This window comes from Neurospora tetraspora (assembly GCF_033439725.1).
Source record: "Neurospora tetraspora strain CBS 560.94 chromosome Unknown B0H65scaffold_4, whole genome shotgun sequence".
In the NCBI taxonomy this organism is placed as follows: domain Eukaryota; kingdom Fungi; phylum Ascomycota; class Sordariomycetes; order Sordariales; family Sordariaceae; genus Neurospora; species Neurospora tetraspora.
The window spans coordinates 2,647,062-2,714,874 of record NW_026944386.1 but is presented as its reverse complement, the minus strand read 5'-3'; the positions used below and the strand labels follow the sequence as shown (position 1 = coordinate 2,714,874).

General features: G+C 46.2%; 14 protein-coding genes and 1 pseudogene across 15 annotated transcripts; 8 read left to right on the top strand and 7 right to left on the bottom strand.

Annotated features, from left to right (window-relative positions):
• Positions 1-4,414: 4,414 nt before the first annotated feature.
• On the bottom strand, positions 4,415-5,465 carry B0H65DRAFT_508943 (scaffold protein Nfu/NifU N terminal-domain-containing protein; the record flags this gene model as incomplete). The annotated part of the gene is made up of 2 exons (XM_062828272.1): positions 4,415-4,570; positions 4,659-5,465. 2 exons carry the CDS (start codon positions 5,463-5,465, stop codon positions 4,415-4,417), a joined length of 963 nt encoding a protein of 320 aa, XP_062681803.1.
• Positions 5,466-10,135: 4,670 nt separating this feature from the next.
• On the top strand, positions 10,136-11,853 carry B0H65DRAFT_465826 (uncharacterized protein). The gene is made up of 2 exons (XM_062826826.1): positions 10,136-11,070; positions 11,134-11,853. Exons 1-2 carry the CDS (start codon positions 10,604-10,606, stop codon positions 11,819-11,821), a joined length of 1,155 nt encoding a protein of 384 aa, XP_062681802.1. The 5' UTR covers positions 10,136-10,603; the 3' UTR covers positions 11,822-11,853.
• An 870-nt stretch (positions 11,854-12,723) lies between these two features.
• On the bottom strand, positions 12,724-14,937 carry B0H65DRAFT_198653 (uncharacterized protein). The gene has a single exon (XM_062821749.1). It carries the CDS (start codon positions 14,699-14,701, stop codon positions 13,121-13,123), a length of 1,581 nt encoding a protein of 526 aa, XP_062681801.1. The 5' UTR covers positions 14,702-14,937; the 3' UTR covers positions 12,724-13,120.
• A 9,347-nt stretch (positions 14,938-24,284) lies between these two features.
• Positions 24,285-24,371, bottom strand: B0H65DRAFT_t242 (annotated as a pseudogene). Its single transcript has one exon. The product of its transcript is annotated as a tRNA-OTHER (tRNA).
• A 3,076-nt stretch (positions 24,372-27,447) lies between these two features.
• B0H65DRAFT_465805 (putative RasGEF group protein) lies at positions 27,448-32,050 on the top strand. Its single transcript, XM_062826825.1, has 5 exons — positions 27,448-28,616; positions 28,703-29,042; positions 29,111-29,314; positions 29,481-31,267; positions 31,495-32,050. Exons 1-5 carry the CDS (start codon positions 27,807-27,809, stop codon positions 31,585-31,587), a joined length of 3,234 nt encoding a protein of 1,077 aa, XP_062681800.1. The 5' UTR covers positions 27,448-27,806; the 3' UTR covers positions 31,588-32,050.
• A 428-nt stretch (positions 32,051-32,478) lies between these two features.
• Positions 32,479-33,484, top strand: B0H65DRAFT_198509 (uncharacterized protein). The gene has a single exon (XM_062821746.1). It carries the CDS (start codon positions 32,656-32,658, stop codon positions 33,271-33,273), a length of 618 nt encoding a protein of 205 aa, XP_062681799.1. The 5' UTR covers positions 32,479-32,655; the 3' UTR covers positions 33,274-33,484.
• B0H65DRAFT_573960 (GPI-GlcNAc transferase complex, PIG-H component-domain-containing protein) lies at positions 33,484-34,696 on the top strand. Its single transcript, XM_062830563.1, has one exon. It carries the CDS (start codon positions 33,695-33,697, stop codon positions 34,508-34,510), a length of 816 nt encoding a protein of 271 aa, XP_062681798.1. The 5' UTR covers positions 33,484-33,694; the 3' UTR covers positions 34,511-34,696.
• Positions 34,697-35,213: 517 nt separating this feature from the next.
• On the bottom strand, positions 35,214-37,350 carry B0H65DRAFT_465798 (pseudouridine synthase). Its single transcript, XM_062826824.1, has one exon. The coding sequence runs from the start codon at positions 37,289-37,291 to the stop codon at positions 35,285-35,287; it is 2,007 nt and encodes a 668-aa protein (XP_062681797.1). The 5' UTR covers positions 37,292-37,350; the 3' UTR covers positions 35,214-35,284.
• Positions 37,351-39,788: 2,438 nt separating this feature from the next.
• Positions 39,789-42,041, top strand: B0H65DRAFT_548916 (P-loop containing nucleoside triphosphate hydrolase protein; the record flags this gene model as incomplete). Its single annotated transcript, XM_062829616.1, has 3 exons — positions 39,789-39,793; positions 41,474-41,699; positions 41,760-42,041. The coding sequence occupies 3 exons, from the start codon at positions 39,789-39,791 to the stop codon at positions 42,039-42,041; spliced, it is 513 nt and encodes a 170-aa protein (XP_062681796.1).
• A 15-nt stretch (positions 42,042-42,056) lies between these two features.
• Positions 42,057-42,700, bottom strand: B0H65DRAFT_198478 (RNA polymerase Rpb4-domain-containing protein). Its single transcript, XM_062821745.1, has 2 exons — positions 42,471-42,700; positions 42,057-42,414 (listed from the first exon to the last, which is right to left on the bottom strand). Exons 1-2 carry the CDS (start codon positions 42,600-42,602, stop codon positions 42,073-42,075), a joined length of 474 nt encoding a protein of 157 aa, XP_062681795.1. The 5' UTR covers positions 42,603-42,700; the 3' UTR covers positions 42,057-42,072.
• A 1,199-nt stretch (positions 42,701-43,899) lies between these two features.
• On the top strand, positions 43,900-45,832 carry B0H65DRAFT_198405 (phosphoribosyltransferase-like protein). The gene is made up of 4 exons (XM_062821744.1): positions 43,900-44,782; positions 44,909-44,938; positions 45,060-45,241; positions 45,297-45,832. Exons 1-4 carry the CDS (start codon positions 44,140-44,142, stop codon positions 45,678-45,680), a joined length of 1,239 nt encoding a protein of 412 aa, XP_062681794.1. The 5' UTR covers positions 43,900-44,139; the 3' UTR covers positions 45,681-45,832.
• A 2,412-nt stretch (positions 45,833-48,244) lies between these two features.
• B0H65DRAFT_508936 (voltage-dependent anion channel-domain-containing protein) lies at positions 48,245-50,138 on the top strand (the record flags this gene model as incomplete). Its single annotated transcript, XM_062828271.1, has 4 exons — positions 48,245-48,393; positions 48,456-48,873; positions 49,188-49,222; positions 49,301-50,138. 4 exons carry the CDS (start codon positions 48,245-48,247, stop codon positions 50,136-50,138), a joined length of 1,440 nt encoding a protein of 479 aa, XP_062681793.1.
• A 1,266-nt stretch (positions 50,139-51,404) lies between these two features.
• B0H65DRAFT_198266 (uncharacterized protein) lies at positions 51,405-57,229 on the bottom strand. The gene is made up of 4 exons (XM_062821743.1): positions 56,404-57,229; positions 56,221-56,347; positions 55,848-56,159; positions 51,405-55,782 (listed from the first exon to the last, which is right to left on the bottom strand). Exons 1-4 carry the CDS (start codon positions 56,822-56,824, stop codon positions 51,579-51,581), a joined length of 5,064 nt encoding a protein of 1,687 aa, XP_062681792.1. The 5' UTR covers positions 56,825-57,229; the 3' UTR covers positions 51,405-51,578.
• Positions 57,230-62,213: 4,984 nt separating this feature from the next.
• B0H65DRAFT_442594 (uncharacterized protein) lies at positions 62,214-62,893 on the top strand (the record flags this gene model as incomplete). The annotated part of the gene is made up of 3 exons (XM_062825584.1): positions 62,214-62,382; positions 62,612-62,683; positions 62,712-62,893. 3 exons carry the CDS (start codon positions 62,214-62,216, stop codon positions 62,891-62,893), a joined length of 423 nt encoding a protein of 140 aa, XP_062681791.1.
• Positions 62,894-66,638: 3,745 nt separating this feature from the next.
• Positions 66,639-67,502, bottom strand: B0H65DRAFT_198130 (uncharacterized protein). Its single transcript, XM_062821742.1, has 2 exons — positions 66,857-67,502; positions 66,639-66,789 (listed from the first exon to the last, which is right to left on the bottom strand). Exon 1 carries the CDS (start codon positions 67,420-67,422, stop codon positions 66,913-66,915), a length of 510 nt encoding a protein of 169 aa, XP_062681790.1. The 5' UTR covers positions 67,423-67,502; the 3' UTR covers positions 66,639-66,789; positions 66,857-66,912.
• Between the last annotated feature and the right edge of the window lie 311 nt (positions 67,503-67,813).

Sequence of the window (67,813 nt, the reverse complement as noted above, 5' to 3'; positions counted from 1 at the left end):
AACTGGGGTTCACGAACATCCCATTCTGGAGGGCTTTTGGAAGTGGACGGTCGCAACCCCGCGAGCCTGGCCACACACTCCAAGACTTGAACCCGACGGCAACGCCCGTGAGCTTTGCGCAAAGTGGCCGATTTGGAGTCTGAACATCTAGGTCCTTGTCATGCCCTCCGTTCTGTTTGACAGGTATCGTCTCGCGACAAAGACAATAACGTGGAAAGGGGTTTAACTTTCACTTGCTGCGAGATCGAGTTTATCGAGTACCATGGTCTGTCAGTTTTCCATTCTCACAACTAGTCCGGGGCATCTTCATACTTGTAGATGCTGGATTGGGGAATCGTCGATCACCATCATGGTCATGTAGTCACTTCCGTCACGCTGAGACCTGGGCCTAGAAGGTAGTTGTATGGTCATTGTCTCCCGGCCCCATGTTCCTCAATTCGTTTTGCGGGCCCGAACCTGAGGACCAGCCCTGTGGGTTGTGGAGATACATGTCAACAGTCCAGGAAAGTCCCGGCCGGGCACCGTTGGTGAAAACAGCGCGTCTGGGGTCGATCTTCTTTCCATGACCCACCATCACCGATACATATCACAATTGCGGAGGCTAGAGGTTCTCTAAAGCATTAACAGTCTTCAGATAACAGCACCTCTTGGTAAATGTATCCAAAGGATTCTTCCGAACTGCACCAAGCTCAAAAGGGGAAATTAGCATCAAGCAGTCAAATCGATCATCATCACGGGGCCCACCACGCAGCGTAAACTCCTTCCCCGGATCCTGCACCGATAAAACAGGAGACAGAAGGCGCACCCAGCTACTTCGACTTCTCTTTCTATCCCGCCTCCGCAAATCACCCAACAACCGAGTCAATGCAGAATCCAGTAACGGGAAAGAGATGGAACTGAAGTCTTCTGCGCAATGCGATGTAACCTCATGGCGCTGCATCTGCATCTTCATCAAGCAGTGCTCTCCATGGCGCATACAGCCCTCTGAATGGCCGACCAGGCGATGGGCTTTTGCTCCCTTGACATTCCCTCTTGTCTCCCAGCACGATTCACCGACGACTTTCACGTTCCTAGTACCAAGTCTTTGTCGCTTTACTGCATACACGAACCCAAAATTCTTTGGATTCTCCGGCCAGTCATCTCATTAACAAAGCAAAGCTCCTCCGAGACGAACAGCTATTGCTAGATATGCTTTTCCCTAGCCCAGGGGATTGTTCCCAGACCAAGGACCGCTTCCTTGGATGTCGACCTTCCATCCTCCAGCTCCCCAATGTTGGATGAGACACACAGTACCCTGTCTTTGATATTGCTCGTGCGCCTTGCGGGGCAGACACAGGAGCTATGGCCAGCGGGCAACTTTTATTACCAGGTGTCTTGTATCTTGAAGTACCGTAGCTTCTTCCCCTCAACCTGCGCTTTTCGTCACTAACGGGTCATTTCTCGAATCGACATCGGGGCAAGGAATGGCTTCTAGACATTGAGTAACGAGGCGACCTGTCAATCCCGCCCAGTCAGCCACCTCATGTGCAAGGGGAGAATTGGAACGATCAACAACCAGAGGTACCCAGAAGCCACAGAAACCGAGCTATCTTTGATCATCGCTTTTCAGGCTAAAGGTTGATATATAAGCAACAAGACTCAACACATTTGAAACTGTCCCCAGGAAATACTCCACGTTCCAAGGCAATATTTCCGATTTGTTGCGTATTTCATCGAACAGGTACTCAAACATCCTTCTCAAGCCCGAGACTATCATCGAGCAACAAAGAGCAAACCAAACCCACCCAAAGATATATCACACACGACCGACGACGCAACTGCGAAGCTAAAGCCCAACCCTCAATTAAAGCTATGGGAGGTTGACAGAGGTACCTATAGCGTACATCTTCCACTTCATATAGACATCTCAGGTCGATACATACGTGTGGCAACCGGGGCCCATGCAGCACCGGCCCCGCCCCGTCGACGTGATGGGCATCTCAAGCATCATGTCCCGCTGAGCCCGTCTCCCCGTCTGTTGAATGTTACCCCGCGGCCTAGCCCCGCAAAAAGAACGGACAGATGAGCATATCGTGTCCCTGAAGGTTGGGGAAGAGGTCATAGCGCAGCATCCAAACGGGTACGACAAGGGTCGGTCCGGCATCCCCAACCCCGGATTGTCAGGGGAGTTGGAGTTGGAGAGTGAGGAGGCGCTCTCCAAGACCCCTCTGTCTTCATCACCCAGGGCAGTCACCCTATCACCCTTATCACCATTCTCACATCTGCCTCCAAACTGTCACTTCATGTGTCTGAGCCAGTCTGCTAGACCTCCATCACCCGCAGTCTTTACACTCATTGACATCCAGGGCAAGTTGTACGGATATTCTGACAAGCCTTGGGTAGTCTGAACTGTCCCATATGCGAGCCAACCTCCGGCACTATGCAGTAATGCGTCCTGGGTCAGTAACAAGGCAACTATGAAAGGCAAAGAGAGGTCATTCGCATTTCCGATTACCACCCTAAAAACCTTGGCAACTTCATAGCGGAGGCAGGGTGGCAAAGCTTGTTGAACAACTGCTTCGATATTATCTGAGTGTCTCTTTGCGTACTCCGTCACGCCACAAAGTTCGAACATATTCTGGCCACTTACGCACCAGAGTCCTTGATTGCTGAAAATGGAGGTGGCAGACCGGTATGCCTCCTCCCTTTTGCAGATCGACGATCTCCTACCCGCCACGAACGGACACTGCCAGATACCTCTACACAACTCAACACAACACAATCATACGACTATCATTTCATGAGAACGTCATGGACCTCAATCCCCTCCTGGGTAAAGTTTCGTCACAAACGGTAGTACGAGTTACTATGTAATACTTTATCGGAAAGTTTCCTTCAGAAACAGCGGGAAGAAGAGACCGACGCTCTTCCTGGAATCCTGGTGTAAAGAATTCAAGACGAAAGTACACAAGACGTAGGCATGTGCACCAGTATGGACACCAACCAGCCTCTACTATCTAACCAACAAGGCAACAAGCCGTCTGCAGCAGCCCGTTGTGCAGGACACCAAGACAGAACTCGTTGCAGACCGAGAGGCGTTCTGGCGTCTATGGTAGACATGGGAGACTTACACACAAAGTGAGCCAGTCTCGCCAGGGTAAGGAGACTCCATCAGTAAGAGGTACAGTATGTACCCCGTATTACGGATAAGTGAGTGACTGGAACATGCCATGGAGAGACCATCAGCAAAGCCGACTGGCTACCTACGAGCAACTTTGCATACAAGGGGAGTAGACGGATAATCCATGGCTCATGCTACCTTCCCCAGACTTTACAACCGTCGTGCCGTCCGAGGTGGGAATGAACCATGGAAATACAAGAGTCGATACAACGAAAGACTTCTTAAGAACCGAGCCTTTGCAACTCGTCAAGCAACCCTTCCAAGTCTAGGAGCATCTGCTTCTGCCCTTATACAATACTTGCGAGGCTCTAAAGTCACCTCAGGTCACGAGAGGCGAGTAACCGGGTTTCACGATATCTTGCGCCGCTTTATGCATTTTCTCTTTTGCTCAAATTTCGAGCTGTATATGATTGTTGTTTGTGACAGTGACCAGTGGCCACACATATATACATCACTACATGACTACATCCATCCCACCCAGCAGCCACCACCACCACCACCACCACCATCACCCATGGCATGTAATCCACACCTCTTTTTTGGTTTAAACATGGCATGAGTCCAACTCTCAGACACAAAATGACACAAAGTGGTGGTGACATTCCGGAACCTAGTGTCGGCAATCATCGGCACCTGACCACCCCTTCTTGCGCCATCCTTGATATGACATGACACCCTGCATTCAGCGAGATACCCTCCAGAACCCTGACCGGTCAACAACCTGGAACTCATCGAATCATCGATCCCACCTTTGCGCCTAGACCCAGAGAGGTGAGGTTGAGGGTTGAGGTGGGGAAGCTTCCAACCCTGGGCTAGGTCCCGCCATGCTCATGCTCTATCTAGTACTGCGTACTGTAAATACCCCGAACTTGGAGTGCTTTTGTACGACCTTGCGGGCGAGGCGGGTTCCCTACCCGCATGGTGCTCTTATCGCAGTGCATTTTTACGGAAGGGGAAGTGTAATCGGAAGCCAAGGGAACAAACAAGGACACCAAATTCAATCCTCTCAAGTTGACATGACAAGGGTATTATGGTATACTCCTCCTTCCAGGTTGAATCAAGTATGGTTTATATCCAACGGCGATAGGAACTATAGTAGAGGATACGGTACGGTACGGTAGGTACGGCAGGTACGGTACGACAGGGTACGGGACGGGTATGGTATGGTATATAGGAATGCTTGTCTTGTGGTGGATTTTTAGGACGACGATTCATCGATCTGTGGGTGAGACCGACCCCCCAGAGAAAAACGGATTAGCCAGGGACGGAATCCAAAGAGTCCTTCCCTACGGTGGTAGGGGGGACTTCGCCCTTTTGCTTCCTCAACTTCTCCTCGAATTTCTGAAACTCCTGCAACGCGATGTCTTCTTCGGGGTCAAGTACCTGTTCGACACCTTGGACTTCTTCGATCTGTTGGGTGTTGCTCAACATGTCAGCGAAATATTTGAAGCCGAAACCAGGCCGGAAAGGGACAAAACCGGCCAGGGGAAAATCTTACGTAGTGCATCAACATGCCCTCAATCCCGTTCTTCAGCGTCACCGTGCTGGAATCGCACGTCCGGCACGCTCCGCGCAGCTTGAGCTTGACAATGCCATCCTCAAACCCGCGGAACTCGATATCGCCACCGTCCTCCTGAATAGCCGGGCGGATCCTCGTCTCCAGCAGCTCCTTGATCATGCCTACCACCTCGCTATCGTTCTCGTCGTACGCCAAGCTGTCCTTCTCGTCCAACTCTTGAGTCGATTCCTCCCCTTCCTTGCGCTCCACCACATTGACAATCGTCTGACCGGAAGTGATGGTCTCGGTGATGAGTGCAAACACCTCCGGGCGGATGTGCGCCCAGTTGGCGTCGGCCGACTTGGTCACGGTGATGAAGTCGGTGCCGTAGAAGACCGAGGTGACGCCGTCGATGTTCATGAGCTGCGCGGCCAGCGGCGAAGGGTAGGGGGGTGCAATGGTGCTGCGCGCGTTCATGTACTCGATGAAGGGCGTCTTGATCGAGTCCGGGATGACCTTTTGGTTGGGCAGGAACTTGAGCGAGTCCGGGTTGGGCGTGTTCTCGGTCTGGATGAAGATGGTGCGGCGCTGCTGGGGCGCGAGGGTCGTGCTAGGGGTCCATGACTGTTGGTGAAGACGGGGACGAGCGGCCGAACGGGCGCCGGTATGCGCTTGTCTGCTGTTGCTACTGGCGGAAGCGGAAGCAACTTGGCGCAGACGCGGGATGGTTGTCGCGGCGGGTCGCACGGTCGACTTGGAGACGAGAGGCACTAGGCCTTGTCGTAATAATAGTCTATTCGATGGCATCGTGGGCGGTGGTGTTGGTGTTTGTCGGAATGCCGTCGAGGGGAAGAGACACGGCGACTCGACCGGGACGGGGAAAGAAAGATGGGAAAGAAAAGGAATGACGCCGACAGATTCCGAAATGTTTGCCGCCGGTCCGGGCATGGAATTGTCAGCGGCCGCTAACGCTAACGCGATTAGCGCCGATATGCGTCCACTGCCGTGCCAGTTCTAGCGCAAAGGCTAGCTGGCTAGACTCAAAATGCTCCCTGGCTAGACTAAGCCCACTTTTATCGCTGAGTAAGCCCAGCCGCCCAGCCCAGCCCGCGCCAGCATACTACGTACAACTAAGGCCATATAATCAATGTCCGCATATTGCTAGATTTACGTCGTTGGCATTATTTTTTTACGTAAAGTTATTTAGAGTTATCAATCCAATTAATTATCTACTACAGAGGATATTAATACTATAGTTACTAATAATACTATTATCCTCTATATTAGCTCTATTGTTATATATATTTACACTTACTACACTTATTACTTAGAGTATACGTATCTACCCTAATTTTGATACTCGCTGTATAAATATTACCTAAAATATTAGGGAGGTGGCTAAAAATTTACCCTCCTATTTAAATCTCCCAACATCTATCCTCCGCCCCGTATAAATACTAAAAGTAATACTATAACTATAGGGGTTTAATTATATTATATTGCTAGTACAACGTAGCTTTGTAAATTATACTATAGCTAATTAAAGGGAGGAGGAGCGAAGTCTAGGTCTTCAAGAGGTGCCTAAGTAATAATAAAATTAATTAGCCCAATACAATAATTTATAGTACGAATTATAAGAGCCTCCTTTACTTCTAACCGTATAGGTATATAACCCTCTAATTTAACTATATTTAATACCTAATCCTCATACTAATTTTAATAACCGCTTAAATTAAGGATAAGAAATTTTAACAGCCACCTAGTAAGTGCTAATGCTTTATAATTAAATTAATTAGAATTAGTAAGCTAAATTGGCGGTTATTATTAAATTTGGGAATAGGGAAATAAGGAAGGCGCTAGCCGTTAAAAGGGAATTAGAGGGTAAAAAAGCGAGGGCGAAGGAATTAAAATTATTTGCAGGGGTATTAAAAAAAGCACTAGCGTAAATCGAATTATAGCCTCTATAATAACATTATTTAAATCCTCCCGTATAATTTAATTTATTTAAATCCTTCCTCTTTTAGCGCAAAATTATCTTTAATAAGCTAGCGCCCTCCTTCTTCTCTAAGTATTTCGCTGTATTACCTAATAGGGAAGTTTATTGTAAGAAAGTACGCAGTGGTTATTATATTAGTCGCGGTTAATAAGCGCGGTTATAATAAGCATAGCAGTTCAAGGTTAAAGCTAAGTAGGTTAAGCGGATAATATTTAATTACTTTCGAATTCGCATAATTTATAAACCTCCGAGTTTATAAAATTTCACCTTAATACTCTACGTATATAATCTATAAAGTTTAGATTAGGGATAACTACTTTTCGTTAGCGGCTAAGTAAGGCAATAGGGTTTTAAATCGTATAAATATAATATTTAACCTCTATTATCGAACCGCCTAACTACTAATACGTATTAATATCTTTTATAATAAATATTAATAAGACATTTATTTATAATAGCCGTAATATAAAATACTTTTAAAGTAGCTTATACTACGTAATAAACTCCTTCTTACCATTAAAATTTAAATTGTAATATAGATTTTTAAATTAATCGTTATACGTATAGCGGTACTAGTACTATATAAATTTGAAGGTATATAATACTACTTATATAAAAAAAAAGGAAGTTAATTAATTAGACTTCTAGAAGGTTACATTTTTACGTACTTTCAATATTAGATTATGGAATATCCTTACCTTTTTATATTTATATAAAACTATCTATTTCGCTATAATATATTTAAATTTGAACTCCTATCTTTAAGAGTGGTAAGCAGATCGTATATATTTATATAATTAATTTAAAAAAGAGAGGCGGTTTTTAAGGAAGCGTTTAATAGCTTTATATATAAATTCAATTCGGCTAATTACCTTAATACTAAAACTTCTATACTTCGAAACGGCGTAATTACTAAATTCGTTAATCTATAGGAAGTAATACTTAAGAAGGTAAGCGAAGAGAATTATAATAAGACGAAAGAGGTTATTAGTTAATTTAGTAGTAAAAAAAAAAAAAGAGAGTAGGCGAAAAAAGTATATTATTTATTATAGAAAGGAAGGGGGGGGGGGGGGGGGTTCAATACGTACGAATTTATTATTTAAATTTATAGACTATTAAATATTTTACCCGCTTAAAGTAACCTTTATTATTAATATAAACTACCTACTTTTAAGCCTTTTAAAAGCCTTTATATAAATTTTAATAGAATTGACGAGAGGGGTTGAAAGTAGGCACTTTACGATTGCGTAGAATAATAACTTTAATTATTAGCTTTTTAATTATTTTACGAATGTTTTACCTATTATTAAGGTATTAAATAAAACGGTTAGTAGCAGCGGCATCGTTAACTTCTTCCGGGTTATCTTCCTTTAAATTATTATTAATATATTTGTTATCGCCAACTTCATTATTAATTTTACTATCAACAACCGCCGTAAAATTTCCATATAATAAGCAATCGGAACTATTATTATCCAAATCCCGGACCGTTAGTAGGAAATTTAAAAGGTTAATATCGGGGGCAGAATTATTACCGTTATTACCCCTATTACTAAAAGGTAATTAAACCTACTTCTTTTTAATATAATAATTCACATTCTTTATAACGTACTATATATAGAATTAATATAGCACTTCTAAGTAAGTAATAATAACGGCCTTTTTAAATCCTCTATCGAAGTCGCTAATGAACACCGCGGGGTTAGGAATTTTATAATCCTCTTAAAGCCTTTTTAAATAATTAAATCACTATTTAAAATCTTCTTATCTCTCCCCACTCAAAAAATTAAAACCGATATTAAAATTATAACCTAACGTATTAATACTAATAATATTAAAGAAAGAGAGGTTAAAACAATTAAGCTATAAGGAAAAAGAGGGTTAATTATTATTAATAAATAAAAGACTCCAAATATAAGCACTAAAAGCAAGTACTAAATATAAGTAGAAAATCCCAAATCCGAATATTTAGAATTAATAAATGTAATAATATAAAGGTTATGTTTACTTTATACGTATTATCAATTAATAAAATATAGGGATTTTTTTTTCTATATTTTAATATATTAATCGAAAATTTAGAATATTCGTATTACGCGTTCTCCGTTATACTCAATAAAATATTCGATACCGTAAAGGTTCTTATATTATTCCAATAAATCGATAAGTATTTTAATCGAAGAATAAGGACTATACTTTATACAACGGATACACTATTAAATATTTAATACTTCCTTTACCGTAATAGGGATTCCAAGACTATATAATTCTAATATTAAATTATTATAATTAACACATTAAATAGTAACCGAATCTTCGTCTTTAGAATCTAAAATACCACTTAAATAGTAAGCAATTTAACGGACAATTATTTTAATAATACTAAATAATCTTTCGATAATAATATTAATAACTTCTTTATAATTATAATAAACCTATTATTAATAAGTGGCGTTACTAACGAAATTAGTAATATCGAAGTCGTAATTATAATTATTTTTAATTTCTTTAGCAAATTACTATTTACCCTACCTTACCCATAATACTACTTTTATACAATATAAGTAGTTAAGGCGCCTCGATATAATATTTCGAATACTTTGCCCAGTACTAACTTTATAAGCGCGGCCGTATATATAATAATAATCGATACGAACAATGATAGTCTCCTCTCCCTTCTTCCTACTCTTTATATTACTTTGCAATATAATTATAAAACTTTATTATACAACGTATTCTTATAACGCATTGAACGCAACGACTTTATTATCATAACCCGAGGAAGTAAATAGAAACCTCTATTTAATAATAGCGCGGCGCTCGCTAACGGATAGTAACTACAATAGCGAACACAATTTCGAAGGCTTATAGTAGCGGGGACGGCGTATTAATAACGATTGGAGTTTGACGAAGGAAATTGTACTCTATTTAAAAGTAATTACTCGAAACGGATTTAAAAGCATTTTAGTTAGCGATTTTATTTAAACCCCATTAGCATTAATTATTTTAGTTAGCTAGGCTAGTAACTTACCTAGGCGGACGGGCGGGCGGGCGAAGAGGTATAATAATACTACGAATTCAAAAATATTGTACTAAATAATAATAAAGACGAAAGATAATCGCTGCAATCAATCGCTCAATACTAGGAGTGATATCGCGATAGCTTTATTCAATTATATAAGACTAATTATCGCTAATAGACAACGCGATAGTAGCAGTGGTTGGGCAGCAATGTGCACAGTATGGTATGCTGGCTGGGCTTACTCGGCGATAAAAGTGGGCTTAGTCTAGCCAGGGAGCATTTTGAGTCTAGCCAGCTAGCCTTTGCGCAGTTCTAGGGGCCCAGTCTTATGCATGGGGGGTGCGTCATGGCTTTGGGGCAGGGCAATTGACTGGGATTTTAACGGGGTGGTTTGTCAGCCTCCACTCCACACTGATTGGATTGGAGTTTGCGACGGGAAGTGAATTGGACTGGAGGGACCCTTTGTACACTTTATTCCATGCATTTTGATCAAAGTCCACCAACCTTTTCGTAGCACATGGAATAAAACAAAGGGAGTACCAATCATATTCGACGACTTACATCCTTTGCTTCGCGTCCTTGTCGCCTTATCGGGCATTTCCCTGGTCGCTTGGCAAAAACTGCGGATCGCAACTTTTGGCGATATACGATTTCCATCTAGAAAATTTCGACTTCACAAACCGAAACCGTTCACTCTAGAGATATCCCAGCCACGAACATAAAACGGGCCTCCACTAAACTAATACGGCCTTACTTTTGTGTTGGCATTATTTAAACACATCGCTTTTCAGCATTCGCTCAGAATTTCCGCAACTTTCACACGGTCACCCTCTCTCTCACCTTTTGCGCGCCACGCCCCTCACTATCGACATTGACCTATTGCCAGGTCTCGACCCATTCAGTTTTTTGAGAGATCAATTGGGTACAATGAGCACGGAACCTCTAGCTGGTGGCCCGGATATGGCCTCAGACGAGTCTCAGCGCCTGTTCGCTGATGAGCTGAAGGCGCTCATCGCCGGCGCTCGCGAAGAGGCTTTAGTCACTCAGGATGACGGCCAAGAGACCACAGAGACCACACAAGTCAACGGACAAACCAGCTCGGAAGACCAACCAGAGGTCATATCACAACCTCAGATCAAGCAAGAACCAGAGGAGGAGGAGCCGACATACGTAACGAAAAAGTTGAACGACCAGCAAGAGGCGCAGAAAGCGCAAGAAGCGCAAGGACCGGAGCACCCAGTGAAACAAGAGCCAGCTTCGCCATCACGAAAACGTCCCAGCCCGGAAGAAGAACCAGACTCCCCACCAAAACCTGTCAAGAAGGAAGCAAAGCAATGTGGTGTCTGTCAAGCGCAGCCAGGGAAGTACAGGTGTCCGCGCTGCCCGCTTATGTAGTAAGTTCAACAAAAAACAACCCCTCTTATTCTGACCAACATCCACTCATCATCACAAAACAGCTGCTCCGTAGCCTGCAACAAAGCCCACAAGGAAAACCACCCACCTCCCTCCTCGGTACAACCCACACCATCCACCAACACCCAGCAGCAGCAGCAGCAGCAGCAGCAACCTCCTCAGCCCATCGACAACGACCCCCTAGCCTTCCTCCTCCCCCACGCCCACCACATCACCCGCCTCCTTTCCAAATACCCCCACCTCGAATCTCGCCTCAACCACATCCTATCCCAAACCCTCCCGCCCTCCAACAACCCCAACGGCCTTCACGTCGACCCCAACACCGGCTTCGCCACCACCGCCTCCGGCCTCCCCGTCCGCGTAAACGTCCCCGGCTACGCCTCCTCTTCGGGAAATTCTTACATGAAAAAGGACACGCAGCCTTGGTCCAAGGAAGTCGGACTGCGTCGGGGAGCTGCTGCATTGAGAAGAGCGAGGACGGATCCGAGTGAAACGGGAGACGGCGTTAGGGAGCTTTGTGAGACGGTGCTTTGGTTGTTGAAGAGTCAGGAGAGGGGGGAGTTGGCTAGTAGGCCTGGTGGTAATAGTAATGGTGCTGCTGCTGCTGGGACGAGTAGTAGACCCAGCAGGGATGTGACGCAATTGGTTAGGGAGGAAGTTGTGAAAGAGGAGCAGGAGGTGGTGAAGAGGTTGTTGGAGGAGGAGATTAAGCGGGAGGGTGGGGATCGATGAATTGGCGGACGCCCTAGAAGGGGGAAAGCCATGGGGGAAGGGAAGGGAAGGGAAGGGAAGGGAAGGGAAGGGAAGGGATGCTGAAGCTTTCCTAATGAGAGCGGAAGATATCGATGATTAACGAACGAACGAATGGAGGACCGACATGGAGGGTGGCAGGAGTCAAAAGGGGTCGTTGCCGCTAACTGTGGTTGACTCAACGAATGGATTGACTTTGCCAACAATAAAACCTGTCTGAACAGTAGACATCGGAAAAGGGGGCAAGGAAAAGGAAAAAAAAAGTGACGGACCGAAGCAGGGATGGCGATGATGCCAACTTTTGTTTTTTTCTCTTGTAAGATGGCTGGCTGTTGGAAACACACATACCCACAGCGAGGAAGCAAGCGGCTACAAGAAGAGGTCGTGGCTTTCAAGTGCCAAAAAAAGATACCCAGAGAGGAGAACGATTCAGTGTCATGGATATACTGTGTTTGAGTTTTTAGGTCCCTGAGCATATCCGCGCTCATAGATAGGGCTGATGCGATTATATCAGTCCTTGGAACGGGAGCTACTTGGTAGCTATGGTACGGTTGGTGATGGGACCTTTCCTCAACCCCCTTCTCCTTGAACAGTCTCAAGTAACCACGTCAAAAGGGGCTGGTTAGGTATGACTGGCGGCCTCACTTCATGTGGAAATAAGACCACAGTGGATCACCAGCCTTTGCATAACCTCCCGAGCGCGGTTTCGGAATGGAAGTACACGGCGTAGAAGGGAATTATTGCTTTACTCTATGGCTGAATAGTCTTGCTCGGTCTAGGGTTTTAGGACGAGGGAGCATGGCATACGATGGTGATTTGCAACACTCGATGAACCATCATTGCTTTTAGTACTCGTCAGGGTTGCAAATGTCACCATGGCTAGTGGGTTGGCATGAGTAACCATACCTCAGTGGGTGGAATTGTTCTTGCCTTGTCCAACATTAGGACGACAGAAAACTACATGTACTTGATAACAAATCAGCTGTATATAAGCACTTCGAATGCGTATCCGGCCATGTCACCGCTATCTGCTGGTGTATAGATAACTTTAACGCCAGACATGGTATAGTATAAGTCAGCCGAAACCTTGATCTCAAGTTCGTCGCCGTCCAAAATTCGTTTGTGTTCATAGACCCAACACGCCTGCCATCTCTACCCTAGGTTGCCACCCTACGCCATCCATATCGACCCGTCATTATTATCCCATCGTCCCATGTATCATTGCCCATATAACCGCATCGCCTCATCTTGAACTTCAAACACAAACACAAACAACACAACTCAAAACATCCCCTTCTTCACACTTCCACCAAGCTTAGCAAAGAACCCACTCTTCTTACTATTCATCTTCCCCCTCTCCTTCTCCTTCTCCTGACTCTTCCCCGTCGCCGTTTTCTTCAACAACCCCTGCCGCAGCTGTGGCTGTGGCAGATTATCCGCACCAGGACCACCAGCACCACAAGACGAAGCCGTAGTAAGCGGTGACGTAGCAGCTTCCTCCCCTCCTGAAATCCCAGTCGTGGCTGTAAACAACCCACTGCCGCTACTGCCGCTACTGTTGGCGGTCACTGGAGAACCGGGAGAGCCAGAAGAGCCGGAGCCGGAACCGGAGCCGGAGCCTGATGAGCCATTCATGCCGAGCTTTTTGCGCAGGTTCAGGAGAGAAGTTGACCCTCGCAGGCGCTGGCTTAGGCTTTGGCTTTGGCTCTGGGTTGTTGGGGAGGGAAGGGCTAATAGGTCGTCGTTTTCCTTGGCGTTGGAGAGGGCCCTTTCTGCCGGTCTGTTGTTGTTCTCTGCTGCTGGTAGTGCTGCTGGCTGGTGTTCTTGCTGGGAGGTGGCCTGGTCTTGCGTTGTGGTCGTGGTGTGAATAGCTAGTGGATGAAGGAAGATTATGGATTCGGGCTCCTTACTACTTGCCCCGGGTTGCGTCCCGGCTGTTGCTGATGTTGGTGCTGGTGCTGATGCTGATACTGCCGTTGTATGGTCCTGTTCACCACCACTGGCTCCAGACGCCCAAGCCGCCGAGATCCTCGACAGCGCCCCTTCGAGGCTGAGACTGTGCCGTCTCTTTGCCCTATCGATATCGGTTTGTCCACGGGCTTTGTGGCCCCCTTGCGATGCCTCGTCAAGAATCTGTTCTTGTTTGGCGCGGTTGTTGTCCAGCAAGACTAACTGGGGCTGAGTCTGGTGTGGCAGAGCCGTTGTACGCTCCGCTATGGGGACCTCAACGGTCATTTCGCTGCTTCGTCGGTGGTGTTCGCCCTGGGCTCGCTTGTCGAGCTTGTCTTGTTGGCGGATGGCTTTGTCGGCATCGGTTTGATTCAACGCCCTGGCTGCGTCGTTGGGTACATGGCGGTATTCTTGTTCTTCGGCGGCTTCGATGTCGTGGTCGGCGTATGACTTGCTTGGCTTTCTTAAGCCTGTCGTCCGGCCAGCTGCAGTCGGGGCCCTGTTCAAAGAAGATATCGCTGCTTCTTGCCGTTGCTGCCACTGAGTAGCTGGATCTGTCCTAGCTTCTCTCATCCTTTGCTTCTTGGCTTCGTGTGCCTTTTGCTCGGCTAGCACATCGAGAAGGCGACGCGTCAGTTCCTCGGCATCGAAGTGTCCCTCTTGTGCCGCTAGTCTCGGCTTCCTAGGCTTTGCTGCCATCCGTTGCGAATATCCATATCCTTGGGGCTGGAGGCCGGGGGCGGGCTGGTAGTGGTAGTTGTTGTCGTAGACGTAGCCCTCCATGTCGTCTTGAGTGTAGTAGTCTTCTTGTTCGCTTCTCTTCTTTGTTTTCTTCTTGCTGTTCTTGAGCGTCACGCTGTCCTGATCGTTCCTTCCACTTCCGCTTCCTTTAAACCATTTGGTGAGCGACATCTCGAGGAAGGTGCGAGGGCTGAGCCGATGCAGGCAGGAAGGATTTTACTCGGCGATTTGGCCCGGATGCGAGGATTTCCCGGTGCCTGTTGAGGTGGTGTAAATGTTAGACGTGCAGTAGCTGCCAGTTCGACAGCATGCGTCGGTCACGTTGCGTTGTTCTGCCCGTTCCCTTGGACGGCTCTTGCTTTATGGCACGACCCTTGCCGTACAAGCTCATCCTTTGCTTGTTCTGGACGTCTTATCCCGAAGACCTGGCCTTAGTGACAGTTTTATGAAAGGATACAAAAGACTATAAGATATGCTAAGTAATTTTGAAGAGCGAAAGCGACGGTGGTAAGAAATGATATAGTGGTGCTGGTGATGGTCTTGAGGATATCGTGCTTTCTTCTAGTCTTTGAATGGATCTCCCTTGCCCCAAAGATGGTGTCTAATTTTTCTCAACAAAGAACAGTTGTCAAGGGATGGACACATCAACTCGGACGACGGGTGGTACGACAGGAAGAAGCCGCAAAGGGCGAGGACAGGAAAGTATATACCTTTGGTACTTCCGGGTGGTTCCCGTCTTTTCCAAGTCGTACCTGAACAGACTGTGACCCCTCCCTCACTGGGCTTCCCTCCCCCAACTCTTTTTGGTCAGAGGCGAACTTTATGATTCTCGCTAAGATTGGGCAAAGCTGGATCGTTAAATTGGACGTTACGCCAACCATTGTTCCTATCGTTTCTGTTTTTGGTACCCAAGAGCCAAGAAACCAGGTGAACGACCGATTCTCCTTCGCTCTGCAGCGTACGGTAGCAACGTGCTGTCGCATTCAATGTTTATGTGCATATCATGATAGAACAGCGTGGTAGCGAACAGTTGACGGACAGCCAAATGCCGGTGTTCGACCATGGTCACATCATGAGGACTCAGCCCACGCGCGCTGCCTTGGATTCTTGCAGATGAGCGACCCGGACGAGAGAGACAATCTGACAATGTGTGTCACTTGACTTGCACTACATTTTTGCCCGTGACTGGGGATTATACCAAACTGGAATGGGATGAGGGGGTGTTTTGCACTCGTGCCTCGCTTGCCACTGGAGCCTTACCTAGCTGGACCATTGATAACGGCCTTGGACCGATGACGGAGGGGATCGTGACTTGTGAAAGACTATTGAGTATTGTCTAATCTGTGAGGGCGCATGCTCACCGTGTAGAGACCCTGACAAGCTGCCAAGTCGAGGAATGAAGCTTTTCCCTTAGCAGACAAAGTAGCATGGCGTACCCCTACAGCGTAATAAAACGAGGTGAGACTTTGGCCAACTTGAACTTGACTTGTTTGGTAGCATGCCGACCACACACACTTGAACTGACAAGGAGTGTAAGACAGGTAAAACGGCCGAACGACCTCGATCTGGTTTTCCCACAAGGATGGGATTCGATTAAGCATCGATCAGCAAGCATGTTGTACCGTTAGGGCGTGTTCCAGTTTACTCCCAGTTGATCGAGTCTGTTGATTCGTATACAACGCTAAAATCTGCGGTCTTAACAGGGGGGTCTTTATACCATTTTATCTTTTTTCTTTTTTTCTTTATTACATGGTAGCGCCTATACGTACTAATAAGCGAAGCCATACGCAGGGGTATAGCTTATCTATCGAAATCTCCATACTAAAACTCGTCTATTCAATCATAGAACCGTAATTACCGTTATAAACTCAATTTTAAAGGTATTTACAAATAGAAACATCTATTTAATAATTAGGAAGCTGCTCTATATAATTGTATAACGTTTATTTAATTATTAGGTATAGTAATTAATATTATTGAGGTTGAAGGTTTAAGGAGTAAAAAAGGGGATATAAATAATAATCTATTGCAATAACAGCTGGAATCGAACAAACTACAGGAATTGTACTTTTGAACGTTTGAGAACTATTATTATTAATAATAATCGTTAAATATCGTAAATCGCTAATTTTTAATTAATTGAATCGAATTGACTAGAGTGCCTAGCTAGGAGCTCTCGAGTATATAAATATAAGTATTAATTCTATAATTTTATTAAATAGAATCCTCTATTATTAGTACTCTTATCTATTACTTCCTCTCTTAACTATTACTTTCTCTCTTACCTATTATATCCTCCCGCTGCCTCCAAATCGCTAACCTTATCAACGACGCTAACGACAATAATATCTTTAACTTAAATAAATATATTTACAACGGCCCGCATAGCCCAACCCCCAATTAGTAAAAGGATTTCACTATCGATATTTATAACTTCAGTAACGTATCGCCCAATTATATTAAAGTATAAGAATATAGTATTATTAGCTTTACTACTATTAACTGTCCTCTTCCTCGTCCCTTAATTACCCTACTGGCTTCTTAATTAGACCCTATATTTCCTATACCCCGTATTAACCAACGTACGTACTCGAACTAGCCGCCTACTCCCTAGCCTACCCCCTGCTCTTCTACTATAGCCTCCCCCTTATAAATAATTTAAATTACTAGGCGGGGTAGAGGTTAGCGAAATCGAAGTCAAGGAAATACTAAAGGTAGCTAAGTAAATTAACCTAGTATTAGCATACTTATTTTATTATTTCGCCGGCTGTTAACTATCCCTTTATTATTTAATAAGAATAATAATAACGACAGCGATAATAGCGATAGTAATAATAACTTAATCCTTAATATCTCTATTATACGGCTACGGCTATTAATCCCTCCCCTTAATACCCAGCTCCTTAATACCCAACCCCCTAGTACCTAATCCCCTAGTGCCCAGCCTACCGCGGCCTCCACCTCCAATAACGGTAAAGCATCCCCTCGATAGATTAACGCCTCAAAGCAGCTATTTATAATTACCTTCGCCGAGCTCTCTAAGAAGGGGAAGCTCTATAGCGAATTAATTAGCTAGTTAAGGAAGGCTTTTAATACGGCGGGCGAAGTATTAGTAACGGTATAATTAAATATTAATTAAAATTATAAGCGGCTATAGAATCGTTAGAATATTTATAAGGACGATTATTACTTATAAATTATAGTCTTCTAGAGAATTAAGGTAGTCTTTAACGAATCGGTTGAGCAGTTTAAAGCGGATAAGAATACTTAGGTTTCCTTCCTTAAAAGTAAACTATTAGGAGTAAAGTAGTTGAAAACGACTCCTTTTAAGTACTGTAACGAATATACTTTAATATTTACTATTAATTAGACGATTAGCAAATATATTATTAAATTAGAATAGTAATTATAATAATAATTAGAAGGGAAGTATATCCGAAAGTATAATAATAACGATATTACCCCGGCGAAGAAAAATAAAAGGAAAGGAAAGGGAAGGCGAAGAAAAAGAGGGATTCGATAGAGGAATTTATAGGTTCTAATAATAAAGAAGCACCTTTCTATGTACAGCCGATTATAAAGAGGAAGTTAACAACCATAGATAATATATTTAAATTAGCTAAATCTATTTCTAACATTTAGAAATACTTATTATAAAGTATACTATCGTCTCCCTCTATTACTATAGCCGGTCCTTTTACTATTATATCCTTTTCTCTTATACCGGCGAATTTAATTAAATATAATTATTACTTCTAAATATTTATCAATACTTTAATAATAATATCCCCTCTTTATTATATAACTAAAAAGGATAAATAGAATTTTATTAAAGAATTACGGAAGGATAAAAATATAATGCGTCTTTTTTTTACCGTACCGTCGGGGAAGTTATTATTCGCGGAAATAATTCTAAATAACGAACCGGGGCTTTTTCCGGCTCTTCGTTATTAGAATTATTAAACTTATAATTATTTTCCGACTTATTAATATAATCCGCGTCGTTAATTTTTAGTCTTACCCTTACCTTTAATTATTAATTGCTATAATATATAATCCTTAACTTTAAACCTATTGGAATAATTTAATATATTATACATATATTTATAAACTTTAATTTAATAGTAGAAGTAAGTGGATATCGCCGCTAAAATAATAATTTTAATAATAGTAGGGCGGTTTCGCTAATATATATATTTACTTATTAATTTATCAAAATCGTTTTAATTTATAATTTTATTGCGCTTTGGATTGTTTATAGGCATTTATTTAATAGTATTAAATTAAACGTAAACGTCCAAAATACTACTAAATATTATAGTCGCTTCGGCGAATATTTATATAATAAGTAACGCCGGTATTAAAATTACCGTTAGGTAAATATATATAGATTTATTAAATTCGGTATCGCGTATTAATTTTATAATATATATTAGGACTACGGTAAAATGAATAATAATTTTACTAGTACTAACTTCGTTAATTAATATTGCGTATTTAAGGGGGGCTTTTTCTAATTATTAAATTATATATATATTTAAAAAAACGAGTTAATATTACGTATTTATATCCTATAAAAGGATAGGCCTGTTTATCCTCCTGTAGGATTTAAACGAGGAAAATACAATTTATTAATTAATTAGTACGGTAAAAGGAATTTCTTTTAATAGAATAAAAAGGAATTACCTACGGTATCCCCTAATATTTAATTCGTTTACTCTTCCTTTTTATAATATTTATATAGAATATAAAAATTATAATATTATACGTCCTCCGTATGAGGATTAGAAATAGTATTATAATTAACGCTGGTAATTCTCCCCTACGTTTTTATTATAAATTAAATTATAATATAATTCGGTAAAATATTTAATAGCGAATAACGCTTTTAAATAAAGCCCGCTATTTAATAATAAATTTTAAAGCGCGTTTTTACTAATTATTAGGTGCTACCCTCTTATAACATATTTAGGTAATTAGTAAAGGCGGCTAATATATTAAATATTTTGAATCGTTCTTTCTTATTACGTTTACGCTTACCCTTTATTTCGAAGCTTAAAGTATCGAATATATCGTTAAATTATTCGTTAAATTACTTATTTACTATTAATTTAATTACTTTGCCCAGTTAGAGGAAAGTTCTTACTATTACGTCCAAATCCTTTAGGGGCTTTATTTAGACCGGATCTTCGAATCAATTATACTTTTCTTCGCGCAATATTCTAATAATCGCTACGAATAAACTATTATTTATTTTAAGAATATTCTACATTCGGAGGTCTTTATTAAGTTTATTAATATTGGTGCTAAAGTTTTTAAAAATATTCCTCTTCTTTCCTAATTATTAATAAATATATAAATATAATTAGAAATATATAAAGTTATATATAGAACGTTCTATAATATCGGCCTATAGAAATAAACTTGTAATTAATAAATACGCGGCGGATCCGCCAATAATAAAACGATAATTGATATTATAGAAGGTTTCTTTAGAAATATTGAAAATTTAATTAATTAGGCGTTATATATTATTATTAAGGATTTAATCGTCCTAGCTTATATCTACTAACCTTATTAAATTTTAAGCGTTAAAAATAAAGATTAATATAAATTTACTTAGGTTTAGGCTTTTTACCCAGCTAATAATCGATTTATATATATATTAACGCAAATTGTAAAATTACGTAAAATAAATTATCATACGGAATTAATCGTCTATAAAGAACCTAGATTATACGTCCTTGGAGAATATATTATTGCCCTATTATATAAATCGGGTTAATCCCGTATTATTTATAGCAATACAAAAGGTTCGAAAGTAAATTAGTTATATAGCGAACATAATCGTTTTTAAATAAATTATATTTTTATTTATCATAAATAAATTATTATTAATATTTAAATCGTTTAAATAGATAGCGAAGGTATAAGTAGGGAGATTGGGAGCTTGGAATAAATATTATAAAATACGGTTATAAACTTTATATTCTAATATATTAAGAACAATAATCTTCTACGAATTCTATATTTAATTTCTATTATTAAATTAAACTTCGTAATTAAAATCTTGAGCTATTTTACAATATTTTAATAGGCTGAAAATTAGTGAAATTATAATACAGTTAGCGAATACCCTAAATAAATTTAAATCCTATAAAGGAGGAGTATTAGGGAGAATACCCCTTCCCTATAGGATTTAGGCGGTAAATATATTTACGAGCGTAGTCCGAATACTATAATAGGGCCCTAATATTTACGTACTTTAAAATACCGGCTATATTACTATTTATGAATAAATAAGACTTATAAATTTACTATATTATTACTTATTTAATTAATTATATATTTGCACTGTTTCTATTTTATCACTTCCTCCAATGCTCTGGGGTTATAGACTATATAAAGATTTCTTTATAATAGTAAATAATCGGGCCGTCGATTTAAATTATTATATTGAAATTAAATATTAGTTTTTTTACTTTTTTAATATTGTACGTATTAGCGTTGGGGGGGTAATTATATTAAAGTGAAATATTATTAAGGTTCTCCTTCTTTAAAGTTTCTAATTTTCTTTTTTGCCCGTCCTTAAAAATTTGTACTAATTGAATAGTAAATGGTAAAGCCACTATAAAGATTCTATATTCTTTCCGTCGAAGAAAATTATAATAAGGCCGGGATATAAATTATTTACCAGCTAAATATAATTAATTTTCTCCCGCGCTATTTATTAGAGTTGGAATATTACTTTATAAAAATTAAATGAGAAAGTAAGAATCGTCTTACTTTGTACGGAAGCGAAATTTAAATCCGATAGAGTAATTGTATTATAGTATATTTTATAAATTCGGGCTAGGATTTAAATCCGATAAGGGAATAAAACGTAAAGTATTTTATAAAATTGAATGGGGATTTAAATCCGATAGGGAATATAAAAAGGTACGATTAAATTATAAGAAGAAAAGGAAAGAACGATTATAGAAAATATAGGGGGGGGTTTTTTATACCCGAATATATAGATTATTTATAATATAAAAATCAAAATAGAGGCCGAAATTTAAAAGAAATTTAATATAAGTCTCGAAATTCTTAGTTATTTTTATTTATCATTTATCGACCCTTATAGGATTTAAACAATTAAATAAGAAGTTTGGCCTAAATATTTTTAAGAATATAAAATATATATATTTATTTCTTCCATTTTACTAATATTATACTAATCTTTACCCTTTTAGCGGGTAAGGCTATATTTATATACGTACTAATAAGAAGAGCCGCGTATAAAGTTAGACTTATAATACCCGAATTACTATTCGTAAATATTTTGAAATTTTATATTTATCCCGCCTTCGCTAATCTCCTTTTCTCTACGTTCGCTTTATTACGAATAATTCATTCTAAATTAATAATAAACGCTTCCAATACAAAGGGAATAATATATATATACTTTATAATTAATATATTGCTATAATCTCCTAATTACTTCTACGCTTCGAACTTTAAAATAATTTTAATAAAGTTATATATAATAAATATAAAAATCTATTTACCGAACTTACACGTAAATACGTATATAAAATCTAAGGATATAAAAGTTTTTTAGGTAAATCGAAGAGCTTAAGGATATTAGGATAAAGAATTTTAATTATGATAATTATAAAGTGGTCTAATTTAATTAGAATAAAACTAGTTTTTAATAATTTCACTAAGCACCTAATAATAACCGTAGATTTCTTTTTTAAGATGGGTAGTAGGAAACCTAAGGAGGGATAGTATTTATTATAATATTATAAACGAAGTATTATAATAAGAACGGTACCGAAATATTAAGTATTGAAATTTATTGTATAATTATATAATTTCCCGAAAGTAGAAGGTAGCCTAAATTTTTATAATAGTTTCTCAATATATAATTTAAAATATAGTATATTAATGAATTCGTATATCTTTTTATACTTTTTTATAACCTTCTCTTAAATTGCTTTTTCTATTTTATCTTAAATACGAAATTATTGATTACTATCGCCAATACTTAATTCTTATAGAACTTATTAAACGACTATAATATTTTTATTATTTAATAATTTCTTTATATTTAATATACCTTCCCTATCCGAAGTATTTTCTTCGTCCGAAGTATTTTCCTCGTCCGAAATATCCTTATCCCCCGAAATAAATGAATTGACCGACTCTTCAATTAAAACGAAATTTAATATAATATATTATAAAATAATATCAATAAATAGAAGAAGTAATATATATTAGGTTTCGAATATTAGAATAGCGGAATAATATAATAAAATATTATTGTTAAAATATATAATCCTTTTTATTTTAGTAAATTCGTATAATTAATTAAAATAATCAAATTAATAATAAAAGACGAACTAAAACCCCATACTATATATAATAGGATCCGTATAGATAGCGTATTTAAAACGCTAAATTAAGTCCGTAATATCATCGGACATAACCGCGTTATATTATATTATATATTATATATTCGGAATATCTATACTTATATTAAACGAAACGGTAGTAAGTATTATCCGGTACGTAGAATTAGGCTATTTAAAATCCTTATATATAGCCCTCTAATTTAGAAGATAGGTATTGATATTATATTTATAAATTACTTTTATTATATATAAAGGTTCGTAGCTAGAAAGTATAAAATATTATAAGAGATACGACCGGGCGGAGAAAAATAATAGTTTATTATTAATATAAATAATAGATTTCGGAATAAAATAAATATTAAGCCGGGGGTCGTTAAGTATTAACGTACCGAAGACGAATTCGAGCTGCCGGTAATTTTTAAATGCGTTTAATAGAATCAGTTATAATACTATTATAATATTAGACCGGTTGATAAAAGTATAAATAATAGAAGATTTACTTAAATTATAACCCTCCGGGCGGAAACCGCTATATTTATATATATATAATTATATTTTATAAATAAAAGTAACCGTATATTGAAATTAAAGAATATTAAATAGAATAATAGTTTTAATAATATATATATATATATTATCTTATTTTGCTAAATTATACTATAGTTCCCCTAGTGGGCATGCGGTACTACTTCCTTTTTTAGTCTAGAGGGAAAACCGTAAATACCGGATGAAAACCTCTAGCTACCCTATTTCCAACTCTAACCCTACCCCCGCGCCTAATACGCCGCTTTACCGCATCGCGTTCGGAGGAGATTTTAGTTATTTCGTCGTTTATTATCTTTTTTTTTTCGTTATTTCTTTTATCCCAGTAGACTTCGCTATTTCTAATTAGTTAATTCCAAAACCCCGCCCCCCTTACCCGGCGCTTCGGTACTACGTTTTCGTTAGGTAGTTCTATTTTATTTTTAAAGTATAGGGGTAGAGGGGAGGGGTCTTATTTATTAGAATTCTTCGCCGATTGGCCTCTATTGGTTACTTATATATATACACTTATATAGGCCGGGATTAGTGAGAAATAACGTAATTAATTAATTGTCGTAATTGCCGTACGGGTTTTAGATTCTAATACCGAACTAGTACTATAGCTCCGGAATGGATTTTTGGAAGTAGGGTTCCAATTCCAAGACCCTATTAGCTAGAGTGGAGAGAAGCCGTTTCTTCGAATAGGAATAAGTTTTATACGTACCCAATTACGTATTGCTAGGGTTTTGGATTAGAGCGAGCCCTCTATATTTTTAACGCTTATTTAGGGAGGAAAGCGGGGAAGAAATTTCATCCGAAAAATCGGATAAAAGAGAGGGGAGCGGGATTCGAACCTACGACCTTTCGGATGAAACCGAAGGTAAACTAAGCTCAGATCTTCCCAACTGAGCTATCCCCCCTTTAATAATATAAATATTTATAAATTATTTCCGAAATGTACGTTATTAGAATATAATATATAATTCGTTTATAACAATAAATATGATTTGTTAATTGAATAAAACTATACGTATTAACTTATAAATTTTATATAAGTAGTTTATTTTAGACCGAAGAGGATATATATATAATTTCCAATTTCCAAATCTGATTAGAAGCGAAGATACTATTATAAAATTAGCTATATAATATATTTAAATCCTATAGGGGGGCGAATCTTAGCCGCCCTTATAAGAAATAAACGAGGTTAAAGATTATACCTTTATAATTAATTAATCGATTAAAATAGGTCGAATATTAGGAAATTTAATAATAGTATCGCGCTACTCTTTATTAAACCGATTAAATAGTATAATTTAAATAAAAATTTTATTAATTAAAATGATAAATACTATTTAAAAGATAATACTCTTGCTATAACCTATACGGGTAATTAAAATTGTATCGCTTCGTTGGTAAATAATATGATAAACAAATTCAATTTAATTAAATTTTAGGCAGCGTTAGTCTAAGCTTACAAATAACTCCTAATTTAATAAATAAGTAGCAACCGTATTAATAAAATAATATTATATATTCTTAACGTTAATAAATATCATATAATATAGTATTTCAGCAATTTAATCTTAAAAAGCCGAATTAAAAAATATAAATGTATTAGGCTACCAAAAATCGGTAATATAATAAATTAATTCTATAACCTCATCGGTATTAGATTTATAGTCATTATATATACAAATTTTCGCGTCGATATGATATTAAATTATAGAAATAAAATACACGATCCTTCTAAATACAATTTTGCATATAATAAAAATTACCTCTATAGTATTAGTAAATTATAAAAGCCTTATAGAAATACGAAAAAAAAGTATATAAAAATGGACCTACTATTCGTACTATCTTCAGACACTTTATTTAATTAAATTTGAAATTTTTATAGTAGTTTAATACTCGAGTATTTACGTAGAAATTGAACATTCTTTATATACATTGGCCGATTTCGTTCAAACTATATATAAACGTAATCCTAATATTATACTATTTGGACCTACAGGGTATAAAGAGACTGCGCCACGTGTAGCGGCAGAGCGGATGGGGGTTAACATCGGAGCATGACTATTATAAGAGATTAGAGTAAATTGGAACACGCCCTTACTCATTCTCAGCTCGCTGATTCTCAGCCATCCCTTGGCTCGGGTCCGCCCTCCACTAACAGCGCCTGGCTATTATGCGGGGCCCCGCTGTTATCTCTTTAACCGTGTTTTGCGCCACTTTTTTTCCCGGCCCATAAGAACATTTAGGTACCTGACGCTTAAACAGCTAGTCATGCCGTTAGGGAGCTTATAGCGACTGCTAAGATACTAAAAAAGTAGCTGGAAGTCGCCAAAGGGTTACATTTTGGTGTTTATGAGATGGTTGAGCATGCCAGACAATCCGGCGGATGGCACAGTGGCTAGATAAACGGGAAGGGCGGAAGGGCGTAGGGGCGGTCAGCAAGGCACGGAGTCTAAGACGGAGGAACTGTGACACTTCTGGGCAGCGGATGTTTAGTTGGGGCGCACAAGTGCTACGCGCGACAGCTTTTCTTGGAACTTGTGGCGGTGATTGTAGTTGTCAACGTCAGCCGGCACGACGCTGCTATCACCACCATCTCGAGTCGTCAAACATGGTGGACGGGTATTAATATGTAGGCAAGCGGCATCCGTGTTGTCTGCTGCTTGCCTGCTCTTCTGTAATTGTCGTTGCCATCCACTCAAGGTAAAGTTTGATGTTTTCTTTTGGTGTTTGCGCTCCGAGTTTTCCGCCCGAATACCGACCGGCGGCGCGCCCGTGGACAGACTGACGATACGTCCGTAATGGCAGAGTTAACCCCGTTGGTATGGCTGCCGTGACGGACGCTGTGACGCTGTGGCGCGCCAGGTTTGCTCGTCCGTCTTGGGTGTGCCCATCGGTCCGACCAAGCGAGGGTTGAGGCTCTGAACTCCCTTGCAGCGCCTGCCCAGTTGCTGGAGAGGAGTCGTCAAGACAATCTCGATGTGGATACGCAACTGTCCCGACGCCGCAGGACATGTTCGGAGGGATATGTCGTTGTGTTATCGTCGAGGCGTCCGAAGCCGTTGTTATTATGTTTGGGGGACGAGTTGACAGCGCAAACCAGATCCATCAAGCCACCGGAGGTCATGTCGACGTGACGCGTCCAAACTCGGTATCCACTTGGCTGTTGGAAGATCAGTGGGGTTGGAGAAAGGTCCAGACTTCAGAACTGTTTCGTCGTCCCGGCCTCTTGACGATCCGTATTCGAACATAGCTACCTGCCTAATTGGGCGTGTTAGTGGTCAACCCTTTGTCCCTTTGAACTGTGAGCTTGTGTCTTTTCCAGGGTTATTTAGAGGCAGGGAAGCTGGTCTGCAAAAACCTCCTTTCTTCTACCTTCTCACCATTTCTCTTTAGCCCATCACAATGGCTCTCTGCAGCTTGACCAGTGTCTGGTTTGTTGCGGAAAACAACAAGTCTGATGTGAGTGCGGTGCTAAGAAAGTGATGAGGTGGTTGACATGCCGTCTGTGCCGTCTATCAATCAATCACGACAATAGAAGCACCGATCGGGCAGTGGGAACCCACCTCACGATAAATGCCCTGCAGGCACTGCAGGGACAGGCGGCACTGGCTGGTGCTTGGCTTGCTTAAACGGACTCGACCCTTTTTGCTCTCCATCGTCATTCCGCATTGCAGAGCGTACCGTCCGCTTGTTATCATTCTTCATTTTTCTTTCTGGCTGTTGCTAAAAGCAAGAATGACCAGTTGCGGTCTGACAACAAGCTGTGGGCTCCGGGCCGTTGCAAGTGCCGACAAGCCAAACAGTGCCATGTCCCATCACGAAAGAGACTCCCGCCAAAAAAAGAGAGCAAACCCCTGTGGATACTGGATTCTGAAATAGGACCCCCCGCCAGTTCTGGTGTTTGTCATCTGAGGCCATGTCCCCCGTGTTCCAAGGGTCTGGCCCCAAATGGCGTCCCCAGTTTCCCCTTTAGCAGCGGGACGGGAGCTTGTTCGGGCATCAGCTATCTCTTTGTGTCGTGTGCCTGTCCATGATACTTGACGCCTTATGGGGTCGGCAAAGGGAGGTACCTGCCTTTGAATGTGTATTTGTAAGGAGGTCAGAGGTACCGTCCGCTCACTGACCTGACCCATGGCCGCCGACGGGACCTGCGAGATGAGAAAAAAAGGGGTTCATCATTGGCACCACTCAACCACGGCACTCTCATATTTCCGATATCCGTGCTACCTATTAATACTACTGCGTAACTATTGACCTAATCAAGGAGTCGAGATGGCCATGGTGCCGTAGCATTGAAGCATTGATTTCCATCCTCTCGAAACGCAAAAGTGCCCATGTCGGAACCACTGTCGGAACCACTGGCAGGCCACCCGCTGGAGCAGTCGCCGTCGCATTCAGACGTTGAACCGTCGCAGTCGCAATTCCGGCTGATCAGGCAAGTCAAGCAAATGCTGGGTCTCAAGGGGTCTGCTAGTCACGCTGAAGCTCACGATCCCCAATTGCCCGAGCTCCTCCCCAAGCTCCCCAACTTTTTGGACCTGGACCTGGAGCTGCCGGCCGATCTGTCTGCGTCCATCGAGTTTGAACTGCCACTGTATTGTACAGAACTAGACACCACCTTGACCACTCCATCGCCAAGCTCGGCGGGTGCTGCCGATCCGCATCTCCTCCACCAGGACCACCAATTCCCCCCTCTGCTGTCTCCCATCTCCGCAAACACCAACAAGACCACCAATCTCGACGACGCCACAACCGCTACTTCCGCTTCTGCCGCTGCCATCTCGTCAACAACACAGCCGACCTCAGCAACGCCATCGCTCTTCGTCTCCGAGGGCACCTTTTTGCTGCCAGCCGACGACGACGACTATCCCGGCCCCGGCCCCTCCTCCAATTACCGCGACTCCTTTGCTTCTGCCATTCTCGACGATCCCTTCGTCTGCCAACCCGTTGGCGCGCCCAATACCCATACCACAGACACTGCCACCAATCCTAGGCCGATACCCAGTCAGGCGCCCAGTCCGAGTCCGGGTCCTATTCCCAATCCCCCGTCCGAGTCGACTTATAGCTATAATCGCAATGATCCGCAACAACCGTGGCCTCCGCCTCGCAAAGAGTCTCTGAGAGTCGACAGCCCAACACCGTGGGTGAGCCTCCCGCATACTACCTACCACCTTACATACCATACCTTTCGTTTTCTTTGAACTGACATGGCATGACTTGGTTTCACAAGTTCGATCATTCGCGATCGAGACGTGCCATGGCATCCATAAACATTGCCGTCATTGGCGCCTACGGCGCGGGCAAATCCTCCTTCGTCCAGCGAGCTTTCCGCCTGCAACGACCGCCCGAGCTAAACATCTCGACCCTGCGCATGGAAATCGATGGCACCAGATACCTCGTCACCCTCGTAGAAATTGACCTTGACGGCTTCAAAGACCTTGACCCCGGCCAGTCGATACAATGGCCCAAGCAAATAGACGGCCATATGCTCCCCCCCATGCCCGACGGCGCCCTGATTCTGTACGACGTCACCAACACGGACAGCATCCACGATGTCTCCCCAGCCATGAGTGAGCTTCTTCAGCTTTCCCCTTCACAATAAGAGACACTTGTCTGACAATACCCGCCTGTGCCGCAGCTTTCCTGGCCAACGCCTCCATACCAACCATACTTGTCGCGACGAAATGTGATACCCCTGCGAGCATACGGCAGGTGGATATGAACGCCGTAGCACACAGCTATACCTCGTGTGTTGCCCATCTGAGGATCTCGTCCAATATTCCCGGCGGCGCTCGTGAAACCCTCTTGACCATGATCGACGCCATCCTGGCCAGCAGAAGAGGTACGTGCAAGATAGCACATGCTTGCCTTTCCACGCTACTATTGCCCCCGTTCATCCGCCATGGCTCCATTCTGGTGCTCCATGAACAGGAGGCCTCTGTTCGTTACCCTAGGAACACAAGACATAGAGTATCCCACAGGACAGGGCTAACGTGTCGCCCGAGCAGAAGCGCAAGAGAGGCCGCAAAGGTCGGCTTCGAGACGAAGAGCTGCTTCAGCCGCCAACCTGGATGCTCCCCCCGAAGTCAACGGTCGTCCCATCAGCCAGCACAGCAAACACAGTAGAGCAAGCTCCGACTTTTCGCTCCTGAAGGGCTTTGCGCCTCCTAGCGGCGACGGTTCTCACCAGAGATCCCAACTTTCGAGGTCGCCGAGAATGGAATATCTACATGCACAATACGGCACTTCCAGCCCGCAACCATCAGACATCCCCGAGGATGGTGCTCCACACGCATTGTCCGGCACGCTACGTACACCAGGGATACGGTTGGAGAAAGGATCGGGATCCTTCTTAGATGTTGAAGAGTCGGATCCAGAAAGCCACCGCTTGTCGGACGATGTAGCCATAATGGCGCGCAATCAGGATTATCTGGAAGACGAGGCTCCGAAACTTGCGGGCGTCACCTTCGATGAGCTTATCGACAGGATTATAGCTCCAAAGATGACGAGGGCGGACACCAGCTTTGCCGACATTTTTCTGTGCTTATATAGAAAGTTCGCTACGCCCTGCGAGCTAATGAGCGCGCTCCTTTCGCGGCTGGACCGCTTAAGGGACGACACGGACATGCCCTCTTTGCTGAGCATTGAAAGCCAGATGCGCGTTATTGAGGTTGTCGCGAAATGGCTTTCTCTTTACCCCGGAGACTTTGCCCGACCAGCAACGAGGAGGAGATTGGAAGGACTAATAAGCGACTTGGCAACGAACCAAATCTTTTCCGCAGCAGCCCGCCAGATGAAGGGGAACCTGGAGCAAAAGGTGGTGGATGACGATGACACCTGGTGGGCAAGGGCGGACCCGGTCGACGAAGATGACGAGGAGGCGGGCAGGGACGTGGGGCGGAGACTCGCCGAGTCTGTGACTTCATTGCAGATTGACGAGTCGGGCGCGTATGATCGTCGACGTCCATCACACAGCTCAGACCTCTCGGGGGCTGATCCGACAGCAAAATTCACGTACCATTCCATCGAAGACTACGAGCGCGAAGCCGCGGCCTTGGTACCCTCTCCGCATCTACCGCTGAACAAGTCCCACTATCACACCTTCATGGACATCGACCCCGATATAGTCGCCGACGAGATCACCCGCATCGATTGGATCATGTTCAGCTCCATCCGCATACGCGACATGGTACGCCACGTCAGTCTGCCCGCCGACCAGAAGGAGAAGTGCCGCAGTCTCAAGAACGTCAACCGCATGGTTTCCCACTTCAATCACATCGCCCAATGGGTCTCCAACATGATCCTCATCCGCGACAAGGCCAAACACCGCGCGCCCTGCCTAGAACGGTTCATGGTCATCGCCCAGCGACTGCGCACGCTGAACAACTACAACGGCCTGGCCGCCGTGTTGGCTGGTATCAACGGCACCGCCATCCACCGACTCGCGCAGACGCGAAATTTAGTCTCGCAAGACGTGCAGAAGCGGTTCGCCCGGCTGGTCCTGCTCATGGGCACGCAAAAGAGTCACTTTGCTTACCGGTTGGCGTGGGAGAACACGCCGCTACCGAGGATTCCGTTCATCCCCTTGCACAGACGTGATCTCGTCTCGGCGGAGGAGGGAAGCAGGACGTTTGTGGGACCGAATAATGATCGGATTAATTGGAAGAAGTACGAGGTGCTTGGGGAGGTGTTGCTGCCCGTATTGAGGAGTCAGGGACAGCCGTATCCGAACTTGACCAAGCACGAGCCTAGTAGGGAGTTGATTCTTGACATGAACATGCCGACGGATGAAGAGGTTAGTCTTTTTTTTTCTCACACAAAATTTCCCCTTCCTACCGCTCAGTTTGTCCTCTTCTGCTTCAGTACCTTCTTTGTTTCCCCCTTTGCCCCTGAGGACTACCCCTGCATTTCATTAATTTGCCGGATCTGTCCGTCTTGCTTCTTTGAATGAGAATTCCCTCTGGAACGACAAACCTACATCTGCGGGAAAGATCATTGCTAACCCGTTCTTTCTCTTAACAGGATATCTACCAGCGAAGTATACAAGTAGAGCCGACAACAGGCGGCGAGTCAACCACCAGGAAGAAATTCGCGTGGCTCGTAAGCAAATCTTAATACGGGTAGAGAAGTGAGGAAGGGAGGAAAGAAGGACGGAAAAGGAAATGAAGAGCAAGGCGTTGTGGATGTAGCCGGAATTCCAAGAAAGGTTATGTACTACCAAAGGCAAAAAGGAAAACAGGGAAGGATGGATGGATGGAGGGAGGGACGGATAGCAGGGAAATGAACGGGGTCGGAGAAGATGACAATGACATCGGTAGTGGCATGGTCATTATTCGTCTGACACTCACAACTGTATCAAAGATCAAACTCATCCTAAAGCCTACGAAGTGGGTAAACAAGCGCTTATAACCATTTGGACTGAAGCTTAAGGGAGGTTGTAATGATGAGGTTCCCGGAGGCCAAGTGATACAGGAAACCTGGGGTTTCCAGGTTTCCAGCACCTTGTAGAATAGTCATGGAGGTTCTGGTTGCCAGGCTTGGGACAAAGGTTCTTAGAACCTTTGTTGCCAGCCCAGTAATTAAGCTGGGCTGGGCCCTGGCTTCCAGACCTTCCTCTTCTTCCTATTATCATTATTACTTAGAATACAACAGATACACTGGCTTCATAACCATGGCGCCCCGTATCCAGTATTCTTCGTAGATCCCCGTGACACCAAGAAGAGTGTTCGATGAGTTTGACTCCCAGGATTGGAGCATTTATGTTGAATGTAATCATGGTACAGAGGGAAATGTTGTAGAGGAAGACTTGAAAATGAAGCACAAGTGCCTACGTGGTCATGCTCATTAGCCGGCCGGCCAACGTTCATTAACCTCATCAACTGGTCAAACACATACAACAATGCGGTAACATGCCATCATAGTCTTACATAATTTTCGGTGACTGGTTTTATTGACAGATTGTTTGACTGGGTATATACGCAACCTCTCATCTCGCATGCCTAACTCCCAGGCAGAAAATGCAATGCCACCAAAATACAAGTCCAAATGCTTTGGGGCAATTACCAGCATTCACTTACAGGACCGGAAAGTAATGTGAGAAGAGAAAGTCATAACGGGCAGTGTCAATGACTTTTGCCAATATATCTCGTCTTTCCCCCTTCAATCGCCTAGTTGCTAACCAAGATGCTCTCGTGCGCCGTTATGGCTGCGTTGGATGCTCAGCGCAAACCAACAACACCAAAACATGCATCGCGATGGACGTCTCCACCCTCAACAGGTGTTCAACTCCAGCTGGAGACATACGTTCAATTCGTTTTTCCTATCATCACTGGGAAGTACAAAAACCAAAAAGATCATGTCTCAATCGCCCAGCATTTATTTATTTCCTCAACTCATTACCACCAAGCAAAAAAACCGAAAAAGTGCAAAAAAAATAGGAGTCGACATCTCCATCTCAACGCTCTATCCCAAACCCCCAGCGATCGTAATCCAGCGCGCCACCTGACGGTGAAGATGCCTCTGCAGAGTGGAACCTCCCTCAAGTGTCATCTTCATTGCTTAGGGCCACGCGCAGCAAGTCGCAGGCTACCCGTGCGAGTGGGTGACCACCGCAAGGTTCGTGCTGGGCGCCGCTGGGCTTCCAGATTTGGACATGGAATAGAGACATTGAGAAAATCAAGTGCCTTCAAACCCACCTTGACCATTACAGTCGAAAGTGTGGTCGTTCGATCTAATACATATACCCCAAACCAAGGGTCTGGGGGCAGTGGGCGGCACCTTGTGGGTGCTACAGTGGGCTGATGGTCTGTGCTCGGTGCCAAGAGGGAGATGATAAGATAAGGATTTGGAGATGATGGAGTGGAGTGGTCGCGACTGTCGCGCTTGGTCTCGAGAACTGGCATGGAGTTTAACGAACCAAACTCCAAGTCGCCAACGATAGTAGAAGTCAAGGACGCAAAAGTCTGTTGACCTAAAACCGGTCCAGGTAGATTGCATACACACAAGATGCACAGGTGATAACCAAGTACTGTTTCAACCCGTTTTCCTCTCTCAATTGCGTTTCTCCGTGTAGCTGACCATCTCGACTTGCACAGAAACAGACCTTAAGGGGTTGCGACACCACGAGAGAGAGCTTTGCGCTCGAACGGCCGTTCGCTCGTTACGAGAACCACAACACGAATCTACACATACACGACCGAATGAATACCGTCAAACACCGAAAATGCTCACAACAACACCCTACCTCACCATCCGGCGTCCCTCGCCCACCACCGCCGAATTCACCCTAACCACCTGCCCGCCCTTAACCCTCCCCCTCCGAGCCGCTTTGTTCGGCGTCCTCTGCCTGCGCTTCATCGCCGTCCTCTCCGTCATAATCGGCATCTACTCGGCCTTCTTCTCCCCTCCCGCCGGCCCACCACCGCCCATCTTCCCTTCGGGCACCGGGTACTCCCTCCTCGACTTCGACCTCAACAACTTCCTCCTCCACATCCTGCACCTCCTCTACGTTTCCCGCCCCGGCCAATCCCTCGCCTCCCTCGCCGTCTCCCTCCCGCCCTACGCCGTCCTCGCTCTCTCTTTCGTCACAGCATACATGGCCCTGTTCGCGCGGATCCACACCACCGAATCCCTCCTGGTCCTGCGAGGGCTGGGCATCCAAATGTCCAGCAGCGTCGGCGGAGGTAACTTTTTCCGCTTGGGGGGAGGAACGTTTATGAAGAGGACGCGGTTCATACCGACCGAAAAAATACAGGATATCTTGATCAACGAGGCGTTTAAAGGGTTTGAGGTCAGGTATTACTTGGTGATTGTGGTGGAGGGCGAGGAGGATGTCGTGGTTTGCTTTCCGAGATTGTTGCCGAGACGGAAGATTGTTGAGAGGGTGTGGAGGGGCGCGAGAGGGTGTTTGTATGAGAAGGATGGACCGGTTTTGAGCGCGGGGGCCGGCGGTGGGAGTGGGAGTCATGGTGGGAATGGGGCGTGGAGAGGTGGGAATGGGAATAATGGGAGTGGGAGAGGGGATGAGAAGGGGGGTTAATTTGCTCCTATATTATGTGGGAGCTGGTAGGAAGCTTTGTTGCAAAGTTACTGAGAGCGGGGCGGGCGTTTTTTGTTTACTTTGGTTTATTGCAGTGGTGTTCAAATACCTATATCATCTATCTGCCATTGCTATATACCTCTTTTTCTTGCGTATCTGTTATTACATCGCAGACACCTTCCGATCAAATAACAGCACTACCTTAGCGACGGTAATGACACACATGTGGCTGTCCTCCTCGATACGCCCGTATGCAAGAACGCTCGGCTGCCAATGTGGTGGAATATGTTCGAAGACTCAAGTGAAAGAGTTTTCCTTTCTTCTGGGTGGCTGACAATAACGTTGAATTGTGACAGAGAAACAGAAGATGGACCAACACCATTCCCTTTTCATTCGTTGACTGCCAGATAGCACGGGGTGTCTTCCGGTCTGATTCGAATCAAAACCCCATGTATTTGCGTGACCCAGGCCTCTCTGCTACTCGTCAGGTCTACAAAATCGACCGCTTGACTAGTGGCGGATTAGGGAATGAGGTATCGAGTTTCATCGAACTTGGAGCACGTTATTGTGGAATATCGGTCCTCTTTTTTTTTGGCGCGCTTCGGTGGCCTATATTCAGGACAGCGTCAGAACATCCCATCTGGACGTGGATGGATCATTTCACTTCAGTATCTCGACGGTGACCGCGACGTGCCCATGGTTTCTTTGCACTTGTGCTGTAGCTGCCGAGTAGCATTGATTCTTGCATGTTTGCTATCCTAAACCCAGAGCCGCTCAGCTAGAAGACTCCTCAGCAGGCGTTTCCGCACCCCCAACCTTCGACCGTCCACCCTTCTTATTCTTATCCTTCTGCTCCCTAATCGCGCTCCTCCAGTTCTTCGTCTTAGTCATCTCCTCCGCGTCCTTGAATCCAAACCCTTGCGCATACTTATCATTGACCTCCTTCGCCGAAGCCAACAACTGCCTCTTGAACAGCGGGGTATACGAGCCTCTGAACTGGGCCTTGTTTCCTCCCTCGTAGACCTTCTTGATTCCCTTGGGCGGCGCAGAAGAAGCGCCCTTGATCAATTTCCGCTCGATATCCGGCTTGGTAGCCACAAAGTTCAGCAGCCGGTTCGCCAAGATCTCGTCCATCTTCCTCTCGCGCCAGGTGCCCCAGAGCTCGGTCACAAGGCCCTGCGCGCCGTACAGGCTCATCGGGTCGTCCTCGCCCATCCAGACCCAGTCGATGGAGTCGACCATTTCGACATCGCCCTCGGCCTCCGGGTCGTGCGAGTCCTTGCCGTCGCCGCTGCTACCAGGAACAACAGCGTTGGCTTCCTCGTCGGACAGCTTGGGGAAGATGCAATCCCACAGAACCAGGGGAACCTCATCGGCCATCACGTAGTTCGGCTTGCGCGGGTTCTTCTCCACATCGAGCAACTGCTGGACAATCGAAGGCGGCTCGAGGCCCTGGCCTACGAGAAAAAGGACGGCCACCATGTGGCGGATCTGATGCCACAGGAAGGCCGAGCCGCGCACGTGGAAGTAGTACACCTTGGGATGCGACCCGTCACTACCGGCCGGCGGCTGAAACTCGGGCAGGCCCAGGTACGGCAGATCGGATTCAACGTCTTTCACCTCGACAATGTCGGACTCGAAGATGCGCCGGCTGAAGTTGGTGATCTGCTTGCCCGGGTCGATCTTGCAGAAGTTGCGGAAGTCGTGCACGCCCTCGAACATCTTGGCGGCCTCGCGCATCTTGTCGATGTCGAGCCAGCCTTGCTTGCCGCCGCTCTTCTGGCCCGATGAAGCCAGAGGCTGCTCCAGCGAGGAGGGCATCGGCGCGAAGGCTGGCTGCGTGAAGAAGTACCGGTACTGTCGCTCGCGGCAGGAGAATCGGGCGGAGAAGTCGGGCGGGAGAACGGGCGCCCAGGCCATGACCCTGATGTCCGGGGGCAGCAGCCGGTTGAGCACCCTGCAGTAGGGGATCTCGTCGGCGATGGGATCCCATTCGGGCTTTTTGTGGTCTACGTCGGTAGCGGCGGCCTTTTCCCCCTCTGCCTCTGCTTGCTGCTGAGCGGCCTCGGCCATCACAACGTCGTCCCCGCCATTTCCTCCAGTCTGTTCTACCTCCTCCTTCGGCAGCGGCTTGTTACTCCTTACTCGAATCCCGATAACCTGACCGAAAGCGCTGACGCCCCTATCCGTCCGTCCACACTTGGAGTACTCCCAGGGACCAAAATCAACCTCGTCTGGTCTTTCAGGGAAAATGAGGCAGCTCTTGACAAGCGCCTTCCACAGTTCCTCCTCGATGCTCGGCATCTTGGCCGACGACTGATACTCGAAGCCATTGTAGTTCTTGCCGAGGTAGGCGAACTTGAGCGCGATCAAGCGGGTCGAGTACTTCCCCGGGTCGAACTTGGCAGCCTTTTTCTTCTTCTTCTCGGCAGCCTTCAAGTCGGCTTCTATCGAAGTTACCGCGGCGGCGAGGGCCCTCTCCTGCCTTTGAGACTCCGGGGCCTGCCCCCTCCTTTTCAGCTCCTCCTCTAGCTCCATCACCCGCTTGACCAGGCTCTCCTTCGGCCACCGGTCGTAGTTTGCCGGCTTGTGCACCATTTTGCTCGCCTCTTGTGAAAGAATTGTTGGCCCCTTTGTAAATGTCCGTAGTTGAACCTTGAACCTGCTGAGCTTGGACGTGAAATACCCAATAATCGAGTTGGATAATGGTCGACAAACACCGATGGCTTTGCCACGTGCTTTCAGGTGATTAAGCGTCCGGATGGACGACGGACTACTCATGCACTCGGCTACGGTTACTCGTCAGGTCTACAAAATCGACCTCTGACTTAGTCTCAGACCTCAAACCTGCTGGACCTCCGAAACGCGCCCGCCCGCCCCACCCCTTTATACTACCTACTAATTAGCGGACGGGTACACTTTTTTGCAGTAGTAGGTCTGAGCTAACTTTAAACGTTTTGGCCGTTAACCGAAATTATAATTCTAATTAGAGCGAAGTGTACCAAATTGTATAATTATAGCTACACTCTTTCTCTATATAATATATTTTAATTAGAGTGAAATTTACTAAATTATAATATTTTATTCGCCCGATTCGATTTATTATTCGTTTTAGGAATTGCCCTTTCCAGTTTTATTTAATAATTATTTAATGTTTGCGCTTAATTTGCCTAACTTTATATCCGAATTTTTTATTTTCTAAATTAATTTAATTATATTAGTATATTTAATACTTCCTACTATTTTAGACTTTAAAGTTTTTAATTTAACTCCTTACTTAATTCTATTTCTTCTATTGAGTCTAACCTCTTGCCTATTTCCGTTTCCTCTATTGAATCGATTAATCCCGAATTTTAAAATAAATTAAATTCGGGTATCTATAATCCGGATCAAAATTTCGCTCATATTATTTAAAACTATTAGGCCCGCCTTAACTTTAGGAGGGGGATATTAAAATAATTTATCAGTAATTAAGTAAAAGTAATTCGAAGCGATAATTAATTATCCGGATCCTATATTAGGTAATTCGTTAAATTGTTACGAGATTAGGATATATATAAAGTTTTTAATCACTATAATATTATAATATAATTTAATAACGAAAATTATTTATACAATATAAAGAATTTCTATCGGGAATTTACTTCTCTCCCTAAATATTTTAAATTATTTTCGTCTTTTACAAAACTTGGCGTTTCTTTTATTTTAAATAGTAATAAATTATATAATATCGCCGATTTGTACGATATTAAATAGGTTACGTCGGTTATAAGCGGGTATATTACCGATTTATTTAAATACGCGCTTTAAATATATTTATTCTTCCGGGGTTTAATAGAATATACCTACGTATATTAATTATTTTAAAAATTATAAATGCGTTATAATAATATTATTTCGTTTATAATATATATAATTTTTATAATTATTATAAGTATCGTCGCTCCTAGGGATTCCGACTTTTTCTTATAGTTTATAAATTTATATTTGTGTATTAATGGTATAGCGAAGTATATTTAAGATATATTAGTTACGTTTAGTATTTATATTTTATATATTAGGATTATAATAATAATTAAAACCCTTATGGATATTAGAATAGTTAGTATCGTTATTTTTTGTATTATAATTTTAAATTTACGCTTTTAAACTAATTTTAAACGCGTCGTTTCTAATCCCGGTCTTATTATCGTTTATAATAATTATAATTATTTAAATACTATGTAAAGCTTTAATATTAGTCAGTAGGATATAATACGCAATTTTACTACCTATTTATTAATAAATAGTCTTAATCTATATAGCCCTTTCCATCCTAATTAATTCTAACCTATTAATTTATTCTAAAAGAAATAGGTTATTCCGGTATTCGTTTAAACGCTATAAACGTTTTATTCCGCTCTCCATTCGTTAATAACTAATAAACCTTTCGACGTTAATATCTTCTAAATTTATAAATACTTTTACTAAATTAATACACGTAAGAAGTTAGTATTTAATAACGTTAGTTATAATAAATTAGACTTTCTTAATAGCTTTAAGTAAATTCGAAGGAAGGTATTTAAATTTAAAAATATTTATTTTATTTAAAAGCGTACTAATATAAATCCCTTCAACCCTAATTTAATTCTTTTAAACTTTTATAATCCTTTAACCTTGTTAATAAATAATAAATATATTAAATAGAAGAAGGGATATATGATTCGTTTTATAGAGTAAGGGATTATTAATTTTAGTATAAAATTAGAAAAGATACCCCTCTGTATACTAAAAATCGTACTAATAACTATACTAAGTAGTTCTTCTTTATTTATATTAACCAACCTCCCTATAATAAGAGAGCTCCCTACTTTAATAGAACTATCTATATTAAAGAGAAAGGACTATATTATTAAAGATTAAAATAGTACAGTTATATTAATATTTAACTTCCCCTCTATTAAAAATATAACGAATATATCAATTGATAGCTTTTATTTACAATTAAAGGAGATTACGCTATATCCCCAACAGTTTTATACGTATTAGCCAAGCGAAATAAAGCTAATAATACCCTTAATTTTATAGTTATAAGAGAAGTAAAATTTAAATACAAATATAAAGAGGAAGTAATTGAAGAAGTATTGTATAATTAACATAATATTAATTATTTATTAAAATGTAATAGTACTATCATTATTAATAATAATCGATTATACATTATAATAAACAAATATTAATATATTACCCTTATTAAAAAGAAAGATGAGCGTATTTATATTCGAGAGTTTAAATAAGAATGAAGTACGTTAAGTGTATAGATTAATAGCTTTATTATAGTATAAAAGGTATAATTAGTCAACGAAAGGTTACGGTTAAGGGTTCTTAAGACCCTTAGAAAAGAAATTAAAAAATATATTAAATTATATATTATAAAGCTCTCTAATAAGGATTAATTAATTAGTAAATACTATAAGCAGAGAGCTAACTATTAATATTACTTTTAAACTGAAAAGTCAAAAATTATAAATAAAGAAGTTAAATAATTAAGGGGTAAACGTATTATAAATAACGTAATTCTACTTCTCTATTAATAACCTCCTAATAATCCGCCCAAATTATATACTCTATAAGTATTTAATAAAGTAAGAACGAAAGTTACAAATAATACTATTACAATATAATTAGTTAATAAAGGTATTATACTATTAAAAAAAGAATTAGAAGAATTAAGGGAGGCTAAGATTATTAAAAATAATAAATTAGTAAATATATAAAAAGACTTAGATTAGTAATATCCTAACGATAAACAATAGGTACAAATAAACTAAAAAAAATGAAGAGTACGAGGAATATAAAGACGAGGACGATAATAACGTCGATAAAATTATTTCTAATAATAACAACGACGAAGAGGAAAAAGAAGAGGGTTATAAGGATTCTAACTATAAGGAGGTTAATATTATAAGGTAGTGTATATTAAAATAGGTATATAATGATGGCTATGTAAAATAACGATAATTTTACGTATTAATATATATACTAGTCGTATTAGCGATATTGCATACGACTAGAAAATATAAATATATTATTAAAAAAAATTATTAGCTCCGGATAAGCGACTTTCATTTGCTAGCAAAATAGCGGGTAGGGGATATACCCCGCTCGGTACGAATTAATAGTCGTGTACGAGTTAATGGTCCTGACTAGTAGCCCGCCCGCTAGTCAGAGGTCGATTTTGTAGACCTGACGAGTATGAGTGTCTCATTCTCCTCAAATCAGGTTGTTTTCTGGTTGGTCGATTAGAGGCAGCTTTGCATGTGTTACTGGTTGTCGACATACCAGCTTCGTAAGTGAGTTCGCACAAAGTTTCGGAAATTACTTTGTGAATGATATGCTGGCCCTTTGGTTTGTGAGATGCAAAACGGGCGAGTCGCGGAAAGGCAATGACAGTTTCACTTGCACGAGACTTTGGATTCGTCTCATCGACGGGGCCTCGGGGTGTGCCCGCATCGAGTTTCTCAAAATATTGTGGGGACAGATGTCTTGGCAAGATCGCTTTCTGTTTGGCAAGTGGAAGCTCCCGTCCCCAGGTCGGCAGGCAACAGTCCTCTTATCTTATCGATAAGAGTCCGCTCTCCCTCCGGTGTTCCCTCCCGCTTGGAGCTCTCCTGAGTCTCCCACCTGTGAGCTGACTACCTAGAACACTCGAAAAGAACGGCTGAACAGCATCTTGCATGTAACTGTCGAACAAAATCTTTTCTTTCGAAAATACACTCTTATTTTCCACGAGCCTGCGTTCTGTTTGTCATGGAGTCACAAACGATCACGATACTTCTCGTTGGTGATGAGAGATGCGGAAAGTCAACCTTTCTATCGTTAGTGATTATCCTGAATGATACAGCTATACACTGCATCTAATCCTACATGTGCCCACTAATACAACAGAAGACAAGACAAGCCAATTCACTAACACCCATCCAGGCGAATCAGCAGAGGCCGTCACAACCTGAAAGGCAGAGATTCCATTACTCTTCTCAGGGATCTGGATCAGCCTTTCATCTTTGATATCCGCACTCGCCGCGGGGAGTATCGGTTCGAATTCTACGACACTTCCAGTCCAGAAAGCTGGAGACTTCTTCGGCCCGACCTAGTCATCCTCTGCTATGACATCAGCCAGAGGCTCAGTTTGATCAACCTCCAAAGAGTGGTGAGTGCCGATTCTAACCAGGGTGAACCGAATCCTTCGACAAACTGATATATTGCGCAGTGGAACAAAGAGGCTCGGACAGCGGGCGTAACCGGTGACAACACTCCGGTGCTTATGCTGGGCCTCAAGCGAGATCTGCGATCCGAGAATGATCCCAACGGTATCATCTACCCACAGGAGGCATATCGCATTGCGCAAGAGATGAGGTCAGACAAGTACATGGAATGCTCTGCGGTGACTGGCGAGCTGCTGGAAGAGGTGTTCGACGATATATGTACAACGGCGCTGCGGACGACAACTCCCGAGGGCGGGCAAAGCGAAGGAGGATGCGCAATCATGTAAGTCACTGAAAGCTGTCGTCATGTCCGGGCGTTCAAGAGTTCTCAATGGACGGTGCTGCGTCCTCATCGTACTCTTCTCCTTCCGCGGCCTCTGCGGGTTCGTCGAAGCCGAGCGTCTCGGTGATGATATCGATGATCTTTTGCTGCTCGTCCTCAGTAAAGCGCTCCAACATGTCCTCAACGACCGTGCTAAGAACTGCAATGTTGGTGGGTCGAAGGTTGACGATCATGAGCATCTCGCCTTTCGAGAGATCGCTCTGGAGGTTAGCCTCACGAAGCTTCTTGAAGAGCTCATACAACGCTTCCGTGCTGTACTGGTGGGTCTTGTCCTGGTTTGCCAATGGGCCAGGCTTGGTTCGGAGATAGGTCAAGAGCTGCTCTAGGTCAGTTTGGGCATGTTCACATTCGTCATAATGGAAGGCTTGCTTACATCCTTGGTGAGAGTAAATTGGTTGGGAGGCACTCGTCTGTTCTTGGACCTGTTCTTTTTCTGTTGCTCCAGAATGTGCTCATAGACCTCATGGTTTGAGACCAGGTTGCTTTGGCCTTCAAGGATCTTCATTGTGTCGACTTGGGCTGGCTTGTTGACCGGCCAAGATTATCTGATAGGGCTGAGAGTGAGAAGGGAAGTCTTGCGCTGACTGCTTGCTGGTGACCACCTGGAGCCTGGGCGCGATGGGATTGCGACTGCTTTCGGGAAAGCGTAAGCGTATTTGGATAATCGTTTGTTTGTGTAAAATATGACACAAGAAAGTGGTCCTAGAGCGGTATTCTAGACTGGGCGATTGGTAATGTGATGATAAAAAAGTTAGTGGACAAGTTCCATTCACAAGCAGTTGCACTTTGCAGTTCAGTTCCTGCCATGCCCTGGACTCGTGCCCCGCCATTGTAACGAAGAAGTCGCGAACGGACCGCCAGCCGCATTCTCTGGACATTGAGCGTTCCTGTCCAATCATTTACACGCAGTTTGCACTTTGCCCCACCATGGAGCGTCGAGCCGTCGCTGCAGCCAGATGCATCCAATTGCACATGCTCCGAAAAAAATCTCGCACGCGGCACGGGTGCGGTGACGGAGTCAGTCCCGTCACAGAGAACCTTTTGGGCAGGACCGCAATTCCTAAAACAGAGATGTTTGGCAGGCACGTCTTCACTTCTGTTCGCAATGAGGAAAACAGCGAGGGCAGAGAGGACGAGGATGGAATTGTGAACTTCAAGCAATTCCATGTGGGGACGAATGTACTTCCCACTCATGATTCACATCTTGTCTAACCCAGGCCACCTGAAAAACTTTTTTCCCCATGTCAATCGAAGGTTTCGTTCTCGTCTTGTGTGTGGTTTTTGACTGCGATTCCCCGCGACAGTGCCAGGTGACGGGACACTCTTGTGACTTCCTGCCTTTCTGTGCTAGCGAAGGGTGAGCCTGTTTGGCACTAACACCAAGTATGTCGCTGCTTTGACGACCGACCTCGCTCCATGCAGACCCCTTGTTAATAAACTGGTTTCAATAACTCCCACCTTACTCAGGAATGATCTCGCTGTGATGATCGCCTCTTTCTCCCTCACTCTGCTCTCCCACTTTCTCCTCTTTTATTCTCCAGGAACTTCGAGTATTCCTTGACTATACGTTTGGGTCCCCGCATCCTCTGCCTTGTCGCAACTTGTTAGCTGCTGCTAGAGTCAGTTCCCGTCTAGAGTCTGACCCCGTTAGACCGCGCGTCGCCCATTGACTCGGAACGGATTCTTATTCGCCTATCGCTCGGCTTTCAAATCTTTGTTGAAAAATATACCGGCGCAAATTCTTTCTCCCAGACCCGGGGAAAAAACCGAGCACGACCCTTCGAAGCCCAGCACGACATTCTGAGGAGTCAGCTTGCCCATTGCCTTACGGCTAGTGGCGCATAAGAGCCTCGCACTACCCAGGCAACGCTACCGTGGCACTGCTTTCCTTTCTTTCCGGGCTTGTCCCCTCCGGCCATCCAGCGACCACCACCGCCGCCGCCGCCGTCCCCTCCGACGCCACCTCCTTCGTCTCGATCCCTCCTCCGCCTTCGTCTCTTTGCACGTGCAATCCCGACGGTTCGCAAGATCAAGACTGCAAGATGGTCCGCAACATTGTCGTCCTCGGCGGTAACTCTCACCCCGAATTGGTGGAGAGCGTCTGTGGTATTCTCGGCCTGCCCGCCTGCAGCAGAATCCTGACCAAGTTCTCCTCTGGCGAAAGTCGCTGCGAGATTCAGGATTCCGTGCGCGGAAAGGATGTCTACATTATCCAGACTGGCTTCGGTGGCAATGGCAGCAGGCTCAATGATCACTTCATGGACCTCTGCATCATGATCTCTGCCTGCAAGACTGGTTCTGCTCGCAGAGTCACCGCTGTCCTTCCCTTGTTCCCCTACTCGAGGCAACCCGACTTGCCCTACAACAAGGCCGGCGCTCCTTTGTACAAGGCGCCCACCCCCAGCGGCGAGAATGGAAAGAAGGAGTACACTTTCGACAGTGTCCCGCCCACCCCCGGTCCCGGCGTGCCCAAGACTTCCGGCCTCACCAACAGCTCCGACATCGCCAACCAGATGATCAAGAACGCCCTGACGAACGGTGTCTCTAAGGAGCAGTATACTACCCATGACTATGAGAATCTCTCCATCGTCAACGGTTTCCAGGCCAAGCCCGGTTACAAGCAGTGGGTTGCGCAGGCGGGTACCCTTGTGGCCAACCTTTTGACCTGCGCCGGCTGCGACCATGGTACGTCATTCCAACAATATGGTCTCTGGTCCGAACGATCTCGGGCCTACAGACCAGTCGCGAGAGACACGCGACATGAGAGATTGCCTGTGCCCAGGAAATAGCTGCTAACTCATGTCCGTATAGTCATTACCATGGATCTCCACGACCCTCAAGGTACGTGTCCCGGTTGACGTGGAAAACACACAAACACACTTGCGCGAGTAGTCGCGCATTCTTTGTCCTTTCGTCCCGTGACGCTGGTCACGGCTGATAGATTAACTTGTTCCCCGTATAGTCCAAGGATTCTTCGATATCCCTGTCGATAACCTCTACGGACAACCGCTTCTTAAGCGCTACATCCAGCAGCACATTCCTAACTGGAGGGATGCCGTCATTATCAGCCCCGATGCTGGTGGTGCCAAGCGCGCGACTGCCATTGCGGACAGCTTGGGCATGGAGTTCGCCCTTATTCACAAGGTAAACCCCTCCTACGGATCACCCCACTGGATTACCACTTAACAAAGAATCACAGGAGCGCCGCCCTACCAAGATTACCGATCGCCAGAACGCTAGCATGATGCTCGTGGGTAACGTTACTGACCGCGTTTGCATTCTGCTCGACGACATTGCCGATACCGGCAACACTATCACCAGAGCTGCTAAGCTTCTTAAGAAGGAGGGCGCCACCACCATTTACGCCCTGTTGACTCACGGTGTCTTCAGCGGTGACGCTATCAGCCGCGTCAAGGCTTCGGCGATTGACAAGTTGGTCGTTACCAACTCTGTTCCCCAGGACGAGCACAAGAAGCAGCTTGGATCCAAGCTCGACGTCTTGGACATCTCCCCCATCTTCGCCGAGGCGATGCGGCGCGTCCACCACGGTGAATCGATCAGCGTGCTCTTCAACTACGAGTAAAACTGCATATATAACCTTGGACAGACATGATCAGCATTTTCTCGATTATCATATCCGGCGTTTTCGTTTTTCAGTTTTTGGGGCTGCACTTCCACGGGGGTAAACAAAAAAAGAATACACTTATATCCATCACATCTGGAGGCTATACAGAGTGAGGTCTCTGAGATGATGAGACAGATCGAATTTCGAAAGGCGTTTTACGGAACTCATACGGGATTCCTTTCCAAGAAGGGTTAGGGTAGGAAGAAGCGGGCTTGGGGTAGAAAAGTTGATCTCTTTTGGAGATGATGGAACGACGTAGTGGATGGTTGGTTTGCTGTCTCGACTGCTTTTTAGACTTTGGTTGCAACAAAAAGCACAAAAACATGGAAACTCGGCCATGTCTCGTACTTCTATGTGTCACTGGGGAGAAGGAGAACGAAGTGGTGTACTACCTGCTACTTGGTACAACCATGCATGCGCATCTTGTCTCATGCGAGCACTGCCTGTGGCATTATCCTTGAGATTCTCGGATATCCACAGTTTGACGGCGACCCTCTCACGAACCTTAGGACCGGGTGAGTACGCCTACGCCTTTCAATGGTTCGTAAAAGTAGGTAGTCGCACCATGTTAGACTTGCTCTGTGATCTTTAACCATTGCCAACTTCTCAGTTGGCAGAGGCACAGTGATGTACAGGGAGGACGTTTCTGACAGGTGAGTTTCGCCGTACCGGAGGACGATGACAGTACAGGCAACCAGCTTGAACCTATACACATGCGCCCGAGACCTGTTTTCCTAGCGAAAGTCGATGGTCATTCAAGGAGAGATGCTAACCAAGCGAGGACTTGAAGTTTGATCAACAGTCTTCAAAGTTAAGAGTTGACAAGCGGACACTTTTAGCCTACCTCGAAACCCTCAGCAACGTCAGCTAGATGAGAATGAATGCATTATTTCATGCAAGTGATACAAGATCTACCCAGGGGTAGTATCAGCGGAAAGATCGTGTAACCCTTCCTGCTTCTCTCTTGTGGTTGCGGCACGTCCGTTGACAACTTCAACGTTGCACGACACGGTTTGACGTCTTGTGTAGACGGTCCACAAAAGATTTCATCAGCTCGTGAAGGTGATAGCAAGAGGGAAAAAAAAAAGAAAGGTTTGCCTACTTTATGCCGATGTTGAAGAGGAAGGATGGAGAACTGTGCAAAGAGTGCATGCTCTCTCCTCTCAGAATATTTGTTCATCACAAAAATCTTCACGCCTGGCACCGGATACCCTCCTTCGGCACAGATAGCCGTGCCGATCCCAAGCCGCGAGCGACTCATGGCAGCGAAGCACATCATCAGGATCGAGGACGGGACTGCATGACAGACTGACAGCGGGAATGCGGCAATGCCGTTGCGTACTTGCGTGGGCCAAGTGAGGACAATTGCCTACATCATAGCGAGGGTCTGTGTCTCTTGTGGTTTGTGTTTTCTCTCCGAAAACAAGACATTTGAGGTTGCTCATTGGTGTTCGGTGCCGCAATACAAGTTGAGGTGAAATTCTGGAAAAGAAATATTCTGGAACCACCATTGCCCATTACGCTTTCTGGTGGGGTGCCGCCAAGTGAGTACTTATGACGTTGGTTGTGGAAGCCGTCGTCATGTTGTCTTTGAAAGCGTGGAGGTTATCCATGGAGGGCTTGGCCATGTGGCTAGGTTTCGCTGAGGGGGGTGCTGTTAGTGGTAGCGTTCTTTTCTGCTTGTTAACGTCTTGCGTTTAGGCTGTGTAAAACCGTCCGGTTTATGCAGGTTTTCTCCAGTTTTTTTTTATAAGGGAAGAAGAACTTCATGTGATAGGAACCAGAGAAGATCTAGACAGAAAGAAAACTTTCTTATCATGTGCAAATCCGACATGAGAGAGATCAGATGAAAAGTATCACAGGGGTTTTTGTTGAGATGGCAAGGGCAACCGACCATCTGGTAACTGCCTCTTAACACTAACAAAGCTCTAACAGGCGCAGCGGGGCTAGACATGGGGACTTACACCTGGACTGCCCTAGAACTAGTAGAGACGGATACAGGATGCCGATCTCTGTTTCTCTTCTAGTCGAAGGAGGGGAACTTCCCCTTGGACCACTCACACCCGACACACCTTTATTCCACACACCGCCTCACCTCTGGAACCTTCCTCTACCCAAGCGAAGGGGTAGTATCACCGACGATAGGAAATTAAACATTCTAGTCTGGCATTCGACGAAATGCTTCGAGAATAGCGTCTAGCGAGTACCCCGGTGTTACTGGTGCACCAAGACAATCCAGCCGGGCCCCCCGTGTTCTCTCAGGTAGTCAAGTGGTGGAAGAAGTAGCGGACTGGACGGACTGGACGACCGAAACGGTTACCCAGATTTCCAAAGAGCAGAAAGCAACCTTCGTTGGGAGAAAAAAAATCAGGTCCCTTGATATTGCAGGGGGGGGGGTTGTTTAGTTCCCAGGCCGATCACTCACAACCTCCGCGTCACCTTACTACGCCATATAATACCATCCACCCCCTTGTTTGTGCGTGCCTCCGTCCCTGGCACGCCTCCGATCCCATACAAAGAATATGTCCGTACGACCTCCGGTGGCAGAGACCATATTTGACCTGATCGTCTTCGTCGTCTCCCTGGTCAATATCTCCAACAACAGCAGGCAGCTGGATCTCATTGGCGCGCCTAACTACGTCGAACCGCTCTATTTGATCTACCGCCTGTTGTCGGCATGTTTCAAGCCTGGCGGAGCAGCAGCAGTACTGCTCGTGTAACCATCACCGATAGCGATGGTACCACTACCACCTCCCCGTCTCCGGTCGCTCCCGGCTCCGAGCCTCCGGCCCCTCTACCCCGGAGCATATCGGCCCCAGAACCACAACAACCTCAACGAAATGTATCGTATTTCTCCAGACCAACACTGGCTCCTCCGGTTCACAGCTATTGCGGTTATGAATCCCCGTCCGAACTTGAAGATGGTTATATAACGCCGGACCCAACCCACCACCGGCCCGGAGCCTCCTCCGGACCCTCATCCCGCCGTCAAAATGGTGGTGGCAACAACAGCCCTATGAAGGTGAGCATGGATGACATGCTTAAAAAAGGGCGTAACTTGTCGAAGCGCAAAGTGAGCCTTAGGGATCGCATCACTTGTTATCAGTGGACATGGTTCACCATGACTATGGCCACCGGGGGTGTTGCCAATGTTCTTCATTCTAGTAGGTTCATCCCATTCTCTTGACTGCACTTCCACATAGGGAGAGAGTTGCAATGTTCTAACTCGGACCAAACATCACAGTACCATACAAGAGTCAATGGTTGACCGGCGTTGGCCTCTTTTTCTTCTTTCTTAACCTTGTTCTTTTTACGGTAAACTGTATTTGTATCACACTTCGGTTTGTCTGGAGCGCAGGCAGCTTCCTGCATTCGCTTAATGACCAAACCGAGTCACTCTTCGTTTCTTCAATTGTGAGTCTACTTCATCACTCTGCAAGATCCCATCAGTTCCTTGAAAAATAGTACTCAATACTAACGCTTCTAGTTGAGATTGTCTCGTACGTACACCATCTCGGTCCTTCCTACCCCCCTTGCCTTTGCCCGTTGTCATCAATCTAACCAACCCTCCTTCCCAGAGCCGGAACGATCTTCATCACCATCTGCCAATATGGCATCCCCAACACCGGCCCCTGGCTGCTGAAAGCCATGGAAAAAATCTTCTGGATCTACGTCGGCCTGAGCTTCACCATCAGCGCCTTCTTATACCTTCTTCTCTGGTCCACCACCGTCTTCCCCATCCACACCATGACGCCGGTATGGGTCTTCCCCGCGTACCCGCTTCTCCTGACGGCGCCCTACGGCGCCAACCTGATCGCCGCCTCCATCAAGTCCGGCCACACCAACAAGATCAACCCCATCTCCATCGCCCTCGCCTCCGTCGCCGTCCAAGGCACCGGCTTCCTGATCTCCTTCATGATCTGCGCCGCCTTTCTCTACCGCCTCATGACCCAGAAGCTGCCCCGCGACTACCAACGACCCGGTGTTTTTATTTCCATCGGTCCCGGTGCCTTCACCACGGCCGGGCTAGTACAGCTCGCCAACTCCGCCCCCGATTTCTTCCCCTCCGATTTCCTGGGTACGCAGGGCGGCGTTGCTATTCCCATCCTGCGCATCCTGGCTTACATGGCGGGGATCTGGCTCTGGGGTTTGAGTTGTTGGTTCTTCTTGGTGAGCGTCGGTTCGCTGTGGAAGTATTTAAGGCCGGAGGGCAAAAGCAAGCTGCACTTCCAGATGACCTGGTTCTCGTTTGTGTTTCCCAACACGGCGCTGGTGACGGCGACGGAGCAATTAGGAAGAGCGTTTGAGAGCGATGGGCTGAAGATTCTGGGGTGCGTGTTGACGGGGTGTATCATACTGGTGTGGATTGTGGTGTTTTGGCGCATGTTGGAATGTATTTGGAGGAGGGAGTTGTGAGTACCTTTCTTATTCTTTTCTTTCTTGCCTATTCCCGTATCCTCTTCTACCTCGTTCTTCTGTTTCCTTTCCCCCCTACTTTACCCTGAACTTCTGAGCCCGTTTCATCGACTTCCCTGGCGGCACAGCAGCAGTATACATGGTCTTCAACCCTTATTTAGGCAACTACTAACCATCTCATCGACCAAAACAGACTATGGCCCAAGGAAGAAGACTAGAAGTCTCGCCTTCCCATTAGTCGTAGCGGCAGTGGCACAGCTTCACCACTGCTCACCCTCCCACCTTCTTCGCGTCCGTCTCTGTTATCGTTGTCATCGTCGCGACTATCGTCATCGTCGTCAGCATCCTCGATGAAGAGTACAAGTACAAGAATTACGACAACCACCCCGAGTAGGATGTCCAAAGAGTCAAGACTAGAAAGCCTGGAGGCAGTCTTGTCGTCTTTAAAGTACTGAAGTGCTGAAGTACTGAACTTGGTGTTCTTGGATTTACGGTTCTCTTTTCATTTGCTTATCTTAGGTTTTGTCCCTTGCCCCTTTTCTCGGTTAGGTTATCATATTTGAGAGGAAAAAAGAGACAGTGACGTGGTAAACACGAACGAAAAGGTGGATGGATGGATGTGTTGTATTATGCATTTAATGGATTACCAAGCAATCAAGCAGGCGGGCAAAGCGAGCATTGTATTTTCGTGTGTGCTTTTGTGTTTTGGTGGCATTTGCATTTTCTGCCTGGGGGTTTATTTAGCATTGGGAAAAGAGGTTGTATATATACCCATTCAAACTGACTGTCCTCAAAAAAAAAAAACGTGTACCCAAAGACTATACAAACGAGGCTGTGTTGAAGATGTAACCGGATCGTTGTGTGTATTTGACCAAGTCGTTTGGTGAGGCTGATGAGGTCGATGAAGTCGGCAGGATGGGGGTTAATAAAATATGAGTAGAACGGCAAGCAATGCACACACAACAGACGAGCAGGCCCAGATAAGGGTGGGAGCGAGAGCATTGCTAGAAAAAAATAATTCTTTTTAACACCCATCCTTCCATTCATCATCACCCTTTGTCCTAACCGCCTGGTTGTCTCCAGCCCATACATCACAAACGGAGTATGGCATGTATAGAACAACACTACCTGTATCCAAAAAAAACAAGGCTGCCCACGTCTCAACGTGTGTGCTCACAAAAATAACAAAACAACCATCAAGGTATCTCTTTTTCACCAAGCAAACATACATAATCATCCCCTATATCCCCATCCAAAAGAAGTAAACGGACCACAGCGAAAAGGTGTTATGGTGAAACCAGTTAAGTTAACGCCAATCGCCATGCAGACTCATAAGGGTTTAAGAATCAGAATCGAAAAGAACCAAAAAAAGTTGAAGTGAAACAAGCAAAAAAAAAACAAAACCACAATGCCATGCCGCATCATTCATCCATATCGATCTCAAATCATCTCACTCTGATGCAATCCCGTCTTGAACTCGCTCTGGCCCGGTTGCTGCTGAACAGCAGCGGCAGCGGCAGCGGCAGCAGCACGCATCTGGAAGTTCATGCCTTGCGGCATAACGGGCACGCTCTCATACGGAGCAATCATCGGAGCGGCTCCCTGGTTGTCCCTCATCGCTCCTCTGCTACGGCTAGCCGAGCGCATGCGCTCCGTCACGCGCGAGAAGCGACCGCCGATGCTGTTGTCGATGCTGCTGCGGCCACGGGCGTGTCCGTTCCGCGAGGAGGGCGCGGGAGGAGAGAGGATGGGGACCACAATTTCCTTGGGGATAGGCGCCGTGTTGACGGGTGTGTACGAAGTAGAAGGCAGCAGCATGGGTGGAGGAGGGGGCTGCTGCTGCGGTTGCGGAGGTGGTTGTTGTGGTTGGTCGTCGTCCATGACGATCTCAATCATTCCTGAGCTTCCTCCGTATACCACTGGCTTAGCACCGGCCAGGTGAGGAAGCGGGGCAGGCGGTGGTGGCGGAGGAACAGCAAGATGCTGAAGCTCTCTGAGCATGGGCGGCGCTGGGGGCGGAGGGGGAGGGGGAGGGATGGGTCCGTCGTTTCGGCCAGCATCATGAGATGGCCTGCGACCCATCATGGGCTTCGGTTCGCCACCCACACTGGGCTTCGCAGCGTGGAACCCTCTTAGGTTGCCGAAAGCACCTGCCTGAGGGGGCACAAGGTCTTGAGGAGGAGCAGACATGGACCTCTGAATGGCTGGTCGGTTGAATGACGATGGGGGTGGAGTGTAGACGGTCGACGGAAGCAGCATTGCAGGACTCTTCATCGGCGGTTCAATCTCTTGTTGCTTGAGCTCAACCTGCCTCTGTGATACTCTATCCGGCGAGGCCTGGTTAGAGTTTGCGGCCGAGGTCTGTTGGAAGCTCGCGGGGATAGCGGGAACGGGCACATTGTTCCTGCTGGCGTCCGAACCAAGAACCAGGCGCATAGCTTTCGGAGTGGCAGGAAGACCAATCGATGGCCCACGATTGGCATACATGCTCCTTCCAGCACCTTGAGAGCTAGGATCAACGCTCGCACTGCGTGCTGGCATATCTTCTCTCCTAGGAGGGACAAAGACGGTGCTCGGCAGCTCCATGACGGTGTCCAACCGGGCAGGAGTAAGCTCATCAGGATGCAGGATCGGGGGCGCCGACGGTCTTCGTGCGAGCGACCTCCGACGTTCTTCAAGCTCACGCTGTGCCTGCTCCTTCTTCAGCTGTCTCTCGTTGATCATGACTTTCAAGTCGCCTGAACTGTCCGTAACAAGCTGCATCGGCGCAGGCGTGGGCATCGGGGCAGGAATGCGCTTTCTGCGGTCTGTTTGGCGGCTTTCCGACCTCTTGTCTGACCTCTGGCGACTTGTAGACCTCTCACGGCCACCCCAGCCATGATCTCGACTGGAGATCGGCGATGTAATGCTTTCTCCTCTGCCGTTTTTGCTTACACTCCGGTTGTGCCTTTGGCGGAACCTCTCGCGGTCTTCCAACGCCCTTCTGTAATCATCCTCATCCTCTGAGCCATAGAAATGCGCCTGACCTGACATGGGCACTGGGGAAGATGGCGATCTCTGCCTGGAACCTTCGCGGCTGGCTTCACGACCACGGAGGTCGAGTGCTGGGGGCTTGCGTCTCTCGGAACTGCGCGCGCGGCTCGAGCTGCGGCCATTCCTACTGGCACCACGGCTTACCATTCGCACCCTGGATGTTTCACGGCGGGCAGCGACCTTCTTCACCACGCTGGGCTGATCTTGCTCGTCCGAGAAGTCAATGAGACGCCCTTTACTATGACCGAGTTGCTCAAGATCCTCCCGAGGAGTAGCAAGGTTGATCAAGTCTTCAGGAGACATCGGAACTGGAGACTTTGGAGATCTCTTCCCACCCTTGGGCGTATAACCCCTAGATGAACCTCTACCGCGGTCTCTGGACAGATCCCGGTCGTTCCTGCGTGAGCGGCTGGTATCGCGACCATTGCCACGACCATCTCGGCTGGTTCCTCTGGCGTTTCTACTACTTCCAGCAGCTTCAAGACTATGGTAGTATTTATCCATACTCTTGCCAGGCACGTTGGTGCGATAGCCTCGAACACTAGATGTTGCAGATGCAGATGTTGCAGAACTGGCCACAGAACCTGGTCCCTTGCGCCTAGATGGCCAGTGATATTGTGCGTTGGAAATCGAATTTCCGGACTGTTCAGGGGAGCTCGGTTCATCATGGCGTGTGTCGTTGTACACAGGCAGAGATAGGTCTAGGCCTTCTGGAATGCGGCTGCGAGACCCATTCCGTCTTTGTCTGCCGGATTCCATCAGTGCCGCTACGGCGGCGGGCGAGGGAGAAGGAGGCGGCGGCGCTTTGGTGTCCTTAAAGATGCGAGGGCTGGCAGTCTGTGCTCTGGGCAAGTCGTACCCCCGTGTTCTGCTATCGGAAACCTCAAAAGACATTATATTCGCGTAAGGATCACCGGCTGGTTTGCTGATGGCGGTCAAAAGCTCGCGATTATCCTGGGTTGCCTCTCCGATGGATGGGAGACGATGTCGACCGAAACCCCCATTTGGTGGGCGCGCAGAGGATGGAGTATTGAACTGACTCCGGTTATTCCGTAGCACGGCAGTAGCAGGGTCAGCTCCGCCAGGTGAAAGGGCTGACTGGACAATTGGGGTGGCTCCTGCCGCAATAGGAGTCCTACCACCATCGAGCCCAGAGAAGAATTTCGACTTGTTATCTCCAAAGGTGGTAATGAGCTTGAGGGCTGAATTCTTCGCAACGCTCCGCTGGGGGCCATGGTTCCTGGCAGGGGGCGAGAGTGGGGGGCTGGTGACCTCGTTGACAGTCGCTGAGATGCTTCCGAACGTGATTTGCTGGGCTGAAGGTGACGTCCATGGCTCTGTGGATTCATGGCCGGTGCAAGCGAAACATCGGATGGCGAGCTGCTGTTGGCCATGTTGTACAGCCCACTCTCCCCACTTCCTCACGATCTGGACTTGACGCTCCCAAGTCGATGGGAAGAAGAGGCAGGTCAAGATCAGGGCCTCCATGTACTTTTTGTGGGAGACGTAGATCTCAATCGCATCGTTGTGGTCGCCCAATCCGATCATGATGGTTGCCGCCGCATGAACATCGCCGCTTTCCAATAACCGCTGCACATAGGCTCGCCCAAGCTTGTGCTGTGATGCCTGTCCTCCAATACCACTGAGAGCCAAAAGCATCCAATCAGACGAGGTCATATTCTCTGATCCCATAGCCATGATATCGGTTGTGATGTCTCCCAGCCATTTCGCAAGCAAAATCCGATTCGTAGACCCCAGAGGATGTCGAGACATTTCATCCCGAATCAGGTCTTCAATCTCCTTGTTCCATCCGAATATTGTGCTCAGCATCTGACGCCGCAGATCATCGTTTGTAAGTCGGACACCATCGTTTATTTGTGGCGTCTTGTAGGGCATATCCTGAAGACGGCTTTTGGTAAACTTGAATAGGTCGACAACTTTCGCGTCATCGGGACTGCGAGGCACTTCATGACGCAACCGTGATGGCCTTCTCGAACGATAGTTTGAACTGCCCATAGAGACGGAGCTCGTGGTCGACAAAGACTCCCTATCTCGCCTGTACCGGTGATCCTGCCCGGGCAAACCTGATCTCAGTGAAGACCCCGCTGAGATGTACGTGTTCTCCGTCATCCCACGGGAAATCGCGGATGGAGCATAATGATTTCGCCCCTGAGTGTTTGAGTTGGATGATGTGATGGAGACACTGGATCGACTTCGGCTTGAGGTAGGGCTCGTTGGGCGATATGGGTCAGGCTCAGATTGCCCTTGAACAAGCCTAGCTAACGGTGACATGTGGTCATCACTCTCAGATAGATCAGCGTGAATAGCAATTGGCACTCCCGGGTCGACGTTGTGATGCATCGCGGTCTGGCTCTTTTCCTGTTCTTCGAGCGAGATAGGCGGCGAAGGAGGTAGCAGGTTAGCTGGGTGTTGAACGCTGTTGACCATCATGGCCGGTGCGTTCAGATCGAACTGTTGGACCGAGTTATTCGCTCCGAGAGTGAAGAGAGTTGCTCCTGGACCATGAAGAGCCAAGCCCCTGGCATGTTCCAAGGTTGGGATGGTATCGTAAGTAACGTGTTTCGTCCTCACGTCCCATGAAATCGTTTCACTATTGGAACAAGTGTGTTAGCGATCACATGAAGAGCGGTAGGTACCATAATTGAACGGACTTACCCTTCTGAATACTGAATAATACGACCGTTTTTGGACCACCCCATCCAGTTCGGGCCTGTGAGATAGTTTTCTGTCCTTTTCAAAATTCTTACCACTTTTGCCGGATCATCGGCATTGTATTGTTTAGACACACTCCACACACGGAGATCGCCATCGTGTGTTTGCACGGCCAGCATGTCCGACTTTTGCCGTGAAGACGAGGCATGCCATGCTAGTGTTACGATGGGAGAAGGCCCGCGTGAGGTAGTAAGATTGTGAAGGATGGTGAATCTAGGCTGAAGTGTTGCGATCAAGAGCGAGCCGTTTTGGTACCTGTAGCAAGCCAGTCAGTTTCGGCACCATCCTAAAGATGCACTGGAAGCCTTGTACTTACCCAATGGCAAAGGTCCTGCAATCTGCTGCTGGGGCAATAGCTGTGATGGCGATTTGATCAATAGTTCTTGCAGAGATGTGCTCAGACGTAGTAGGCTCAAAGAGGATCACGTTGCCTTGGATGTTGCCTGTTTCCACCCAGTTAGCCACGGCTACACGAAAGATGAAGCAGAAGTATACCCACCAAACGCAACATTGCCATTGCGCATCCAGGCAGCGCAGGTAAGATTTTCATACGAGGCAAATCTTGCAACCTCATCTCCAGTCATGAGGTCCCATACAATCGCAGTCTGCCCGGCATCATAACTGACAACCAGCCTCCCGGTGCCCATCTCACTGAGGTTGTCGACTGCTAATAGTTGCACCTCCTCGGTATGGCGCGCAAATCTCCTTTCTATTGTGAGGCTGTCATGATGACAGCATACAATCGAACTGCCTTGGGCATATAGGAACATGGAGGCCGTGGCCGCACACGGCTCAAAGTACCGGGGAACGGCGCTCGGGGTCGGAGCCATGGCGAAGTCTTGCATGTGGGCAGTCCGTCCCTTGGATGAGGCTGGAATCGAGCCGGTACGGCTTCTCGAGATGTGTCCGGGGACCGACATGGTGACAAAATATGTGGGGAGGAGTTATTATGTCCTTTGGGTCGAAGATCTTGAGACCAAATTGTTAGTCGGGAGGCTGCATGGGCGGCAGTCCGTATGTACCTTTCGGTCCAGGCATGAAATGGCCAACCCGGAACTCTCAAGGTGCAGGCCGGGAGCGGACGGCGTACAAGAGTAGAACATACCGAGCGGTAGGGAGCTATCACCCTCCGGGGCTTCTTAACGAACCAGGACGCGTGGCGAGGCTACACAATCCGAACCCCAGTCATCACATGGGACACTATGCTGTCTGTTCCCGCCCAAGCTGTTCCTCCACGTTCAGCACGCCGAGAGTACGGAGCTCGAGGCTATCCTTTGTGGCATACACGGGCTTATTTCCTCCGGAATCGATGGCCGTTACTGTGACAATCGTGACTCGTCCGAGTAAAGCTGTTTGTTGAGAGGAGTTTCTTCGCAATGAATGTCGGTTGGAAGGGGAAAATCGAAGGTGAGCGGGAAAAAAATCCGGAACTGGTAGGGTTGCACGGGAACGGTCCTGGAAACGAGACACACGGCGCGGGAGACGCAGGAGGCGTGTATGGCAAAAGGTTGTAGTTCTGTCTAGATGAGGAGGAGGGGAGGAGGGGGCGGTAAGAGGACCTGGCTTCGAGGTTACCCGCCTGAGGTCATGGATGAGAGAATTCAAGTGGGATGATGGTCCAAGAAAGAAAGGCCGGAGCTGGGTGCTGTGCCCGGCGCTTGTCGTGCTGCGAGATGATGCTCTTGTCTGATGATCCCAAACAGCAAACAGCTGGATGCGCGGAGCAGAGGGTTAGGTTGGTTTGGCAGCGGGTAAGGAGAAAGAGAAGCAGAAAGGAAAAAAGGTGATGATTATGCCTGTGACTTGCACCAACGTGAGTGGTGGTGTGTGGCAGCAGATAAGTTCGGGCCAACCTGACGAGCGCTTAGCACAGAGTCCAGGACGCGGAGGCGAGCTGTCACTGGACAGTGCATGCCACGAGAAAGCATCCATAAAATGAACCCTTGCCCAGTGAGGAGCTGACTCCAGGTTCCCAACCTAGCTCCTAGCTCCTAGGCTTGCTGCTAGCGAGGCGTGCCCGTCCTCGTTGTGGAGGAGGTGAAATCCTTTGAATGGCGGCCCTATCCTGCTAGTCCTTTTCTGAGGGTGGCTCTGGGGACTGGGGGGCAAATATCTCTCTCCCCTGAATTCATGCCATTTCGAGAATCCAGAGGGCGAATTCATCCATCTTGCCATCCTCTCTTCTCGCTGGCCTGGCCGTCTGGCCGTCTGGCTTTCTGGCTGCCCTGCGTGGAAAAGATGGAAATCTGGTTAGGTCGCAACAGGGGCACGACGCGAGAGGGCACTGTGTAAACTAGAGAGGGGACTGGACGGATGCCCCCGGTCAATACCTTGAGGAACATCAACGGGATTGTCAGTGGGCGAGGTGACATTGATCTGGGCGTGTCAATGGTGGCATGTGCAGTAGTTCAATATTCCGCCCTAATTAGCAGCCCTCTGCTTCTGGCGAGTCCGCTTTCGACGTACCACTGTTCCCATTCAGAATTCTGATGCTTGCCACAATGCAGTCCATGATGGCTTGCCCTTGTTCACTGACGTCGTCGTCGTGATTCCAGGTTCTCGACAGCCGGAGTCTGGGGAGTGTCTGGGGCGGTTAGTTAGCCGGGCAGGGCAATGGGGACCTGAGCCTCTGGAGGATCGCCTGTGGTTACAGGTATATAGACAAGTATGTGGATATAGGTCATCGCCCAACGGTGGCATAGTGTACCTACTGTGTCTGGAGTCCAAAGAGAGGCTGTACAACCACTCGGTGTACCGGGGAGAGCACTGCACGGATGGATCTGTTTGGTTCAAGACTCAAGACACACACACACACAGAACGAGCGGTACCTTGCGTGTTGCTTGCTGCTTTGGTGCTGTTCATGTTGTTTCTGCTGCCGTGTGCTGTGAAGAAGCATGAATAACCACTGTCAAGATGGCCAGTCGAGGGTTGCTTTGCAGCGGCGGGATCTGCAGCTGTGGTGTCCAGGGCACCTCCAGGCTTTTTCATTCATAAAAGTGATCCTATCGTCCGTAGCGTGGGTGGCCGTCGAATTCATTCTCCAGGGCATGTCGTCGAGGACAGGACGTGGAGTCGAGCTTCGAGTTCGAGTCTCTTCCATTTGCACCACAGGAAACGCCACTGGCATGCCCAACAGCAATAATGGCAATTGTTATAATAAGGATGGTCGAGTCACAGTATCAATTGGCCTCGACCTGTTGGTGAGAGGTGACAGATGCTGTCTGAAAAGAGTCTGAAGAGAGCCTCGGAGAGAGTGAAAAAGTGCAAAGTCGGCGTCTGGTTGGCCAGCAAAAAGAACACTGCGAAAGTTGTGAAGTGGGTGAAAAGTGGGGAAATGGGTCCAGGGGCGGCAGGCTTGAGGTGCTTTGGCCGGGATGAGGAAGGCACAAGCAGGGGCCTTAAGCGCCCTCGCGGTCGATTGGCAACCACGTCCTTGCACAGACGCACCAATCAGCTCCGTCATCACCTCCGCCGACATCCATCCAGCTTCATCATTGATCTTATCGCCCTTCATCCGCTATCATCCGCTATCGATCCTTCCGTTCTTGTCTTTGTTCCATTCTGGATGCTGTCAGTCTTTTATAGCGTCATCATATTCGTTCCATGTTCTCCTTCCTCAAAGACAACCGACCACAACGCAACACGCCAGTTACAACCCAGATTCACCAACACATTGGCTAGGTAAAACCCATCCTGCCAGTGCTTCGATTCTTCCGTGCATTGGCTGGAACCGTGGAACACCAGTTGCCAAGACAGATGCAGAAAATCAGGAACCACCTGTACGACATTCTCCAACAAGTTCCCATCTTGCCCGAGTCCAGGGTGATGGATCATATCGCATTGCAACGAGCAAGCCGGCATCACTATCTGCCTAGGTGATGAGGATTACAGGCAATTTTGTTCATCACGAACTACTCGAGCAAATTGTTCGACGTGTGCTGAGAAAAAAAAAGTTTCGTCACAATAAGCGGCCGCTGCTCATATCCGAAATCCGAACAAGTCTCCAACAAGCGAGGATCCCAAATAGGCGCCGATTGCCCAGGATTCCCTTTCACTTCACCTCTTCTCTGTACTGTGCAAATCAACATTTTCTTGGTACACATCGATAACTTCATTTCCAACTACATCATGGACGCCCATGTACTCCACATCCGACTTTGGACTCGTATTGATCTCACGATATACCCGTTGCTACGGAACCTGGACCGGTTGAGCGGTATCCGTGCGGCATCACTCATGGGAATGTGATCGGGTACCTACATACTCGACATTTTAGTCATCACTTCGAAGAGGAGGGCAGTGGAGGGTTCGGCTGCAAACTTGAAACCCCCATCCGGCAGCTTCATCGTGTTTGTGATGAAGCTGATGGGACTGCTTCTACCTATCAACCCCACCATCAGGGCACCATCACCCCCGTATGCAGGTCCGGTATGAAGTCTGATGTTGTTGCACTTTAACTGAACACTAGAGATTAAACCACCATTTCTCTACGCCACGGACCCTGTTAATCTTACTGCAACCCTAATCCAGCCAAACCATCAATGCCAAAGTGGTGGCCTCGATCTTTAAAGGCAGGACAGTCGCATTTCAGATATCTTCGGTGCCGGCGAACCGATACCTGCCTGGAATCACAATGTCAAGGGCAAGTGTGGAATCCAATTCGTCTTTTTTCTCTGCGTTTCGTTGAAAGGGTCGTCTCCAGAGCCCAGAATCGGAGTCTAACACTAAGGAGATGGGATTCTATTGCCGATTCATTGCAAGGGGCGTATCGTCTACCATTTGCCGATTGTTGAAGGATGAGGTGGACGAAGATCGTGGGCTCCCATGCCCTGTCAAGCTTTTGTTTGACGGAAGCTATCCTGTCTAACACGGAGCAAGCAACTCAACAAAAGCACCAACATTAGAGGTTGCCATTTTGCAGCTTTGCAGCTATGCTCAGGTTACGCAGACAGGATGGTGACCTCCCCGCTCCGGTTCCTGATATTCAAGAGGAACTGGGAGACCAACCAATGCCTCACACTGCTTTGGTGCCGGACACGATGCACCCACGATTAAGTATGCCACGGCCGCATTTCGTGACATGGCATGCGAGGTTACTACTCTCTGCTGACGGGTTACCACATACCCGCAAGCAATAACGGCGATACCTCCACTTCCGACCTATCTCATTGCCCCCCATCCAAGCAAGTGCAGCCTTAAAAAAGATACAGTAGCTAGGTATCGGTATGCCCCTCTGCAAGTGATCAAAGCATCCGTTTAACGCCCCCGCGCCCGTACCTCGTTCAACCTGTACACCGCAGGACCTTTGGCTGTTCGTGCCTGGCATGAGGTGAACGCTCCCCTTCGTATGGATTGCTGTCGTCCTACCCAAGGAGGAGGGACGAGACATGCAACACAGAAACCAAGCAACGAACACTGCGTGGCATTCGAACCTTGACCTGAGGTTACCACACCGGCCTCATTTGCCCTGTGTTGAGCAGAAATTTGTTCGTGGAACCATGGGACAAAGAAGTGAAGCAGCAACAGCAAAAAAGGTAAGGGCGCAGAGGTGGTTGTCCGAGACATGGAAGCGTGGGGTTATCGTGATGCTGTTCTCGAGGTGTTGAGAGAGAGCGATGTTTGCGGAACAATCCGTCACATCAGCTAGCTCATCATATTGATAACTTAAAAAGCAAAGAAGAGTATAACGGTCCCATTATGGCGTGCGGCGTTGCTTGGAGGCCAAAGGCACAACTACGCCCATCTTTGCTTCTCTTCAGTTCTTTCCCCTCAACCAGTTAATTGGGTTCACGCACTGCGCTCCTTCCTTCAGTCGAATGGGACGAACTGTGGTTCAGGTGACATGCATGTGGATTGAAGAAGGTGTCCGAGCGCAACCGAGGAAAGGTCCTTCCCCCTGAATCGTCTTATGTATCTCGTCTGTACCTTCCTTCCCATCATCTAATCTTGTCCGTGCTCCCGCCCGCAGATGCACAAACTACATTGAAGAAAACGCGGGGGCTGCAGGAGCACATGAGGTAAGCAAAGCTTGAAGTTGCCTGCCCCGGATTTTCTTGTCGGGGTTCAACATCTCCATTGTTGACAAACATCGTCGACAATTCCATCTTCCATCTTTCCGAAGGTTGTTTTCTACCTACCCACTGGACATCAAAGACATCCAGATGCCTGCTATCTACACCCGACCTATCTCAACTTTCAATATTCTCCCAATTATCTAGACATTAACGTCGCAGTTCGCACAATGAAGCAGTGTCGATGGCGACATTGACAACGCAACCACACGATGGTTCAGTTGCATGTGCTTTTCAATGACGTTTGGCCTGCTCTCTTTTCTTTTTCCCCTTTCTTTTTTCACTCGTTGGATTGGCCTGAAAACGGCTGAAGAAAAGGTTAAAAATAAGCACCTTGCCATCCCACCAAACAACCGCGTTGGTTGGTTCGGGACACTATCTTCCATGTGGACACTACCACGAACTTGTAAGAAACTCATCACTAGTAGGTATGTAATGCCTCTGAGTTCGCCAACCTTCCCATTGGGATTCGCGCCTCCGCGCTCGATGCACCAGCTTCGGTTGAGCAAGTACAAACAGGCCTGGTTCCATAAGACTCAATCAGATCTTGCCTTGCGGAGCTGAGCCTGTCCGTAATCTTACTCGGAATCCTTTCTTTATCAGATCCATCACTATCACTCAATATTCACAATGAGTCGTCGCCAACCGGCTGGATTGGCTGTGTCGAGTCACCAAGCGCGGATTTGTACGGGAGCGAGCAGAACCATGTAAGTGACCACATTACTTGTTGCCTAGCTGAAAACTCGAGACTAACTGGTAACCCAGGCATCGGGAATGACGACACAATTGCAAAGTCTGAAAAGACCCTACGGGTCAGAGACGGCACGCATCTGTTCGATGTCGAATGCTTATCTGAGAGTGTCCACCTGTCCCTCTTTGGGACATTCGGCCTTTCAGCTCTACCAAAACAGATCTAGACCCATCTGGCCTCGTCTCACAGCAAATCAGCTCGTTGACAACATCGACAAACCGCCATCAAGCTCGCAGTGGATCGCCGGCCGGGGTCGCTATCGTGAACCGTGCCATGATCGGCCCGGGCAGCATGGCCGCCGCATGACCATAAAAGATCTAATACAGGTCCGGGGTGCGGTACGGATCGGGACGATGATCACTAATATATCTATTCTATATCAAGAGTGGCTGAGAGCTACCTGTGCAGACTTCACAGTGTATCCCGCGCACTCTTTTTGCCACGGACACGGATGCACATGTTGGGTGAGCTTTATTTACACTGAAATCTTCAGATAACACGAGACAAGCGCTATAGACGCTCCAAGACATCATCTTTGACCACGTTGGTCGGCTGCTGGCGCCAGGCGGTCAAGTTAGAATCCAGTCGGTGTCTTCACCGCTTCCGGTTTCCCATTTGCCTCGTTTTTTATGTTTCTGTCACTCGGTGTCTGACATCTACTGACTCTGAGAGGAACGAAAAAATGCCTGAGCGGATACTCAAAAAGCCTTTTCCACTCAAGCTACGAAGCTAGATCCTTGCTTTCGGTCTTAATTGCACGTTTTCTGCTGGCTGACGTTGCGGTAGAAAATATTGAGTGAGACCAGTCTCACTTTGCTGTACGCCGGGTCAGAGGTATTGCTCTGGTGTGGACTAGGCAGGCCATGACACTCGAGTAGTAGATCGTCGATCGAGTCTCGGCTGTCTATCTGATATACAGGTTTTGACGTGTCCGGGCCAGAATCTCCGAAGAGAAGCTTACGATTGCTTCCATGCCTTGCGCCTCTCACCTCTAATTTTTGCGCGTCGTACGAATCTCTAATTCACAAGGCCAACTGGAGAAAGACCTGAGAGAGTCAAGTGGTCTTAGGGACACCAGCGCCTGTCGGCCATTCAAAGATAAGATAACATCATCTCCAAGGACCTGCCGTTTTCTTGCCATTGACAGTATATCCACACAGCAAACGACCAAAAACTATAATTCACGACCTTTACCACGCCATTCTTCGCGTACGTTGCAACTCGGGAATACACCACCTAAGTACCGCCTACGTAGGAGTTCCTCGGAACTATCAGAAAGTCAAGTGACTAATCACTAACGCGGGCGCTTGTGCGGCCAGTGGTCTATATCACAACCCACCCACACATCACATCACGGTGGGAACCGCACACTTTAGCACGATATCGGGTCCACTTGTTTTCTTCAATGCTTAAGAATCCTTCGAGATTGGGTGTACAATCCAACATGTGAAGATGGGGATTATCTAGGACCCCACAAGAGGAAGCCGTGATTGTGACGGACTGGTGATAAAGAGATGACCGTTTTCCGTCGTCCAACTAAACGTTTAAACGCCAAGCGCACGAGCGCGCGCGGCCTCATTCCGCTCGTTTAAAACGAGAAGTAATCCACTACTAGGAAAAGTTGTCGATCACCATCAAACGATACCTACCGCTTTTTCTCATTCAAGTCGGATTTATCCCCCCCTGTCCCACTAGTCCTACTCAAGTTTGGGAGCTGTGCTGTCCTGCCATCCGCTGCGAGTCACCCGCATGCTGGAACTTGCCAGTCGTCTTGAGTGGTCTCGCTAAGTCTGTCAGCCCCATCTGCTACGTTGGCGCTCCGGCATGCAGGTCCTTTCCCCGATCTACTAGACCGTATGTAGGAAGGATAAATCCGACTTGAATGAGAATTAGCGGTATACATAAAAGCAGCGGTAAAAAAAAAAAGTTGTTTGAGCCCCTTTGCCCGCTAACGCTGCGCCTTACCAGATTCTGCAAACAAGTGCGGAATTAGTTGGTAATGAATGATGTAAATATGTAGGCGGGGAAATTCCGATGGATCGTAGGGTTAGGCTTGCGACTCGCCTAAGTTCGGTGATTTGCGGGAGTATAGTATTACTACTCTGTTGCTACGCAACTGGTTTGTAGAGGGACTGGGTTGGTGTTCGGGATACTTAGTACTGCTACGGTGATGGTGATGGTGATGGATGGTGATGGTGATGTCAAATTCTTCACATGTGATTCACTTTCACATGTTGTGAGCAATGTAAGATTGAGATTGAGAGGGTAGAGGTAGGCTTACTGCTACTACTACCTTTTAGGAAGGTTGAGGAGACAGGACTCCAACGAAGAAAAATATTTCGCTGGTGAATGCCCGCAGGCCGCGGCCAAGCATTTTAGTAGAGACAGACAGGGTAGAGAAGAAAAAAAAAGTAAGAACGTGATTGTCGAAATCCGCTATGACTTCTGCGAATGAATGCGACGGTGATAGTCACATAGGTAGGATTTCCGTGGCATGGTGAGTTGAGAATATACTTGGGAGATCTGTCACATGGATGCTAGGAGGCGACGAGGTTATCGGATGATAGCATTTGAGCATCTCCCGCTTCGGAGAAAGAACGATGGATGACGACCGAGACAGATGTACTTGGTAGTGAAAGAGCGAGTTTGGTATGATTGCGCTGTCGCAATGAGAATGGAATGGTGTCTTGGGACTTACCAACCTACTGACTGGGCGATGAGGTCCTTGCTTGCGATCAGAAGAGTATGTATGGCCTTCACTGACTGGGCATCTTCCTTTGATGTAAGCTCCCAAGTAAAAAGACGAATGACATATCGAAAGCAGAAGAGTGAAGCAGGCACCATGTCACAAGCAAGCAATGAAGAGATCAAATAATGAGGTTGATGATGATGATAGAAGTTTCAATTATAGAAGCAACCACTGAGACTTCAAATGCTCACTAAACTAACTCCTCAAGGCAATTTATGCCTTTCCAAATTCCAATGGGGTATCAATATCATAAGAAAAACTGCCTGAAAATGCTTGAGAAAAAACAAAAACAAATGGGGGTATCAATCGCAAACCGCGCTTAAAACAAAGGAAAACAGAAAGGAAACTCCGAGAAATGCTAAAAAGTAACTTTTTGTTGCCCCAACCCGATGCGCCCTGATTGTATGTGTGTGTGTATGTCTTCCCATGCAAAGTCGTGTCAAAGTAATTAAGAGTAAAGCTAAGAAACTCGAGACAATGAAGAAGCGAAGTGAAACCCGCTAGGGGTTGGATGTTTGATGAAAGAAAGATGTCGGGGCCGAGTATCACAGACTCAGTCCGACCCGACTAGACCTGCCCGTCCTCTTCTTTGTTTGAAGCAGCCAGCGCGGCAGGGCGGCGTGCTGTAAAACGTGGGAGCAGACATTGTGGCGTTGCACAGGAGAAAGGACCTGGACCAGGAACGGGAAATGAGATCGATGCATCGATCAATCATCTTCGACCATCCCTTGGCGAGTCCAGCTGCGACTTTCCTATGTGCGAATGCTTTGGTGTTTGTGTCCTTTGGAGGCAGAGGCCAGGTCTTTTTGGCGGGTTTCGACTGGGTTGTGGTTGGTCGGGATTGAATGATTGGAAGGCCTTGATTGTCGAGTTCGCGGGGTATTGCTGTGTTTGTTGCACCCCCCAGTCAATGTGTGACTCGATGCGCGGGCGACTGTTCGTCCTCTCCCATTGACCGTCACACTTGATCACGGTGTCTCCACCCAAGGGTCCCCAGTCCCGTGAGTCGGTCCGGAGTTGGAGATGTGCCGCGGCATTTTTCAGATGGGAAAATGGAACGGCATCATCGACTCAAGTGATGATCCGCGCACGGGGCAGCTCGGCAAAGGCACAAGCCGGTGCATGATCCGCACATCCGCATCCGAGGATGCAAAGCAGGGTTTTTGCCCGTTACACACATGTGTGGGGGAAAGGCCTTTTTCCCGTGGGGGTTGATGAAGATGGTGTTAATGAAAATGCCGATGATGCTGATGCTGATGCTGGTGGTTGCAGAAGAATGAAATAAAAGCGGTCAAAAAGCCAAAAATGGGGTACTGTAAGAGTTATGGTTAGCACGGATGAATGCCAAATGGAGGAATTATCAAACCAGTGTAAGCTTACTCAATAAAAACGAGGTTGCAATCGCCACGGCACATGCTGCATCGTGCATCCGATATTTACTCGGACTCGGCGATGGGAGTCATGGCGCTGAGCTTGCTCTTGGTGCTCTTCTTGGAAGAAGCCTTGCCGGCGCTGCGTTGACGCTTGGCCTGGGCCTTGCGCCTCTCCTTCTCCCTGACGAGCAAGCTGACCATCTCGCGCTGGTAGGCGGCCTGCTCGCGCTGCATCTCGAGGATCTCGGCCTCAGTCATGAAGGGCGCCTTGGGAGGAGAGTGCATGGGCGAGCTGCCGCTGCTGGAAACACTGCGCACATCGTCGTCGAAAACATCGCCCATCAAGTCCTCATCGGAAAGGAAGGAAGTCGGGCGCTCGTAGTCAGACTCGGATTCGCAGAGCGAGGTGCGGCGGGGCCACGAGGGGAAAGCGCAGGAGGCATCGGGTCCGGAAGAAGAGATGTTGATCGGAGAGATATCCATCGGCCTCGAGATGCTGGAGTAGGAGCTGCCGTAGGAAGAAGATCGGCTGGAAGAAGCCGAAGAGCTGTAAGAACCGTATGAAGAGTACATTGTTGCTGTTGTTGTTTTCTGAAAAAGTAGTAGTAGTCGATTGTCCAAGTGGATGCTTGTTGCTGATCAGTCGATGATGAGATGTGTTGATGATGTGGATATCGGATTGTTGTCGATACAAGTTGGGCTGAAGGTAACCATGAGATGGGGATGTGAGTTTCTTATATCTCGTGAACTCTGGGAAGCAAAAGCAGGAAGCTGGGGAACAAGGGCAGGGGCGGGCAGAGATATGTGTCAAGGGTACGTCCCAGGAAACAGGATGCCGTGGGTACCGTGGGTACCATGGGGCAGGTGAATTTCGTGCCCATGTCTCTCGTTTCCTGGCTTTTCCTCCCTCCCTGGCCGGAACACAGGAAAACGGAAGGGCGACAGGGGGTGTGCCCAACAAGCG

Coding starts and splice junctions, on each gene's coding strand:
- B0H65DRAFT_198130 (XM_062821742.1), bottom strand. CDS start 67,422: ATGTACTCTTCATACGGTTCTTACAGCTCTTCGGCTTCTTCCAGCCGA.
- B0H65DRAFT_198509 (XM_062821746.1), top strand. CDS start 32,656: ATGCTCTCGTGCGCCGTTATGGCTGCGTTGGATGCTCAGCGCAAACCA.
- B0H65DRAFT_465798 (XM_062826824.1), bottom strand. CDS start 37,291: ATGAGTAGTCCGTCGTCCATCCGGACGCTTAATCACCTGAAAGCACGT.
- B0H65DRAFT_198478 (XM_062821745.1), bottom strand. CDS start 42,602: ATGAAGATCCTTGAAGGCCAAAGCAACCTGGTCTCAAACCATGAGGTC. Junction 42,415..42,470: donor AATTTACTCTCACCAAGGAT/GTAAGCAAGCCT, acceptor GACCTAGAGCAG/CTCTTGACCTATCTCCGAAC.
- B0H65DRAFT_198653 (XM_062821749.1), bottom strand. CDS start 14,701: ATGTCGCTCACCAAATGGTTTAAAGGAAGCGGAAGTGGAAGGAACGAT.
- B0H65DRAFT_573960 (XM_062830563.1), top strand. CDS start 33,695: ATGCTCACAACAACACCCTACCTCACCATCCGGCGTCCCTCGCCCACC.
- B0H65DRAFT_465826 (XM_062826826.1), top strand. CDS start 10,604: ATGAGCACGGAACCTCTAGCTGGTGGCCCGGATATGGCCTCAGACGAG. Junction 11,071..11,133: donor CCGCGCTGCCCGCTTATGTA/GTAAGTTCAACA, acceptor ATCACAAAACAG/CTGCTCCGTAGCCTGCAACA.
- B0H65DRAFT_465805 (XM_062826825.1), top strand. CDS start 27,807: ATGTCGGAACCACTGTCGGAACCACTGGCAGGCCACCCGCTGGAGCAG. Junction 29,315..29,480: donor CATCCTGGCCAGCAGAAGAG/GTACGTGCAAGA, acceptor TCGCCCGAGCAG/AAGCGCAAGAGAGGCCGCAA. Junction 31,268..31,494: donor ACATGCCGACGGATGAAGAG/GTTAGTCTTTTT, acceptor TTCTCTTAACAG/GATATCTACCAGCGAAGTAT.
- B0H65DRAFT_198266 (XM_062821743.1), bottom strand. CDS start 56,824: ATGTCGGTCCCCGGACACATCTCGAGAAGCCGTACCGGCTCGATTCCA. Junction 56,348..56,403: donor CAATGGCAATGTTGCGTTTG/GTGGGTATACTT, acceptor GGGTGGAAACAG/GCAACATCCAAGGCAACGTG. Junction 56,160..56,220: donor TGCAGGACCTTTGCCATTGG/GTAAGTACAAGG, acceptor GGCTTGCTACAG/GTACCAAAACGGCTCGCTCT.
- B0H65DRAFT_198405 (XM_062821744.1), top strand. CDS start 44,140: ATGGTCCGCAACATTGTCGTCCTCGGCGGTAACTCTCACCCCGAATTG. Junction 44,783..44,908: donor CTGCGCCGGCTGCGACCATG/GTACGTCATTCC, acceptor ATGTCCGTATAG/TCATTACCATGGATCTCCAC. Junction 45,242..45,296: donor AGTTCGCCCTTATTCACAAG/GTAAACCCCTCC, acceptor AAAGAATCACAG/GAGCGCCGCCCTACCAAGAT.